Below are 72,089 nucleotides of genomic sequence, written 5' to 3'. Positions count from 1 at the left end.
TTACATTAATTTGAATAAATAGATTTAATTGTAAAATTAATTGAATTAAATTGGAATGCTGATTTTAATTTAGTGGATTAAAAATAATTATGAATATGTGAAAATTATTGATATGGAAATGTGATTACATGGAATCTTATGTAGATAGGCTAGAATAAGAACATGTGAAGAAAATCATCTTGCTTTAATATATTAGTAAGATTTTTACAACATGACATTAAAGCTTACATATTTTATCTTTCAAATTCATATTAAATTACTTTGTGCAGATGAATATATATCACTAATAAATTATCACTTTGTAACGCTTGATGAAACAATATGGTTGATAATTACTATAAACTTTTTCTTATTAACATGGATTGATAAAACGTTGATTTGATCACAAAATGCAATAATATTTTTTTAAGAAGTCAAATTTGAATTATTGAAAGCTAAGAATTCATTATGATGAGCACATGCGTTGTTTCTTGTCAAAAGTTCGTTCAAGGCTCAAATATAGGCATTTTAGAGATATATTGTTTCACTATAATTCTATTAATCTTTATATACACACACTAGCTTTTACTCCGGATTTGTTTTTGTTTTTTATTTTTATTATTTTTAGCATTTATAATACTGTGAATACATTTTTTTGGATTCTAATTTAATTTATTGTAAAGAAATTTGTAATATACTTAGATCTATTTTAATCCATTTATATTTGGCTATGTTCATTTATATCCATTTTGGATGACAATTGAATGAATCATGATCTACTTAATGTTTTATATTTGTTTGTTTTGCGTTTATTTAAGTGTGCTTATTTATATTCGTTTATGTTTGGACTAAAAAAATGCAGGTGCAAAACATACAAGAGACTAGTTAATATGATGTTTATATTCGTTTATTTTTGGATGACACATTGAATGAATCATTTACTTAATGTTTATATTTGTTTGTTGTGTTTATTTAAGTGTATTTATTTATATTTGTTTATGTTTGGACTAAAAAATGCAGGTGCAACATACAAGAGACTAATTAATATGACGTTCAAGGAAACGTTGGGGGACGCCATGGAGGTCTACATCGATGAATGGTAGTGAAGCCAAAGAAAACTGGGGATCATCTTCGGGATCTCTAAGAAGCATTCGATATCCGGGATAGATGCAACATGAAACCGAATCCTTCCAAATGTCAATTTGGAACAGGAGCAGGGAAGTTAAGGATGTTTAAATCTCAAGGCCAAAATAGATAAAGGCTGTCATAAATCTCAAGGCCCCAGCCAATGTTAAGGATATTCAACCGATTAACCGGTAGGATAACAACTCTGAATAGGTTCATCTCAAGATCCTTAGAAAGATGCAAAGAATTCTAAGATATCCTAAAGAAGAAGAATAAGTTCGAATGGGGATAGAAGCATGCGAAGGCGATTGAAGACTTTCATCAGCACCCTTACTCGTGAAGCCCGAAGATGGTGAGCCATCATTCCTATATCTTGAAGTATCCCGTGATACAGTAAGTGTAGTACTGGTCAAGGATAATGAAAGTCAATAATATACTATATACTATGTAAGTAAGAGCTCGCTTTATGCTGAAACCATACACTCTCATTTAGAAAAGTTAATTTTAGCTTTAATAATGACCTCTACCAAATTAAGACATTATTTTGAGACTCGCACTAATCATGTTAAAACTAATTATGCCATTAGAAATGTTTTGAGGAAACCTGAAATGTCTGGTAAAATGGCTAAGTGGTCTGTTAAGTTGAGTGCTTATGGACTTGTCTATGAGCCTAGAACAACAATTAAATCCCCGACTCTAACGGACTTTGTGGCTGATTTCAGTAGGGATATCCAATCAGAGGTTGACCAAGAGGTACAACAACTAGAAGAGGATAAAGAAAAGTGGATATTGTGTACCGATAGAGCCTCAATGTTAGGGGGGACATGCATGGGAACATCGTGAAATCGCCATAGGGGACATAATACCCCATGAAATCAGATGTGATTTCCAAGCCACCAATAACGAAGCTGAGTATGAAGCTCTAGTTGCTGGTCTTCAATTATTTAAGGATATGAAAATTAGAAATTTCCATATCTTTGAAAACTCCTTATTGCTAGCTAATCACTTAAATGGCTCCTATGCAATAAAAAGAGAAAGACTAACTATGTCTTCAGATAGTTAAAAATTTGCCAGAAACTTTCGATTATTTTGCCATTGAACATGTACCTAGGGAAGAAAACACTGAAGCTGATGCCTTAGCAAATCTTGGTTCGGCATTCATTTAGGATCACGACGGATATTAAAATTCCGATCATACATATCCTGAATCCAACCATAGATATACTTGAATAACGAAAAAAAGTGTTAAACACAGAAGATGTTAGAGATCAGGATCCTGAAGTTAGCCAGGCTAAATGAAGGGGTATTTTAGTAATATTTTTGTAATGCACCTGATTTATGGGCCATACGCATGATACTTCATGCGCATGGTAGCCCATGTGTTAAGTCAGAGGCGCATGGTGGCCATATGCATGGCTTCTCAAGCATACAAAACATCAAGTATTCAAAGATCATCTTGGGCGTATGAGAGCCCATTCACTCAAACTGTTACTCATGAAAACACTTTGATACGAAATCCTTTTTGCCAAATTTTCTTGTGATTGATCAATTTTATTGTGTTTCAGAATCACCGCACCATCGACAATGCAAAGCAAGAAATTTTCATCCTCAACAACATCGTTTGACCATTCTTTGATTCGAGTTCCTAAACCAAACTCTATTCGTACCTTAAATCAATTAATTAACCATCATAAACAAGATTAAAATAGGATTAGATGATTAGGGTGCGTTTACGATGTGCTGATTTCATAAATCCCATGGTTTTGATGATTAATGGTTTCTAATTTTGATATTAGGATTTAGGTTTGAAATTTCAGCTCATATACTATGTTTTCAAAGGTCATACGCCTAACACATGTTGGCTATATGCCTGTAATACGCCTTATGCACATGTGTGTGTATAAACATGTCTATCATGATTATCAAGTGTATGAAGTCCATTTCGGCGTATGAGATGGCTTCATGTCCGTATGAGACTCTTTCAAGCGCATCGAACACATTGTATACGCATGGTTATTAGATTTATGAGGGCATTTTAGTTAATGTGTCACGCGTATGAGAACTTAGTTAGAGTTTTTGATGCTTAACAAGTCTAACATTGTTTGTTTTTTAGAAATTGCTGAACAACAACAAGAACACGCATAAAGGAAACAAAAAGCACCACTAGCTCAAGAACCAGGGTTTCGAACCAAGTGTAAGCCAATAATTCCTTTTGGATCATATGTCAACAATATTGTTATATTGTTGTGTCTTGGACATATGATTCCAACCCAAAAAATAAGATTTATGAAAAAAAAAGACGTTCTTGCAAATCAAGAAAGCTTTAATACTACTTCATATACACAAGAATGACAACTTCATGAAAAACAGGGAAAAGAAACAAAGAGTTATTGAGATGAATGATCAAAACACTATGAAATTATACTAGAGATTAGGATAAGAAATTCAGTTGTGTTAAGAATGCATCTCAAGGGGCATACACCCATTGCATATATCAATACAAGATAACAAAAATGAAGATGAAGGCAAATGGAAATGACAACCCAATTTTTAAAATATACCGAGACAACAGGTCTTAATAATGCGAAAATATGGCATTAGGCATTAAGATGAATCTTTAAAGGACCTTGTGAAGTTTTGGTTAGGTTTCAAACTTACAATGAGCATTTATTTGGTAGCTAGAATGCATAAATAATATATAGCTAAATTCAGTATTTCATGAAAGAATAACAAAGCGCAATATTCGACTCGGTGTAAATGAACCCTTGTCATTTCTTATTGTGACGCTCACTTGTATCCCTTTGACCAAGTATTGTAACTCCCATGTACCTGCATCGAATCAATGTCAGATCATTGACATCCAACGATTGGCTAATATTGAGTATTATTCAAAAGTTTAAGATAACAATTTTTTTGAAACTCTCAAACTTTAACTACCTTCCTAGCATCAAAACGCTAGCTTGAGGATTTGTTCCAGGAGAGTTTAGTAGGGTTGATCCATCAATTACTCGTAGGCCGTCCACCAAATACTTTATATTCATCATCAACTACTTCTCCTATGCGACAACCACCATGATAGTGCCACATACTCCTCACAGTGTCCTTGCAATATCGTTCCAATGATGAACTTGTGTTAGCATGTACACGCTGGTTCACCGTAATTTCAAGTGTAGATCAAGAATATCTTTGGATGTCATATTAGCATACTTGTAGATCAAGAATGCTTTAGATTGAATTGCTTTTAGAATGGTTTTGATCCCATAAACACATTTGTGCAAATCTTTAGGATCCTTGAAGTAGTTGAATGTTACAGATGGGTTGTCAGATGGATTAAGGTTTTCAATCTTTAGTTCACCCATAGATGAAGGGCCGCTAATTTTCTCAATGAAAAAACCTCCCATCTGCAAACAACAAACAACAAAGGTCATTTACAAAGTCATTTGTTATTAAAAGTTATAAGTTTAAAGTTTGATCAATAGATGTAACTTACCAATGGGGAAAATCCTTAATAAGCAAATGTATTTGCAAAGATAAAATTAAAGCCGCCGGCTTCCTCAATGTAGCTCCCAAAGCGAGTAATACCTACGACATGGATTATGGAAGGCTCAACTGCAATGGGAGAAGCAACAAAGATCGAGTTCATTGGGTTATCTGCCATGTCTTTTTCAACCAAAGGTTGCTGAAGCACGACTTTAATCCTATGGCCGTCAAGTTGTTCCTTCGGACCTATGCCACTTAACATTAAAAGTTGTGGGCTTGCAAGAGCACCAGCAGATAATATGATTTCGTCATTGTCTCCACCTTTTAGATATGCCATGTGCTTATTCCCCAAGGAATCTTCAAACACCACACCATAAGCCAACGGTCTTGTTCTTCCTGTAACAAAATCACAAGTTTAGACATGATTAAATCGAAAGAATCTAGTCATAACTGGTGATATTGGATCATCTACCTACCTTTGGTCTTAAATAAGATTTTTTGAACCGTTGCATGTAGAAGAACAGACAACCCTTTAGGATTTGCATATTGTAGCAAATCTGCAGCAGTATGTCTCTTCCCATTTTCGTCGAAAAGTGTACCACTCACTTTCGTCCCAGTGACATGATCATTAGTGAATCCATTATAAGGTGTGACCCCTGATTCCACTAATGCAGCTTGAACTGCTGACTGCCACTTCTGCACCCCGGTTTAAAAACCATAACCTTTTCAGTCCATTCATAAGACTCATTAACTAAATTTTCGTCCTTCAGTCCAGCTTCGTTATTAAATTTTTTTTCGCCACGAGAATAGAAACCTGCATTAATAGAAGTACCACCACCCAAGACTCTTGCACGGGAATTCACAACACCCTCCGAGATGAACTGCTGAGAGGGAGAATTTGGGGATGCATCTGAGAAGTAGGAACCCAAATTAAGTGCATTCGTGATGTTAGGATTTCCATAAGGTGAGCCACGGCGCTCAAGCAGTAAAACTGAGTACTTATCGGATAACGTGGTGGCTAATGGGATTCCAGAGGCACCACCTCCAATCACGATGTAATCATAGAAAGAAATCTTGGGTGCTTTTGTTGCTTCATGCCTGAAGGTATAGTTTGGAGCTGTAGTTAATAAACTATCGGTTTAGATCATTAGCTTCATTAGATACGTAGACATAAAAACATAATAAAAATAACTATATCAGCAAGATAGAGTGCATACGTATTTCCGCTAGACGTAACTCACAGAAGAAAAGTAAAGCTAAAAGAGCAGATATGACCATCCTTCCCGACTCATATGCCATCCGAACCGATGTCAAGAACTCATGAAGAAACATAAATTACAAGTTCAATTTCAACAGATGGATATTTGGTGTGTTGTATGGAATATGGGAAGCTATTTATAAACCGTTGGTAGTTTGAAATGGTCATGGTTTGGTGAGAGCTTAAAATAAACATATGCATAGTTACAGCAATGCAACTTCCAACAGAACTAATGTAAGCTACTTCAATTCCTTCGTTGACATATCTGGAACATGCCAACTTAACAATAGCTAGCGTATATATATATATTTATTCCCACAAGTATTTTCTGATTTTACTAAGAATAACAAAAACTGTTTATTTGCCCATAACCTTTTGTCTTTTCTTGTTTTTTTTTTTTTTTGTTTTCTCTTTGTTTTTTTCCCCAACTTCAAGGTTGTTATGAATTGAATCGGTCTCAAGACTACTGAAGAATGTAATCTTTCTCCAGAAATACAATTGTTCTGAATTTACTAATAATAACACAAGCTGATTATTTTTTTTATTGAAATGATACGTTGCTCATTTGAATCGGCCCAGTCATTTGAGAAGACTCAAGACTCTTGAAGAATACAATATTTCGTTATTCTTTTAATAACTAATTTTCTTTTGCCACCTTATAATCTTATATATCCTATCATTTGATTGAAGGTCATACATCTTTGTCATTAGATCAAGCTAGTGGTTAATATTTATTCATTTAAGGCCTAGTAAATGTGGTGAGGGTTTTTATTATTATTATTATTATTATTATTATAAATAAAGTGTGGGATGTTAAAACATCATAAACACTAACGGCTACTCTGCTAGTAACTTTTGTAATAATTTAAATACTTTTCAACATTTAAAAAAAAAATTAAACAAATTCTGCACTTGCTTTTGTAAGAATTTGAGGCCACAACCTCACATTCGTAAATGGTAACACCAAAACCAATTGCTCGCGAGTATACATGAAATAATTACTTGTTATTTCACAACATGGTTAAACTTCACGCAAGAAATTACATATAAATTTTGTAACAGATTCTGTGAAACTATATGTGAAATAATTACTAGAGTTAATTATATAATTAGTCATGTGTTTGGTCATAATCACCTTTGTTTTAGTATTAAATGTTGTATGTTTGGATGGTGTGTTTTTCATTTTGTAACAAGTTCTGCACTTGCTATGTAGAAGACATTACTTGCAATTTTTTTTGTTGATTTAATTAATTGTTGGGGGTGAGGTATGTGATTGGTTAAAAAAATTGTCTTTTTTATTTTATTTTATTTTATTTACTAATAAAAAAAATGTTAAGCCTAATGTGGTAAGCAGTGACGAATCCAGAAACTTTTTTCTGTGGGTTCACTATTTAGGTATGTTTGACAGTTAGGGTCTGTTTGACAGTTGGGTCACTAAGGTTTACCACCTAAGAAAAATTTCAACATAATGCATACAAATCAAATTTAAACATTACTAATTGTCTAATACTATTAAGAAATTTCAAGAAAATCATTCATTCATTCTATTCTAATTTCAACAAATAAACAAAAATGATCGAATAAAAACATGAAAGGATGATATATAAGCAGTAATTTGAAAAAGGAGAAGGCTAGATGAATATTATTGTCGGCAAAATCATATAATTTGATGGGTGAAAGTGAACGAATGTGTCATAACCAAAATAATTTCACTTATTTATCTGTGTGGTTGCATAAATATCAATCGGTAATGCAATATTATAAGTTATCATACAGTCACAAACCATTATTCGTAGTCACATACTCACATACGTATTACAATGATGTTGAAATTATGGTTTTATCATACCAAATCAGGATCTCTACATCATACAAGATAAAACCAGAGTTAAGAAAAACAAAACAAGCTGCTGTGAGTGAATCAGGATCTCTACAAGTACAACATACAAGATAAAATAAGAGTTAAAAAAAAACCATGTGTAGAGTTAAAAAAAAAAGAAAACCATGTGCTAGAAGTGAGATTTGAACCTGGGTTCTCACTTTAAGAATGCAAGGTTTTTTCCACCAATCCAAAGTTCCAAAATGATTATGAGTTCACTCACAATTTATATGTGAGCTCACTCTCATATTTTATATAGGCGTTTTACATAAAATCAAAAACTCAGTAGGTTTACATGAACCCGCACTTGTATACATAGATCCGCCCATGGTGGTAAGTCTACATTCATTCATGGTCTATTTTTTTCCTACTAATTCCTAATCTTTCATCTCATTCATTCAGGTTATTCATGGGTCATGGGTCAAAATCATTTTGTCAATTGGGTTATAACATAGTTGGGTGGATTTTATTCAAATTCAAATGTGTGTAAATTTCATCTTTATAATCATCATTCAAGAGAAGTTGCTAAATGGAACCATTATTGGGTTGGTGGTGATTTTACAACATTGCAAAGTATATATATTTAGGTCTACCGTTTGATGACATTATGCTTTAAATTATTGTTTATTTGCACATTGATCATCATCTTTTAAATATTATTGCATGAGAAATTGCATTAAGTTCATGTTTTTCATCATGTGTTGTGCGTGAGGAGAAACATGAAAAAGATACATTTCATAAGTCATGAAACATGAAAAAAAATAATTCGTAAGTCGTTCACTTTGTATACTTTGTTAATTCTTAAGTATTTTGAGAATAACAATAATTGAAATAATAGATCTTATTTATTTTATTTACTTTTTTACTTATAATTTTGTTTATTTCTTTCAAATAAAGGGCCTTAATTATTTTTATCATTTAACAAATCTCATGTAATACACAGTTCAAAAGTTAGTTTGTTATATACCCACAAGCTCAACACAAGCTTTAATTGCATGTCATATATTATAGTTTTCTTCCCTTATAGTATTGTTAAAAAATAAAATAACCCTTATAGTTTCTTTCTAATTTTAACAAATCATATATTTTATAAATTTATTTAACTATTCTTTTGTATAATACTTCAATAATTGACAAAAACATATATCTGGAAGAAGTCAAACTTCATACCAGATAAACCATTGACACTACTAGAAAACATAGAGTTTTGCTACAAAATATTCGCTACGCAATTTTTTTTAGCAAATTGTTACGCATGTACAACAAAAGTGCGACACCAAACAAGTTTGGACATTACATAATACAGAACAACAAAAACAACAAAACAAACATCTTTTGGATGCTCTGTTGCTTATACAACGACTATATTTTTGGGTTTTCTAATTCGCGTGCTTGAACAAGTACATTGAAACCGACCTGTGAATATGATACATGAATTTCTATAAAAAAAAATAATCAATTCAGAAGACAGGTTATATGTGTTGTTATTAGCAATATCTGATAATGATTGTGGGAATATATTACACGAGAGCCATTGTTTGTATAATGTTGTTTCGGTATACTGTTTGACATCTTCCAAACATATGTTTTATTGATTGAACTAGCCAAAATGCTTTCGGTTGGAACGTTATTTGCATTGTGCTAGTACCAAAAACACATGAAATTAAATACACATGTTTATTTTAAGCTCTAAGCCACCAAGTATGACCTTTTTAAACTAACAATGCTTTATAAATAGCTTTACATATTCCATACAACACACGAAATATCCATTATTGAAATTTAACTTACAATTTTTGTTTCTTCACGAGTTCTGGGCGTATAAAAGTACAGATTGCAATTGGGCATCGGTTCAGATGGCGTATAAGTCGGGAAGGGTGGTCATATCTGCTCTTTTAGCTTTTCTTTTCTTCCCTGAGTTATGTCTGGCTGAAATACGTATGTACTACATGTTGTTGATGTAGTTATTTTATTATGTTTTTATCTAATGAAGCTAATGTTCTAAACTAGTACTTTATTAATTACAGCTCCAAACTATAACTTTATGCATGAAGCAACAAAAGCACCCAAGATTTCTTTCTTTGATTACATCGTGATTGGAGGCGGTGCCGCTGGAATCCCATTAGCCACCACGTTATCCGATAAGTACTCAGTCTTATTGCTTGAACGCGGTGGCTCACCTTATGGAAATCCCAACATCACAAATGTACTTAATTTCGGTTCCTACTTCTCAGATGCATCTCCAAATTCTCCCTCTCAGCAGTTTATCTCAGAGGGTGTTGTAAATGCCCGTGCAAGAGTCTTGGGTGGTGGTACTTCTATTAATGCGGGTTTTTATTCCCGTGGGGAACAAAAATTTAATAAGGAAGCTGGATTGAAGGATGAAAATTTAGTCAATGAGTCTTATGAATGGACTGAAAAGGTTATGGTTTTTAAACCAGTGGTGCAAAAGTGGCAGTCAGCACTTCGAGCTGCATTAGTGGAATCAGGGGTCACACCTTATAATGGATTCACTAATGATCATGTCATTGGGACAAAAGTGAGTGGTACACTTTTCGACGAAAATGGAAAGAGACATACTTCTGCAGATTTGCTACAATATGCAAATCCTAAAGGGTTGTCTGTTCTTCTACATGCAACGGTTCAAAAAATCTTATTTAAGACCAAAGGTAGGTAGATGATCCAACATCACTAGTTATGCCTAGATTCTTTCGATGTAATCATATCTAAACTTGTGATTTTGTTACAGGAAGAACAAGACCGTTGGCATATGGTGTGGTGTTTGAAGATTCCTTGGGGAATAAGCACATGGCATATCTAAAAGGCGGAGACGATGACGAAATCATATTATCTGCTGGTGCTCTTGCAAGCCCACAACTTTTAATGTTAAGTGGCATTGGTCCAAAAGAAGAGCTTGATGCCTATAAGATTAAAGTTGTGCTTCCGCAACCTTTCGTTGGTAAAGGCATGGCAGATAACCCAATGAACTCAATCTTCATTCCTTCTCCCATTACAGTGGAGCCTTCCATTGTCCAAGTCGTCGGTGTTACTAAGTTTGGTAGCTATATCGAGGATGCCGGTGGTTTTGACTTTATCTTTACAAAACCCTCAGCTTATCAACGATTTTCCCCACAGGTAACTTTTAGATATTTATCAAATTCCTAACTTAAAAACATTTAACAACAAATGACCTTGTAAACTTAATGGCCTTTGTTGTTTGCAGATGGGAGGTTTTTTCATTGAGAAAATTAACGGCCCTTTATCTATGGGTGAACTAAAGATTAAAAACCTTAATCCAACTGACAACCCATCTGTAACATTCAACTACTTTAAGGATCCCAAAGATTTGCAAAAATGTGTTTATGGGATCAAAACTATTCTAAAAGCCATTCAATCTAAACCATTCGCGATCTACAAGTATGGCAATATGACTTCCAAAGATATTCTTGATGTAAACTTGATATTACCGGTGAACCAGCGTGCACATGCTAATACAAGTTCATCATTGGAACAATATTGCAAGGACACTGTCAGGAGTATTTGGCATTATCATGGTGGTTGTCGTATTGGAAAAGTAGTTGATGACGAATATAAGGTATTTGGTGTGGACGCCCTACGAGTAATTGATGGATCCACATTACTTAACTCTCCAGGAACAAATCCTCAAGCTAGTGTTTTGATGCTAGGAAGGTAATTAAGTTTGAAAGATATATCGTCTAAAATATAACTTTTAATGATTATTAGCTAGTTAGTAGATGGCAATGATCTGATTTTATTGGATGCAGGTATATGGGAGTTACAATACTTGGCCAAAGGCTTACACGTGAGCGTCACAATAAGAAATGATAGTTAGAATTTATTTAACAAGATAGTATACATATACTTTGCTCCAAGTCAAACATTGTACCTTGCTATTATTTTATGAATATTAAATTTCGTCATTAATAATTAGTGCATTCTTATTGTCAAAATTGTTTAGAAATGTTAAGCGGAAAGTGTCATTTTCGTTCATGTGATTTGGCAAATAATGAGAATTTAGTCAAAAAAGTTTATTTTTTACATATGGATCCTCCATGTTTTCTAATTCTTGCCAATTATATTCAAATCACTAACTCCGTTAAATTGAATAGTTAACTCAGGGGTAGACATGTTTTTTCACTCTTTCTTTATTACATGAGTGCAGTGCCAAAATCATCCCTGAAGTTTGGTTACATTTGCTAATTTCGTCCAAAAATATTTTTTTCACAATTAGACCCTCGATGTTTCCCAACTGTTGCCAATTTCGTCCAAGTTGTTAACTCTGTCTAAATTAACGTTAACTCAGGAGCGTTACTGTCCTTTTACATGTTTTTTCTACATTGTTATTATTATTACGCTGAGCTAAACCCCTTATATGATTAAAAATAAAGAAGAATAAACAAACGGATAATATATTGGATTCAAATATAAGAATCATGAAATGTTATATATGTTAAGGATGAGCAAAATCGGTACCGGTACCGAAATCGGTACCGATTTGGTACTGTCGGTACCGAATCGGTACCAAGGTTTTGAATTTTCGGGACCGATACGGTATGGTACCGGTATTTCCCGAATTTTACCTCAAATACCGGTACCCAATTTTCGGGATCGCGATTTTCGGTACCGGTACCGGTACGGTACCGAGCTCATCCCTAATATATGTCATCAAACAAACACATAATAACAATAATGTAAACAAACATGTAAGAGGACAGTAACACCCATAAGTTAACGTTGAATTTAAACCGAGTTAATAATTTGGACGAAATTGGCAACGGTTGGGAAAAATCGAGGGTCTACTTGCGAAAAAAAATATTTTTGGATGAAATTCGTAAATATGACCAAACCTCAGGAACGATTTTGGCACTTTACTCATATAAAAAAGAAATAGTTAAAAGACATGTCTACACATGACTTAACGATTAAATTTAACGAGGTTAGTGATTTGGATGTAATTGGCAAGAATTGAGAAACGTGGAGGGTCCATCTACAAAAAATAAACTTTTTGAACTAAATTCGCATTATTTGCCAAATCACAAGGACGAAAATGAAACTTTACTCAAATGTTTATAAACAACTATAAAACTTAACTTCTATTGAAGATTTTTCTTATAAAGAATGTTACTATTTCCACATTCTGTGTAGTTAAGATCTTTTGTCATTATTATTTTAGAAATCCCAACCTCTTTTTGATCGGCTCAATATATCTGCCTTGTGGATATAGTTTGTTTTCATTTTCGTCTGTCTGCATTGAAAACTTTTCTATTGTAGCTCAACTTTTAACTTCAACAACTCAAAAGAATGTTAATTTCAATTGGGGAGACAGGCATTCAAAAATTTTGAAACAGAAGTTATGTATGCACCAATTTTCCTTTAACCGAAGGAATGGAGGATTTCATAGTTTATTCTGATGACTAGCTTGTATCCAAGACTCGGTTGTGTTTTGATGCAAAGGAATAAGGTGATTGTGTTTGCATTTAAACAACTTAAGGTTCATCAAAAGAATTACACGGCACAAGATTTGGAAATTGGAGTTGTCATGTTTACACTCAAGATATGGAGATATTATCTGTATGGAACAAAGTGTATCATTTACATGGATCACAAGAGCCTACACCACATCTTTGACCAAAGGATGTTAAAATTTGTGTCAAGGGATATGAGTGGAATTGTTAAACGATTATGACTATCAGATTCAGTATCATCAAGTGAAGGAAAATGTTATCGATGCTTTAAGTAGGAAGGAAAGAACAAAAACTAGCAGTGTGTGCTTTAAGGATGAGTGGGAAAATAAGCTAGATAACCCAAATTAAGGATGCACTAAAAAAACCCCATAAGGAAGAAAACCTTAAAAATGAAGAGTTGAAGGGCATGGAGAAATTATTGGTAACCAATTGGTGATGCAACATTAAGATATGGAAACAAGTATAAGATGCCTAGTTTTGGTAACTTTAGGAGAAGTGATCATGAATGAGGCGCACGCATCAAGATATACATCTCATCCAGGTAGCATTAAAATGTACAGGGACTTAATTAAAGGAAAATTATTGGTGCCCGGAATGAAAAAGACAATCGCTATATATGTAGGAAAGTGTATGACGTGTTCCAAGGTAGTAGTAGAGTTTCAATAACCCTCGTGTCAGTTGCAACGGTGGAAATTCTTTAATAGAAATGAGAACAAAAAATTGTAACCAAGTTCCCAACAACCACTAGAGGTTATAATACCATACAGGTTATAGTCGACATACTTGCGATATTAACCCATTTCTTACCAATAGGGGAAGATTACCAAAGGGAAAAGCTAGCCAAGTTGTATGTAAATGAGATAGTCTCTTGTCATGGTGTACCAATTTCTATATTTCGGACTCTTGATAGTCGTTTTACTTCTAGATTTTAGAAATCATTTCAACAAGCTTTAGGAACTCACTTGGAATTGACAATCATGTACGATCCTTAAACTGGTGGTCAAAGCAAGGGAAAAATCCAAAATCTAGAAAATACATCGATCCATAAAAGAAAACCAATTTTATTATTTTCTCCTAAATTTTGGATGCTGCATATTTTACTAAGAAAACACAAGTTTACAATCCTTCATTATTAACATATTAACATGTGGGATGTGTAGTTATTTATCAAATAAATTATAAATAAATAGATTTTTATTTGTACGAAAAACAAAAAAATGGTTAAAGTAACCAGTGGGTAGACACGGATCCATGCTCACGAATTTTTCAACAGTCAAAGTAAAAACGAGGATAAGCATAAACCATTAATTTACACAAAACTGAAAGTAAAAGTTATATAACGTATATTTATTAGCCTGACCTAAAAATAATTTCATAATGGGTGAAGCAAATGCGCGCGCGAATTAAAACCTAGTTGAATTTCAACCTAGAAATTATATGTTACAATTAAAAAATATCACACCAACACAATAAATACAAATGCATACACATAACTCTTAGCGTCCACCCAAGGTTGTCATTGTAACTTCATTAACTGTACTTGAATCACTTGCGGATGTATCAAACTTCTTGGGGTAACTTTCCTTGCAGAAACCAGGTTCCTTAGGTTCAGGTAGCTCCATGTTATCATAACTTAACATGGCGTATACCGTAGACATTTTTGGCCTGTCTTCGGGATATTGTTGTACACACAAAAGAGCAACATGGATACATCTTATAACTTGATTCCCGTAAGATGGCTCTAGGACAGTTGGGTCTAATATTTCCAATGGCCGTCTTCTGTTCCAAAGCGTCCATGCCTGAGAGAAGAGTTCCAGTAAAACACAATTGATAAGCCAGTGCATATGCATGAGTGACTGAGTCAGAGGTAATAACAATAGTACGGGCAAGGTTCACCACTATTCTATGAACTTCCCCTTACTTTAATAATTGCAACTAGCAAATGAACATCGGAAATGAGTACATAAATATGGTAGTTTTGTAACTTACGTGTCCTAGAAGGTTAAGATCATGATCGGGATGATGAAAAGCCCAATTCTTATGGCCGCTTATGATTTCCAACACTATAACACCAAAGCTGTAAACATCTGATTTCACAGAGTAATGACCATTCATTGCATATTCTGGAGACATATAACCACTGCACCAAAAGAAAGTGTTACTGAACATAAAATTTGTAGCAATTGGTGTTGATAAATAATTGAAGAGGTCGGCTCTAAAAAATAAAATAAAAATGTTATCCTAGAGGCCAACTTGTAATTTCAGCTTAATAGTAATTTGACAATTTAGTCAAATGTCTAACATTCCTTCCAATTTGCATATGGTTATGCATGTGGACATGTGGTTAACTTAAGTAGAGTCAAATGAAACTGATGATGGATAAACTAGGTAATTAACTTACTAGGTCCCAATGATTCTTTTTGTCATGTCTTGTATTTGATCCGTCCCAAATATACGAGCGATGCCAAAGTCTGAAATTTTCGGGTTCAACTCGCCATCTAGTAAGATGTTACTAGTTTTGAGATCTCTGTGAATGATTCTTAACCTGGAGTCTTGATGAAGATATAGTAAACCTCGTGCAATACCCTTAATAATGTGGTAACGCTTTCTCCATGTCAATAGTTTACGTGTAGGTTTATCTATGCATAGAAAAAACTAAATTAATAAGAAAAGCTTTTGTCATTTTGATGTTAATTGTGTGAATAACTATCAGCAGGTTTATATTTTAGGCACACAAGCATATGTTGCACTACGGCACAACATACGAGTAGAACCCATTTAATGTGAACTAATTAAAGTGTAATCTAGAAACATTGTCACTCTAAAATATTCTGCAACGGACAATTTACAAATGGTTGAATACAGTCAACAAATGACTGAACTTAATCTCAAAAAGTGTAATATAGAAACATCATGCCATTTAAGTAGTAAGTTTATTATATGTTCTTTTTTCTTAAAATGAAGTTTGGTTTGGCACTAAAGTCTTACTTAATGTTTGTTGGAAGTCAATAATTGTTTATACAAATCCTCCCATTGAAATTGCTATGATATTTCCATGATGTTCATGTGTTCATTGCAACCCATGACGTACTTATTTAGTGACACAGTGTCCTCTCGTTATAACGTGAGGTTGTGGGTTTAAATGTTTGCAATTGTAAGGTAATGGTGGAAATTTGTTAAACAAAAAATGCGCTGTGCATAAACTGACACAATTACATATAACGATTTGCATTATTTTTTTATTTGTTTTTATTGAAGAATAATTAAGTTTAACAGATAGCAATTGTATGTAATAACGAACTTTTGAGGACGAGGGGATGTTAAGCATACCATAAATAAAGTTGTTTAAGCTTTTATTAGGCAAATACTCGTAAACAAGCATTGTTTCTTCCCCTTCAATGCAACATCCCAAAAGCCTTACAAGGTTTCGATGTTGTAACTTTGCAATCAAAATAATCTCATTCTTCAATTCTTCAACGCCTTGCGTCGACTTTTCTACAAGCCTTTTAACTGCTATTTCTTGTCCATTTGATAATATACCCTGTTTCATGACAACATGATCAGAAAATGGTAGCATGAATCTTAGAAAAACAAGACATAAAAAGTAATTGATAAACTGTGTGGTAAGTAGTAGCGACAAGTAGTTTAAACAAAAAAAAAAAAAAACTTATATCGATGGATACATGTACGCATTCAGCTTATTTGTTATTCGTATCGGTATTGATACCAAGATCACTAGATATTTAACAAAAAACGCAAAACGGTACCAAAGCGGAAACAGTACTGAAATATGGTGCCGGTACGGCCCTTACCCATTCCCATACCGCATCAATAAATTAGGTAAGGTACTCGATACTTATTTTTGTTAAAATTCGGTACGGGCATGATTGCAAGTACAGATATGGTACTGATCTCATTCCTACACTAACTCTGTTGTCATGATTTCATTCCTATACTAACTCTGTTGTCATGATTTTTCCTTAGCAATGCCGCTTATACACTTTTGTCGTTGTACTTATTTTCCCGAGTGCCTTATTCAAGAATCAGAGTGGTGGAAAGATGACAAGGGTTTGATCACTCAACATGCTCTATGTATATACTTCTATTTTTTTCTCAACTCATGACCTTATTACCTAATGAAATACTAGAATGAATGGCTTTCTCTTTCGTTTTTCTTTCCTTCTTTGATATATCACATGCAAGTAATCTGTCCGTAAACCGGCTTGGGTGATGAGTCTATTAGCTCCACACTTCAAGAACGAAATGACACCAAATAGTAAACACACTCAAAATTAATATTGAATAACTCTCAGCATATTACAGAGGAAATATAACTCAAAAGCTCCTACTACACATAACTCGTGTTTCTGTTTAATGACCCTAACTCGGTTGCATGTTGAGTTCTATAATGTTCTTATCTCGGTTTATATATACCAATTCTAACTTCTAACCAAGACATTACCAAAAATATAATAACAAAACAATTAAGAAATATAACCAATTATGACCAACTTGTCAATATTGGTCCCTCAAGCTTACAAACTGGTGACTTGAAGTCTAAAATTTCCAGCATCACTTCCGACGCTGACATACTTCTCGGTGATCTCTTCATACATTTCGTCAGTAAACTTTTTACCAGCACGATTTTTTTCCAAAAAAAACGTAGACAAATTACGAACATGATCCACTTAACATAAATATATGTATCGCTTTAAACCCTCTGTTTTGTATTGCTTTAACTACAAATGCATGAGCTCCCACCTAAGAGGTTCACATCACTACCATGAGCTAGTCCCAAGATGATCGATGGCTACTAAATGTTTATGTCAACCAGTATTATTTTTAAAAAAGAATGGTTGATTTTATATTCATATTCATATTTAAATAATTTGTTATTACGAAAATAAACAAAAAATAAAAATATGAAAATTTAGTTAAAACATGAAAGTGGTACTTGGTAGTTGCCAAATGTACACATTTGGATCTATTCAAAAAGTTTAGCCTATACTACTATACTTTATAGCAAGGTATTTTCCAACCTTTATTTTCAACCGGTAAACTTTTACTTTCATTTACCCAATTCACTTAATTAACACCCACACTAAAACGATAACTACTAACTAAACTCGTGCATTGTAAGTGCTTAATGAAGAGATACCTTATAAACAGAACCGAATCCACCTTGTCCAATCTTGTTCCTGTTTGAAAAATTGTTGCATGCGAGAAAAAGGGTTTCTAGATCGTAAAGAGGTAACTGGCATCCTGTGTCTTGATTATCATCGACATACTGAAAACTTCCACTTTGTTGAGCTGTTACAAGTCGAGATAAATAAAGGTTTAGGGCAATGAATAGTCAAATAATGGTAAATATGCCTAAGATGGTGGTGGTTAGAATGGAAGTGAAAAACCACTAGATAACTTTTATAAAAACGCTTAGACAAAACTCCTGTTAGAGAAGGTTCTTATCATATCATCTATTCATATGTTATTGTACCAACCATCCAATAGTTAGCTATTTATGGGATGTAGAACGCTTTGAGGCGATGAATAGTTAAATGATGGAAAATATGCTCAAGATGGTAGTAGTTAGCGATTTAGAATAGTGAAAATTAATCGCTAGATAACTTTTGTAAAAGCGCTTAAAATAACTGTTAGAGAGTTATTATCATATCAAAGTTTTTTCAGAATCTACATATAATCATCTGCTTTTGTAATTGTACTAACCAACCAATAGTTAACTATTTAAGGAATTACTAAGTATTGTTATTCGAGGCCGGCTATGAGGTAGGGCCGGGTGGTCCACCAACCCCGGCCCGACACCCCGACATGCCTGAATTTTTAATTTTTTTTAAAAAAAATGTATATATTATTTTAAACAATATATATGTATTCCTAATGTTTAAACCCAATTGCTCAACTAATATAAGACCCAAGCTTTTTTCCGTCTTCAGCCAAAATTTTTCACAATTTCTCGAAGATGGCCCTGTTGTTGTTGCTATTAACCAACCATGTAACTGACACAATGAATCAGGGCTAAAGTACTATAACTTGAAAAATATATTAGCATAAAGATATAAACTCAAAAGTATAAAATAAAAAACGTCTTAATTTGCTTCAAATATAGAATTTGTATCATTTTCTGGTTTTCAATATAAATTAAATATATATATATATATATATATATATATATATATATATATATATATATATTGTAGTGAATTCTTTAAAGCAATTGTTATCAGTGCATATATTAGTTGAATTCCTGGATCCGGCTCATAGAGATTGGGCCGTATGTGTCTCAATTGGACCCAGGCAATAGGAAACTTGGGGCAAAAATTCGTTCCTTATTGATTAATGATTGTACATAGACGCAGCCACCCAGGGATGCACATTAGGGGTGGTGTAAATGAGCCGAGCTGCTTGTAAGTTATTTGAGATCGGATCGTTAAAGCTTGATCGATCCGAGCTTAATTGAGCTCGAGCCTAAAGTAAGCTCGTTTAATAAACGAGCCCGAGCCCAAGCTTCACTTATCGAGCTCGAGCTGTCTCGTGAGCCTAAGCGAGCCTGTCATTTATAAAAATTTATAAAATATATATTTAATAACTATTAATTAATATATATAATGCTACAAAAAAATTAATAAAGTTAACTAAATAATATATATTATTTTAAAGATAAATTTATAATAGAAAAAAATATAAAAATAATTATAATTATATAAAAAAAATTGCTATATAGTAAACAATACGAGCCCGAGCCAAGCTCGAGCTTGAAAATATACTCACGAGCCAAGCTAGAACTTTGAAATAGAGCTCGAAACGAGCCAAGCTCGAGCTTGAGCTCTATGTAAGTTAAACGAGCCAAGCTCGAGCTCGGCTCGCTTGCACCCTTAATGCACATACCAGTTAACCGGCATTTCCAAACCGGTTATTGTCAACTAGTTCAAAACCGGTTAGGCCAATAATAGGTTCAGTTATTAACCGGTTTCCAGGTATGAAAACCCTACCCGCTAAAACCAGTTCTGAGAATAGCCGGGACCTATTAACCGGTAAATAACATGTGAAAACCGGTTTTAAAAAAATAAAAAACAACCTTAAAATCCAGTTTCAGTCAACCGTTTTTGGTGCTCCAAACCGGTTTGTGACCGCCAGGTTGAATTGGGTAGTAACCGGTTTCTTCGGCACTGGTTAGAAACCGATTTTGGTTTCGGTTAAAAACCGATTCCAGTTCGTATAATAGACTATTTTTTTCTTTCATTCATTTTAGTAAATGTTACTAGTTTACCCTTCTATCGAAAAATAAATAAAACTAACCATCAATGTGTTAGAGCATTCAAAAAGGAATCCCCATCCCCATTCAACACCCACATAATTTATAACAAAATACATATTTATCCATAAAATTCGTTCACTTTTTAAAAGACTTTGAAATCCGATTCCCCGTATTTATTCATAATCGATTAAATAATGCGTCTTTTCACTCACAGCCACCTTAAAATATAAGATAAGATTGAAAACTGAATAAAGGGGTGGGATTTATTGTAACTTTTCATATAAGTTAGAGTACGGGTACAAGGATGTCAAGGATGGGGACTCTAATGTAGAAGTAAAAATAATCAAAATCACATATTTTCCATATAGCTCAGGTATACGGAACAGTACCTTTAAACCTCCGACCTATTTGGTCTTTTCTTCTCTGACGAATAACCCAATTAAGGTACCATATGGCACCACCAGCTAGAAGTACTACACTAGTAACTGTTACTGCACTCACTATCTTTACCGTTAAACGTTTCCTCTTAGCATCAGCTATGGATTCTGAGACATACAATTTCAGACAATAACATTTTAACATGATAAGACCTCATGAATAATATGAAAACATTATGATCACATACTTATTTCCGCGTGTGCCATTCGTATGTAAATCTCATCTCCGCCACTAGGAAAGTTCTTCAAATCAACCAAATCGCCGATCCAACCCACACACCGACTTCCATTTCCATATACATCGACGTTAGCATACGCCATACAGCTACAATTTTTCAGGCATTTCTCTTCACACTGATGGCTCGTGTAGTTTTCCCAAACTACCGGATTATCAGGATATTTCAGCGCACTGTATTTCACAAACCCGTCTCCATGGCCACAGTTGAGTTCATGTTTCCTCCTACAACCACCCGAATAACTGAATAATCCCCAATCCTTAGGTGAATCGGGAGCAAACCCGCTTAAACATTTGCAACTACTTAGTGAATAGCAACTCCCATAATATCCACATTTTGCATAATTATCACAAGGGTCACTATTAAATGTCAACAATAGGTTCCATTCTTTACTACTATTAACCCTCCAAGTAAAATACTGAAGTAAACCAGTAGGTGAAATCACCATTCTGGACAAAATGGACTCATCCAACAACTGATATTTGAAGTAGTACTCTTCAGAATTTGAAATATACAATGTTTTGAACAATGGGCTCGACGTTAACGTCATGCCACCGCTAAACAAGCTCCCATCAAACGGACCCCAGCGGAATAATTTTCGTGAACCACTTCTCAGAACCAACTGGGGTGCTTCCGGTGGTTCGAGGCTAAATGAGTACTCACCATCTGAAGGATCGACACTAGTCTTCCATGATCTAAGGACCCTATGTAATCCGACATCATATTTCATTCCTAGCTTCAAATCCGACAAAAGTGTATCGGTTGGACAATCAAAGCTTTGCCAGTAGATGATATTGTTTCTTCCATCATCTTTAATTACAAGATTGCCAGAATCTAATAACTGTAGAACTGGAGTGAAGTTACCCGAGATGGTTATATTATCGGTCGACCATACAGCGCCCATAGAGCGATTATACAGGATTAAAACTCCGTTTTCTTTTAAAGAGATCTCACCAAACGAATCACGAATCGGGTTGTTTCTGTTGGCCACCCATACCACAGTGAGAGGTAGATTGTAGTACCAGATTCCTAGGTATATATTGCTAGATGAACCGTTACCAGGACTGAAGAAGCCGAATTCAAATCTTTGATTGGAAGATATTAATGTGAAGCCATCAACAAACCTTTGGTTAGGTGTCAAGGTGTCTGTTGAAAGGGAAGTTTGTAAGTTAAGAAAAAGTTGTGAGCATAGTATGAGAGGCAATATAGTACTGATCATCTTTTACATGCTTCAATAAAAATCAAAAATGTTGATTCAAATAATCAATCTCCTGTTTGGAAGAGAGAATCATGGATTTCTTACAGACAAGAGTGCATTCAAACAAGCTTTTAGGAACTGGGCAAAAGCAAAGAGCTAATATGTTTTTTTAACAATATTGTAATTAAACCAAGTATGACTTTTGTCTACAAGCCTGCCCCCAATTGCCGTGGGATGAAGACTTTATCGATCCTATGGATACCACGTGATGTATAATAGAAAATGATTAGTTGCATGTGGAGTCTAATGTTTGAATATTGCTCAAGTACTTAAGCCAAGCCCCAAGATATGTTGTATTGTATTGGTCGTGTATGAATTAGTAATGTTTCAAGTCACATTTAGTTAGTTGAAGAAACGAAAGTTCAAATGAGGTCAAACGGGTGCTTTCACACTGCGTGTGGTCAGCTAAGAATCTTGAATCCAAAGGCGTGGTGCTAAGATCTGTAGACACAAAGGTATAGTGAAAGCAATCGTGTGGTAATGGTTAGAAGAGAGAGACGTGTCCAGCTAACGGATGTTTGGGATTGCTTATTTTTACCAACTTATTAACTTTTTAAAAAGTAATAAGGTGTTTGGAATTGTTTATATTGTGAGAGAAAAAGTTCTATAAGTTATACTTTTGTAACTTATTAACTTAATGAAAAGTTATAAGGAGGTAAAATAAGGAATCCCAAACACCCCCCTAAGGAAAGCGGCATCATCGCCTTCGTGGTGATCTCTCGGTGCATAAAGTGGTGTTAAGCACAAAGAGATAGTATTTGGTAAGAGAGAGCGAGTGTAGAATCCTTTACCGTTTTGAAGAAGTCTTGTATTTATAGCCGGAAATATGGAGTGTTGTGGAAAGCTTGTTGGGCCATGTGTCAAAAGAATATATGGTATGTGCCTTCTGCGACCTTCAGAGTGGAGATTGTGGATACAGTTTTGCATGGGGCCCACTGCTGGGTATACTATTGTCTCCTTCGCATAGCCGTTGTGGGGATCCCGAGCGTGCCTGCTGTATAAGTGGCCTTTCCATGTTGATACATTTTCATGCACAACCTTGGTACTAGCAGTAGTCCAGGTTGTACCTCCCTTTGCACGGCGCTTTTGGATGTATCCCCCAAGGTGCGTTTGTAGGTGTGTTCCTCCTTAGTGTTTTTTCATTTATTATACTTGGCTGCTTATGGATTCGAATTCAGATCCGATCCAGATCCTGGACTATATCTGTTAAGCCATTATCAAACCAAAGGATGCATTTAAAGTTTAACATTGTGTTTCCAATAGGGAGATTTAGAGAGACGTAGCAATTAAATTTAGTTGTAAGTATCAAACGGAAACACATGCCGCATTTTTTTACCAATGACAAACGTTCAAAAATCCTAAATGAGATGCATGTCATATCATATGCATCCTATTACCGACACGCCACCAGAAGACGACGAAATCTAAATGGGATGTATGTCATATCATATGCATGGGTGATTCGTCGATGATAATCTCAACTTGGTGGTTTATGGTATCAGTCGTTGATTATTGAAGTATATATTTGTTTTCTTGATTTTTATTGATACTTTATTTTATTGGTGATGTTAGCCTACCGTGTGAACACAAAGTGATTTTCTAGAAGTTCTTCCTGATAAGATGCAGCATAAACATAAAGGCTTTCTAGTTAAGTGTGAATAAACAACAACTAAAAGTTGAACAAAAGCCATCCATGGAAAATATTTATTTTTAATTTTTTATATGATATGGGGACCAAATATTGAGAACTACAGCAAATAAACTGACATTTAATTATTGTCCTATTGCTTTTACAGTAATTAATAATTATGGATTAGATATAATACCACATGAAAAGCAAAAACGAACATAAATATGTAGCAAGGAAAAAGCAAACTTAACACTTGCAATAGTATAATTCTAATAACGGGTGATAGCCATGTGGTCTGATACTTTAGAAAATCAATCAACACCATTGTAGTTCACATGACATGGAGCCAAATATGCAACCCGATTTTAGTTGCTGAAAAGCCATGGGCTATGCAGATTGGTTCAAGATTCAAAACTGTCTATTATGCGGGTCATTGGAGGATAGAACAGTCAGTGAACGTGAAAGAAAGTAAACATGTTTGTCCTGGACTGTATTTAACTTTTCCAGTTGTCTTTATTTTGTCCATGTATTCTGCATAGAATGCAATCATGCATATTCTAACTCCAAAGGTTCACTAGAAACTATCATTGTAAATTTATAATTTGAAATTAAAGATGAGTTTTTTTACGGAATAAGAGTGTCTGTTATATTATGAAATAACATAAATGTGTTTTAAGATTGAGGATAGAAAGTGGTTTTGCATTTGATTATCAAATACAGCATTACATAAAACAAGAAGTATGGATTGCACACACTAGCCTATTGTTTGGAGAGGTCAACATCAGTGAGGTGATCTTCCACACCCATCCATAATGTTTGAAGTGAATTTTGTGGATCAATCACCTATGTTCAGTAACATTGTTGATGGAGTTGCACACCGACAATGTTGCAATGATGCATTATTACTATTTATTCGTCAAGTTTTCTTTAATATGTAAATGTAAAATATTATATAACAAGAGACGGGGTGTTCATCTATGATCTTTGTACACCCCAATCCCAAAAACACTCACAAATCATGAATATGAATATCTTTTCGTATTTACTTTTATAACGTTTTCTCATATAATATAAAAACATATATGCTATTATTATTAACATGTTACGTTTGTAACTTCAGCGTATTCTTTTTTCTCGTTTTTTTTAGTTCTTTGTATATTAATTAAAATATACTAAAAGGGAGCATGCATGGGTGATTTAAAATTTAATTTCATACGAGAAAATGTGACACGACCTCCACGTGATCAATAAAGAATGCGTGTAAAGAAAAGAATGCAAAGCTTATATCATTTAGACGTGATTCAATTATTCGAAGAATCTTGAGGAAATTCTAAAATTTAACGTATATTTCATAAACCTTAAGTCAATATTTCAATAAACCACATATGCTAGTGTTTGATATGGATCATTACGAATGAATAAGAAACATAGTGTTTGTGTGATTGGTTAATAGAATGAAATATCTATTACCTAGTCTATTGCAGAGCCGATTATATATGAGGCAGGGTCGGGTGGTTGACAACATGATAGGGCCAATTTTTTTTTTAATAAATCATATATTTTTTTTTGAAAAAAAATATATATATTTTTAATGTTTAAGCTCAACTACTCAACTCATATAAGGCCCAAAAAAATTTTCGTATTCGACCCAAAAAATTTTAGCAATTCTCGAAGAGGCCCTGGTCTATTGGATACCCTCTAGAATTCCCGAAATTCATTTCATCCACCATCTTTGTTTTATTTTTCTTTTTCTTTTTCTTTTTAATTTAATTCCATCTTCCACCCTACATCACCTCCACCACTATCCTAACAATACCACTGTCGCCACCACCTACCACCACCGCTGCCACCCATCAACCACCATCGCCTCCACCAACCACGACCACTGGCCGCTTCCACCTCCAACCATCAGAGCCACCTGCCGCCACCCACCGCCAACGCTACCCATCACCACTGACCATGTCGCCGCCAACAATCATCACCGCAAACTACCACTACCGCCAACCACCACTACCTCCACCACCATCACCTTGAGTCGTCACCAAATTTATTTTATTCATTCATCTTTTCATACCTACCAAACAACACACAGTAATTATTCATTTAATTTCTTCTCATATTCATTTCATTCTCCCATTTACTCCATTACACTATAACAAGCATACCCTAAGAAAACAAAAACACTACTTTAATAGTATAAACAGTGCTTTTGTTTTCTTTTTTGTAATGCTTGCTGCTTTGCACTTGTCACATATTCTCTATGCACCTATTTATAACTAATGAAGCTTTCGATGTTATTTACATAATGTCTACACTACATTAAGGGTTGTGCGGGGACACCCCAAACACCCTTTAATACGCCGCGTATAGCCCTATACATGGCGTATTATGGTCAGTCAAACCTAGGACTGCAAAAAGCAGTCCTAGATTGTCAAATCATACTATATACGTCACGTATAGCACTATACGGGACGTATTATGCCCATTTGAATTATTGGAGCTCGGCTGCCCCTCCCTCTCCCTCCTTTCTCTTTATTATTATATATATATACACGAGTGACTAATTCTCATCATGCACACAACGCATATTTTATAACATATACATACAATGTCGTGGTTCAACCATTTATTTCCAGACTCAAACGAGGAGGACCCGGTTACGACCTTAACGATCAGCCTAGCACGTCGTGGTTACCAGATTTAAACCAGGTTTTGTTTTATATTTATTTAGTATGAAGTCTTTAGTTATTTTTTTACTAAGACATGTTACATTACGTTTTATTAGGAGTACGTCGGTTATGATATTCAGCCTGAATAATCTTACGGTCAGCCTAGCTCGGCGGGCTTACCAAATTTGAACAAGGTTTCGTTATATATATTTATTTGATATAAAGTCGTTAGTTTGATTTTTATTATTGTTGTTATTGTTGTTGTTAGTAGTAGTTTTAGTATTAAAGTATTATTATTGTTATTATTATTATTATTATTATATTATTATTATTGAGATGTCTGCTGAACGGCAAGGCCTACAACCTCATTAGGGGGTTTACAAACTATTTTGTCGGGTATTATCACAGGCAAGAGCGAGGGTCTTTGCTGGGTGGCCCGTGCGTCACCCAGCTTGCAATCTCATTTGGGCACGGAGAACTGTGGACGCCTTACATATCCCATTGATCCTTCTGCGCCCGCTGAACCGCGGCCGTTGCACCAGCATGCACATTGTGCATTTGTACGACCAGGCCAAAGGCCCGTACGACAGACTCGTGGCCGAGGTTGGGGCACGTGCCCCTTACGTCCCGGTGCCTTTATTCCAGCCTCCCCCACTCGCGGCAGCGAAGGTGCAGATTGTCGATCAGTCTGTCGACGAGGGGCTGAGAAGGGGGCCAGCACGGATACGGATGCTGGTGGGGACGCGCCTCCTGATTGGGACGCACATGAGGTATATTTTATTATCGTTTTACGGTTACTTTTAATTCGTCTATTTATAAACTTTTTTTTATTGTTTTGTTATTAGCCGTCGCCGCAACACGTTCCACGTACATTGATATAACGTTTATTATGCATTAATCCCGTGTACATTTTATTTATTATTTTATTAGTTTTGTGCGTTTTCTCGTAAGATTTGTATACTACTAACTTAGTTTTATGTTTTAGGTTTCGGGTTTTAATTCCGGTGAAAAGAGGGCGAAAAACGAGCAAAAACAAGTCGAATCGGAGAACCGACGCGTCAGGAAACAAACCGGACCAGAAGGAATGAACCAGACCCCCCCTCTAGGCCAGAGCGCCGCGCGACGGGGAGGGGGAGCCCGCCGCGCAGCGCGGCGTGGTGATGGCGGTGCCCAACTTCCAGAATCTTCCATGTGTTAACCATCTTAACCGATTTTTGGACCCCTGCTGCCTATATAAAGACCCCTAAACTCACCCTTAATCATACCTTGAAGTCCAGACGAATTTGGTGAGTTCCAAGGCAACCGAGAGCAGTTTCCGGCAGCTTTGGAGTCGAAGAATCAGCTGGTGTTGCGCATATTGGTTGAAGACGAAGAACACGGGTTCTATCTTTTATTTCTTCCGTTTTCATTTATTTTACACCATGAATTCTTATATGTTTATTTTGTTTAAACCTAAGATGCTAGGCTAAATTGCATGAACTGTCTAGGTTATGATGAACTTACTTTGATGTTTTAATTTGACTTTAGGATTTATTTAAGTTATGGTTTTTATGGTTTAGTAAAAGATTTATCTATAATTCATTGATGCATATGGATACTTAGGATTGTTTGATGAGTTTTATTCCATGGTTTTCCTTGATTAATGTTTATCATATGATAGGATTGTTATTAGGTCAATTACTTCGTGTTTTTGATTATTTTATGATTGATGTCATGATAAGATCATAGGAATAATATTGTCAAATAAACCTAAGTGTGCTGCTAACCTAAAATCTGTAAAGTGCTAGGTTATTGATAAGTCTTTACTATCTAATCTTGCTAGATTTAGTTATTCGTAAGGAGTACGTCTAGGGTTGATTATTTATTATTGTTTATCAAATCAATTAAGTATAGTAAATTGCCTTTGATTTCCGCGCTGTAAGGTATGATTTCGTATAAAGGAACTAAATTATAAACAATTGGGTGACCGTAAGCGAACTTGATTTTTAATACTGGTGTGCGTTAAAACTTGTTAGAAATCTATAGGTTTTCTCTTGAGAAAGGTCAGGGGTCCTGTTTTGGTTTTCTTTTAAATGTCTATTTTACGATCACAATCCATAACTAAATATTTTTCGAAGTCAAGTCATTACTGAAATTTAAGAGAGTCTAGCCTAGGTAGTTTTCTCATCATCATCTTATTTTCATAACAAACTTTTCTTTCATTTAAATTACTCGTTTTCTTAATTAGTTTTTAATTATAGTATTAAATTAGTATTTTAAATAAAAAAATCCCCCAAACGAATATAATTAATAAGTCGTGTTTTGTAAGTCGAGTCTAATTAGCTAATAAACGTAATTTAAAGAGTCTCGTGGGTTCGATATCCGGACTTACTTAACTTTACTAGAGTCGATCAGTTCACTTGCCGGTTAGTAGTTTAGTCAAGTTTTAGAGAGCCTAGAGTATTACTTAGTGTTTATTTTTAGTTAATTCAGTTAATAATTATTAAACTATTTCAAGCACATCATACATATCACGCGGTACGTTTGGATCTCGCCACCGACGCCCGGTTACAGCGCTTGGAGCTCGGGATGCTACAGTCCTACAGATGCAGCGTCAGATGAGCTGGGTCGTTAGTTACCTGGGCACCCTTAGCGTGGCACCCAGTTTTGACCACAAGGAGAGCATGTTGGACGTCAGACGCTGACGGGGCTACGACGTGGATAACGCCGGTCAGGGATCGGGGGCCAGACGCAGGGGCGAGGACGACGTCCATGATGCGGCGTTTACGGGTCCCAGCGACCAAGACTTCATGGGGTTTATATAGATTTTTATATTTTGTTTTAGTTGTTATATTTAGTTTTAGTTGTACGAACTCGTAGTTTTGTATATTGTAACATCCTGACTTAAGCGGAAACGCCCGAGTGTGACGTACAGATTGTTCAAACACACGTGACACTATTTTGTGACCATAATAACATTAATTCATTTCAAGCAACATGTAACACAAGTTTGAATACATAAACAAACCAAATCAAACAATTACAATAATAATCCGTTTATTTGAATATCCTAAATAAACTAAATGTCTTCCAATACTTCACCCTAATCACGGTACCTATGACATATGTATAAAATACGGTCAGCTATAAATATAGCTAGTGAGATTTTCACAGTTTAATATACTACGTAAAAACCATACAATTCCATGAACTCGTAAAATGCGCAAGTAATGGTTCTTTACACTCGATGCAATGGACCTGAGTGTAAAAAACAAACGAAGGTCCTTTCCAGTTGGGCTACCAACATACTCAGATATGAGGTCCCTTTTTCACTCGATACAAATGGACCTGGGTGCAAAGGGGGGCGTATGATCATACTTATTGAGGTAACCACTTGAAATCCACGTATATAACAAATAAGCAAGTAAGCATACAAGACCATGATACAAATTGTAGTTTGTAAGCAAAGTTGTAAATCTTGAAGTTTGATAATAAATACATATGCCACCCCAAAATATGAAAGCGTTTAAAAAAGGGGTTGTGAAAACTCACCTTATAAATTGAGGTAAATCCGAAAGCGTCGAAAAGATTGAAGATAGCAAAAGAACCGAAAGCGTTACGAAAGCCGAAATGAGATATCCGCACCAACTATGATAAAGGAATGCGAGATTTAATCGATAATCTTACAGGGTCATTTATTGTATAACTTATATTGAAAGTTTGTTAATATTTTATAAATTTTATATCTTTTGATTATAATATCATTATTTATGTTTGGACGGAATTCGGTTATTAATACGATATAAGTATTTTAACGGCAAGGATATGAAGTTCATATGTTCGAAAGACTTGAACTAATGTTTACAAATCGAAATTATACTTATTGTTTTAGCGAAATGATTTTTAGTGAAATAAAGTTTACGTTTAAGATTAATAAACGATTTTTCATTACGGTTTACGAAAATGAAAAATTCGGTTTTTAAGTGTGGAAAGGTGAGATATATTTTATATTTAATTTACATAATTTTTATTTAAGTTAAAAAGGTTTTTATAAATTTATTATGATTTTTAAATTACTACATAATTAAATAATGAATATATAGCTAATTAAAACGAATTAAAAAATAACATATCTTGACGCGGGTTTCAAACTCGGGTCTCTCAGATCCAAGTCACGAGAGTTAACCAGTTGAGCCAGCGGTCATATTCGTTAACATTACGGGTTTAAATTGTTAAATATATTAACAGTTATAATGGTTTATTGATTAATGATAATAAAGTAAGCAGTTAACAAAAAAAGATAAAGACGGTTGACCCGGGTTTCGGGTCTTGGGTTTATCAAGGCAGTTGCACAACCACTGGACCATTTGTGTTAATCGTTTAAGACATGGAAACAATTTTATATATATATACAAACTCAGATTCATCTTCTCCAATTGAAACCCTAGGTTTTCAATTGGATAAATCGGTCCCATGCGCGACGAATTAAGCTTAGGGGTTTTGATTAGTGGTTGATATTGGTCGTTTGCATATTATAATTACCTGTTAAAGGCCTTGGTTCGTCAGAATTGAGAGTTCGCCGGAAACCCAAAGCTTTAAGCTTGATTACGGCCAAGTTAAAGAAAATAAGAGTGAGTGAGATGTGTGAGCGAGTTTAGATTGATGAGGGCGTCCTATTTATACTACCAGTTGGAGCATTTACGCGTTAAATGCTTTGATTTGATTGACCCAAATTCCAGCTAAAATCGCGGGATTGATTTGGTGGTTATTGGATGTTATGGTATAATTGATATGTTAGTTATCTTTGCTAACTACCGACATAACGCGTTGAATCAAATCTTACGGGTCAATAACGATGATTTAGGGGTTTATTTGAGTTGGCCGGAAGTCGTACGCCGTCGCCGGCGACGGTGGCCGGAAAACTGGGCTTCAGGAGGGTTGGGGTTTGTTTTATTATTTTATTATATTTTTGAATTGAATTTTACAACTTAAGTCCCTCTAGAACCAGAATCTATTTAAATTTGAATTAAAATATAAATTACATAAATGGTCCTCGAGTTATTAAGTGCTATCAAATGGATTTAATAATTTTGTTTACCGTTCAACCCTTGAACTTTAAGGATAATAAGATTTAAAATTATAATTATGATTTATGGATAATTATGCATTTAACTTGATTATCGATAAGACTCGGGATTTCATAAACAATTCGAATGTAGTAATAAATGAACGAACGTTGAACATAACGTCGGGAATACTTTATTAATGATAAATAATAATGACAGTACATCGATACGACCCAACAGGTCGGGTTAACAAATGCAAATACGAATCGAAAAATTGACGAATGTCACATATATAATACATGTGTTGGTGTATCTATGTGTTTATTGTTTTGAACGAACTCTTACAAAACAAGCTGACTGTTAATAACAACTATTTATTAATATTAAATAATAAAACAACTTATTTATTTTAAAATTTTATTAAACAAAAAGACTAAAAAGAAAAGAAAACAAAGAAAAAAACATAATAAGACAAAAACTGGTGGGTTTTCTAGCGCCGCGTATAGCATATACATGACGTATTAGAATCCCTATATTAATCAATGTTGCTTGCTTCTAGTTGTTGATATCATATTGATTCTGTTTTTCAAATATCAAAGCAGATCTACCTAGTAAAGGCTAATTGTCTTACAAGTCGTATCAGATTTTGGTGCTTTTAAGTATTATTTTTCTAATAACGTTCGGAACTATTCTCAACACCCATAAGTGTCGTAGTGATTTCGGTTTAGTGGCTATGGACTTACGGAGGACACTAATTTGTTCTTATTATACTATAGATTAGAGCATTCCCATCCAACCCCTCTTATTTATGTGAGGTGTGTTTTTATAATTTAGAAAGTAATTTAGGGTGTTGTGAGTGAAGTTTTTTTATATTTTAGAAAAAGTAGTGATTTTTCTGTATATTTGAAAAATTATTGTTCATCCCCTATAATTTTTTAATTTATTTTGAAAGTGGTTGTGAGTGAAGGAAAGAGAAAATGTAATGACAAAAGGTATAAAAAGTATTATTTTATTGAAATGGAGAGAGAAAATATAGTGAGTTTTAGTGTAATTTTTGGTTTAGAAATAAGGTGTGGATGAGAATGCTCTTAAAATCATTAAATAATGCAGTAGATCTAATTTACTCATATGGGCTGGGCTGTAAACTAAAGTTCGGCTAAGAAAATTGGCCCATTGATTTTGGTTTTCCTTTTTATCTTTGATTGAAAAAACTAGATAAAAAGGATCGACCAACCACTCAACCAGTAATAAGAATTAAGAACAAATAGTTTGGACTTTGGAGTAATGAATAGATAAATTTACTTCTAAAAGTAAATACTTGAAAGAAAAAGGTAAACCAAGTATCACACTTTAAATGTTAGTACTTTTGACATAATTCATCCAAAAATTAAAAAATTTTAATAAGCTGCTAAACAAGTGAATCCCATTTATCAAATATGTTAACCAGCTTATTAAATGTATTGTGTTCAGATTGAGCGTTAGTTAATGAAAAATGTCATCACGTCACTACCACATATATGGGATTAACTAATCTATCCAAAAAACAAATGTCATAAACTGACGCTAGTTAACCAAGATATTGTTAAAAAAATCGAAAAAAAAATGATCGTTGAAATGACGGTGAGACCCACAAAAGGAGCCTTCTTTGGGTGACGCAAGAAGTTGTGGTGAAGAGGTTGATTGACCTCCATCACACTTGATCTAAAAACAAATAATACTAAGCAACCCAAAATTATATAGGCATGCTTCAAATGCTTTTATTTTAGGGCAAAGCTAAAATGATTAATCTAAACTAATCCTTCTAATTTCCAAATTTACAATCAATCAATCAATCAATCATGCCCAGTAAAATCCCACCGACAGCAAAGCTATAAGTAGGGTCTGGGGAGGGTGGGATGTAGGCACACCGTACCTCTATCCAAAGGAATAAAGAGGTGGCTTCCAGAGAGACCCTCGGCTCTAAGTACATGTGTATGAAGCAAAATAAAGGAAAATAAAGCAAAATAAAGGAAATCAAAGTTTAACAGTTATATAAAAACTACTACTAATTATAATAATATTAATAATAAGATCACAGTTTAACAGCTATATAAAAGCTAATAATAATTATAATAATAATAATAATAATAATAATAATAATAATAATAATAATATATGTAAGGGAAATATCATTATGGTATGAGGCCTAAATAAGTTAAGTCTAAGCCCTAGGGTATTCAATTCTCTCTAAAAATCCTTAACTTTAATTCTACTTCTCCACGAATTCCTATCCTCAACCATGTCCTCGGAGAGGTTTAGGTCTATCAAATCATGCCTAATCCTCTCATCCCAAGTCAATTTCGGTCGTCCTCTACCCCTCCTCCCCTCTATAGTAATGTTTTCTACGGATCTAACAGGATTCGTCGTCTGTCTTCTCTTTACATGTCCAAACCATCTCAATCTCCACTCTCTTATCTTGTCTGCTATGTTCGCCACCCCTAATCTCTCGCGAAACACAACGTTTCTTATTCGGTCTAGCCTTGTGTGCCCACACATCCAACGTAGCATTCTCATTTCTGCTACCTCCATCTTCCGCACTTGTGCCTTCTTGATGGCCCAACAATCTGTTCCATATAGCATTGCAGGTCTAACTGCCACCCTATAGAATTTTCCCTTTAGTTTAGTCGGGAAACTCTTGTCGCACAATATACCTGTGGCTGCTTTCCATCTACACCATCCTACCTGAACTCGGTGGGTCACATCACTGTCTAATTCCCCATCGCTCTGTACAAAAGATCCTAAATACTTGAACTTCATTACCTGCGGGACCACCTGCCCTTCAATTGTGATCTGTGTGTCTTCATTGTCGTTTATCCCACCAAAATCACAGTGGAGGTACTCCGTCTTAGATCGGCTAATTTTTAAACCTTTTGTCTCTAAGGTTGTTCGCCACTCCTCAAGCCTCATGTTTAGATCTTGTTTTTTCTCAGCAAGTAACACAATATCGTCTGCGAACATCATGCACCACGGGAGAGTCCCCTGAATCGACTTTGACAACTCATCCAAGACTACTGCAAAAAGAAACGGGCTCAACGCTGACCCCTGGTGAAGACCTACCTCTACAGGAAAGAAATCAGTATCCCCCACTGGCGCACGGACACTTGTTTCACTCCTGGTATACATATCCATAATTATCTCTATGTATTTCCTGGGCACTCTTCTACCCTCCAAACACTCCCAGAGCACCTGTCGTGGCACACTGTCGTAGGCCTTTTCTAGGTCAATAAACACCATATGTAGATCACGCTTCTTCTCCCTATACTTTTCCATTAATCTTCTTATAAGGTGTATTGCCTCTGTGGTAGAATGCCCCGGCATGAAGCCAAATTGGTTGACCGTAACCTGAGTTTCTCGTCTAAGTCTACCCTCAATCACTCTTTCCCATAGCTTCATAGTATGACTTAGTAATTTGATTCCTCGGTAGTTACCACAACATTGGGCGTCTCCTTTGTTCTTATAGATAGGAACTACAACGTTGCTCCTCCACTGGTCTGGCATCTTACCTGATTTGAGAATACTATTAAACAGAGTAGTTAACCACATGACTCCTTCCTCCCCCAGACACTTCCACACCTCGATGGGTATGTTGTCTGGGCCAACCGCCTTAGACCTTCCCATCCTCCTAAGTGCATCCTTCACCTCTTCTCGTGTGATCCGACGGCAGTAGCAGTTATTCGATTGTTGTCGTTGAAAGTTTGTGTTGTCATGTTCTTCTTGGAAAGCTGTCCCATTGTTAAAAAGATTGTGGAAGTAGGTTTGCCATCTTAGCTTGATGTCCTGCTTCTTGACCAGTACATGCTCATCTGTATCCTTTATGAACTTCATCGGTCCTAGATCTTGCCTTCTACGCTCCCTGGCTTTGGCAATCTTAAACATAGCATGTTCCCCCTCTTTTGTTTCTAGACTTTCATACATCCGTTTAAAGGCCGCCTTCTTTGCTTCCGCCACTGCCTTCTTCGCCTCTATCTTGGCCGTTTTGTAGTTGTCCCTCAATTCCACTCGCTCCTCCTCATTCGTGCACCTCATTAGCTCCCTAAAACATTCTTGTTTGTCCCTTATCTTGTCTTGCACTGCGTCATTCCACCACCAAGACTCCTTATGCCCACTTGTCTTTCATGTTGTAACCCCGAGAGTCTCCTTTGCTACTTGGATGATCTTTGTCTCCATAGCTTCCCATATATGAGTTGAGTCCCCATTTAGTCGAGCCTGCGTATGCAGCATGAGTTTATCCTTAAACAGTAGGAGATTTTCATCCTTCAAATTTCCTCATCGAATTCTCGGTGTACCTTTCTTCTCTCGAACAGTCACCTTATTTCTGAAGGCTATATATGTCACTAGTAGTCGATGTTGAGTCACAACTGCCTCCCCAGGTATGACTTTGCAGTCCTTCCACCAACGTCGGTCTCCTTGCCTCATCAAAAGGTAGTCAATTTGCGTGTCGCGTCCGCCACTGCTAAAAGTGATTAAATGAGAATCTTGTTTCCTAAAAAAAGAATTTATAATACCTAGGTCATGTGCCACCGCAAACTCTAGAAGATCTGTTCCGGTCTCATTCCTATCACCAAAACCGAAACCCCCATGAACGGCTTGAAAACCATCGTTAGCCTTACCAATGTGTCCATTAAAATCACCTCCTATGCAAATCCTCTCCCCCCTAGGTATGCCCCCTACCACTGCGTCTAGGCAATCCCAAAATTCTCTCTTTTCCTGATCCCCTAGGCCTACATGAGGCGCGTAGGCGGAGACTACTGCCACTACTTCCTCTCCTAGTACTAATTTCAACACCATAATCCTGTCATTATGTCTTATCACCTCCACCACACTAGTGTGTATTTCCTTAGCCACCAGAAACCCCACTCCATTCCTAGCTCCATCAGACCCCGAGTACCACAACTTATATCCATTACACTCAGCCCCTCTATGTCCTTTCCACTTAGTCTCCTGGAGGCATGCTATCTGAACCCTACGTCTTTTAAGCACATCTACCAATTCTAGCAACTTACCATTTAATGTTCCTACATTCCAAGAAGCCAAACGCAATATACGCTCCCTATCTTTACTCTTTCCTACACCCCTCGTTTCAGGACATGGTCTCAAGTAATAGTCATGGTTCCTACGCTCTATGGTTGCAACTAATCACACAAACACAAGCAATAGAACACCAAATCAATAATAATAATAATAATAATAATAATAATAATAATAATAATAATAATAGTAACAAAAACTAATAATAATAATAATAATAATAATAATAGTGTGTAGCAATAACAATAATAGTCAAGAGATCTTAAAATGAAAATAAACTCCAAAGATCCGGATCACGTATGTTCTAATGATAATAATAATAATAATACTAATAATAATAATAATAGTGAGAAAGGAACGAGTATACCGTGAAGATGATGAAGGCAGATACAGCTCAACCGGGAGAACACCGAGATATAACGAATCGAGCTAGACAACCCAACAAGGTGAACCAACAATTCCGGCGACTTTTACGGCGGCCGTGGGTGGTGACGCAGCGGCAGGAGGCGGCGCGACAGCAGATCCGGCAAGCTGTGAGATCGGCGGACAGGAGTGGCAGCACACACCAGTGGTAGCAGCAAACAGATGAATTCCGGTGGCTGCAGCTCGTCGAAAATGGCGGCGGCGCGTCGGAAAAACAAACAGCAGTCGGGTGGCAGTAGCAAATGACAGCACGGCAGCTCAAGAGGGTTGCGGTGGTGGTGCTTGCGGTGGTTAGGGAGTAGCGACGGCAGCAGGGAGGTGGTTAGGGAGTAGCGACGGCAGCTGTGTTAGGGAGTAGGTGGTTAGGTTAATTTCCAAATTTACAAGTCATTTATAATTGCATCTACGGTCTACCCAAAAACACCAAGAATCTACAGCATATGTACAACAAGCGATCATTCAAAAGCATGAGGCCGGGCACATGTTCGGTTCGTCCTCGTGCACATCATTCACGGCCTTTAAGAAACAAAAAACCGGAAAAAAAAAAACAACGTTCATCAAAAGCGGACACAAATTTAATCCACACTCGGGTTTTCTTTTATTAACATTCGATCATTACCTCCCAGAAACCTCAGTAATCGTGACATCGTTTGACGACACGTTTATCTCACGACCTTCCATTATTAAATCCATTTCTGCTGAACTTAACGATGTGATATCGATCTCATTTGGTTGAGGAAGACTCGTGTTTTCACCCTCCAACATGAAAACCACTGATGACATTGTTGGCCTTTGAATCGCTGATGATTGTACACATAACATTGCCACGTGAATGCATTGCATTACTTCGGTTTTGTCACACAAATCTAGAATCAACGGGTCGATTAATTCCTCGGGTTTTCCTTCCTTCCATAGCTTCCATGCCTGAAAAGGTAACAACCATATTTATTTTTAAATACATTGTAATTTGTAACCTTCTGAATCCGTTTACTTCAACAGCAAGTTATATCCAATTACATGAATAGATACATGTGTTGCGGGTCAACCTGAATTGTTGTAGTTGTTTGAAGAGTGAACTTACATGTCGGATTAGATTTGTAGAATCTTCAGAGCGGAAACTATTATTCCTGTGGCCACTAATGATTTCTAGAAGCAAAACACCGAAGCTATAAACATCTGATTTTACTGAAAAGAGACCTTCCATTGCATACTCTGGTGACATATAACCGCTGAAAAAATTGAAACATTGGTACCTTTTTATCGACAAACCAATCAAAGCTTCTAACGGAGAAAATTATAGGTATGAAATGGGTCACGTTCGTGGGTTGCAGTATCAATCTTGGCATGAACTGGAACAAGACACGACTAGTTTAAACCGAAATTTTTTTATTCGATTTTTTTGAATATTAATACTCGACCAAAAAAATACATATATATAACAAAAATACAAACATATATGAAACAAATAAAATCCTTACGTCTTTTTTTCTTTTATCTTTTAAAACGTAGCATAAAATAGTCTATCGCTTTAAAACACCTTTTTTTTAATTCAATAATAATCCGGTTAACAGGGCAACCCATGCACACGCTAGTTTGACCTCGAACTGACCTGAACCCGTTTAGACTAACCTCAAACTCACAAAATTTATGTCATTTCAGAAATTCACACCCCTATTCAAACGAGTAAACCTCTGGTCAAACAGGTAATGCATAATTTTTTCAAAACTGTTTATTTAAAAATATATATTAGTATCATATAATAAAGCCTACTTCACAGTTCACACACTAATCAAACAAAACTAAATTCACTTGTTTTGAGCCATTGCCCAACCTGTTCATTTTGCCACCTATATTAAAAAAAAAAACTGAAAAACTTACTAAGTTCCCACAACTCTATTTGTATTAGCTTCATTTTGGTTCCCTCCGAAAATTCTAGCCATTCCAAAATCTGAAATCTTGGGGTTCATCTCTTCATCAAGCAAAATGTTGCTAACTTTTAAATCACGATGAATGATTCGAAGCCTAGAATCCCGATGAAGATATAGTAAACCTCGCGCAATCCCTTCGATGATCTTGAATCGTGTTTTCCAATCTAATTCGGCTTTCTTCATCGGGTCTTCCATTACATCACCAAAACACATCAAGATAAATATAAAAAGTGGTGATAACATGGAGATTAACGGTATAAATGAGCCAAGCCAAGGGACCTCAGGCTCGAGCTCTTTTTGTAAAACTTGAGCTTGGCTCGGGCTTTGCATGTTTATTAATTATTAGTTAATTAATATATATTTTAATTATTATTTTTATATAAAATATAATATTTGCTATTTTGTTATTTTAATCATAATTTTATATATAATATATAAATATTATTATATATATGTATATTTAATGAACTAAATATAAATATAAAGTTTGCTTAGACTTGCAAGCTAGTTTGAGCTCGTTAAGCGAAGCTTTCGCTCGGGCTCGTCTACTAAACAAGCTTATTTTAAGGCTTGAGCTCATTTAAGCTTGTCTCGATTCGGGCTTTCAACAAGCTGATCTTGAACGGCTCATGAGCTGGCTTGGCTAGCTTACACCCCTAGTGGATATGCAAGGATTGGTAAAATGTTTGCTCAAATAAAGAGAAAATGAGTGTTTTTGAATGATTAGTGGAAATCTGATGTGACAACTAACTAGATACACTTCAAGGTAGATAGTTTATATGGTTGATAAAACTTACCAAAAAGAAACGAATCGAGGCTTTTATTAGGCATGTATTCATAAACAAGCATTCGTTCTTCCCCTTCAATGCAATATCCCATTAATCTAACCAGATTTCTATGCTGTAGTTTTGCAATCAGAATCATTTCGTTCTTGAATTCCTCTAATCCTTGTCCGGATGATTTTGACAGCCGTTTTACAGCAATTTCTTGACCGTTTGGTAGGATTCCCTGAAATGAATGTGAAATAGATAATCAATTCACCGAATTATTAGGTTGTGTGTTGTGGGCTAACTAAAAAGTTCATAATGCCCGCCATGTCATTGCCACTAGACAATGAACTTCAACTAACATACCATTTAACTATCACGTTGGGTTAACTACAATTAAATAAAATAAAGAACCAAAAAAGAAAAAAAAAAGATAAAAAGATGATTGGTTGATGGGTGGTCGTCTCTCTTTCTCTCTCATTATGGTGTTATCGCCCCTCCCGCATAACGCGGACTTTGAAGCCCGAGCATGGTGTTTTGTGCTGACGTGGCTGCTTGGTAAATGGTAACGCCCCCAAGCAGCTCGCAGCGCTTACTCTTCAAGTCAAAGGCTTAGTAGACCAATACAGGAATGTTTGGATATGGGTTTTAAAGTGACTGATATAAAAGAATGTGAAACAGATGAGCATTTTACCAAATTATCAAAGTCAAAAACTTAGTTGACCAATGCAGGAGTGTTTGGATATGGGTTTTAAAGTGACTGTGACATTAAAGAATGTGAAACAGATAATTAATTTACCAAGCCATCAAACTGAAAAGTTTAGTTGACAACTTCAGGAGTGTTTGGATATGGGATTAAAAGTAACTGTGATATAAAAGAATGTGAAACAGATAATCAATTTACCAAATAGACGATATCAGAGCTTAGTTGACCAATAGAGGAGTGTTTGAATGGGGGGTTTAAAGTGACTGTGATATAAAAGAATTTGAAACAGATAATCATATAAATAATCAGGTTTTAGGTTGTCGTATCTCTGTTTAATAATCAGGTTGTGTCCGGCTTGACCTGTTTAATCAAAGGGTTGTATTCTGGCTAAACGTTAACCTGTTTAGTAAAATAGGTCCACCCATCACCCCGTGTAATTAAAAATATTGACCCGACATGCCAACCTGTTTAACCAAACTATTGTAACCTTCCGGCCCGCTTAGCTCGTTTAAACTTCATAACATTTAAAACTAAAGGTGTAAACCAGCCGAGTGGCACATGAGCTAGTCAAGATTGGCTCGTTAAAAACTCGATTCGAGCAGACCCTAAATGAGCCTGAGCTCGAGCTTTTATTGAGGCTTATTTACTAAACGAGCTCGGGCCCAAGCTTCACATATAATAACTTGTGGTTAGCCCAGTTATGGTTATGGTTATGGTTATGGTTATGGTTAAAGGTAAAAACCAAACTTAACCGCAATTTGCACACCCCTAGATAAAATTATGATAAAAATAACAAAATAATATATATTATGTTATATATAAAAATTAGAATTATACACAATTATAAAAAATGTATAAGTAAAAAAATTAAATAATTAATAAATAAAAAGCAAGTCCAGCTCAAGCTTGAAAATAACTTATGAGCCGAGCTAGAACGTGAGGTCTATTTAGTTAAAGGAGCAGAGCTTGAGCCTGAGTTCAACTCGGCTCGACTCATTTGCATCTCTATATACAACCCACCCTCATGTGAACCCATTTGACTTTGCTTATCTAAACAAGTCAAACAAATTACGTTCAGGTTACATGATTTTATGTGTATCCTGGTTAGGGGTTTATAGACCAAAATATATATGGGTCACGTTTAATGATTCAACCCAACACGATTAACACAAATACCAAAACGCATATCCAAACACCCCATATAATACCACTAAATTTCAAGAAAATTGTTTGTATAACAATATTAACAACAACACGAAGAACGAACCTTGTGAACAGGGCCAAAACCACCTTGTCCGAGCTTGTTTTTGTTTGCATAACTGTCTGTGGCAGCTTCTAACACACTTGAACTGAACACAGGCAACGGGGCACCATCACAATCTTTCCTTTCACGTTCGAGTTGTTCTGAAACTCCCGTAGAAACATCTTGACCGTTGACAACCTCTGAAACCGGAGGCCCGTTCTTTGTTTCCCAACAAGGTACTCGACATGCTAGATATCATAGTGAACAACTTGAAATTCAGAATCCATAAAAAGATTGCATGTGTACATATCATAATGCAAGTTATGCAGAAAGGGTATAAATGTCATAAATTTGAAACAGGGTACATTTAATATTCTATATGTAATATGATACAGAGTTTCGAGAGTGATCAGTAAATTAGCCTAACTTTAATTCAATTTTTGTGAAATGGTTACATGGGAATTTTCATTAATTATTATTTATTGACAATCTCACATAGTTAAATGTACTGTTTTAGACATACAGTTTGGATTATGAAAATTTGTTGACTTACCAAATGTAGCAAACAATATGTATGAAAAGAAAAAATCATCATAATTGTCATTTTGACCACTAAGTTTGAGTGTTTGACAAAATAATCTTGACCTTTTCTAGAAAGATATCATTTGACTTTTCTTGTATTTATTATAAAATTATTTCACCAAACTAAAAATTATTTCACTGAGTTACATATCACTCCTTTTTGCCACGTGTCAAAAATCATTCAATTTTATAGCCCCTTCACTACACATAGTCTAAGAAACACTTGTCAAACTCTAATTGATTGTAATTTTTTTAATGTTAAGGCTCTTTTGTCAAGGCTATAAATAAAGTACCCTTTTATTGCATGAAAAGCATCCCAACTAAAACAAGTTCCTCCATAAATTGTGTTTATCCATCATTTGCTAAAATGTAACTAGTTATGCTTCAGTTCATCCACTAATTAAACAATTATATAGTTACCAAAAATAACTTACCTCTGACTTTTTTCGTGTACCTCCATAGCAACAATGCAAGCACACTAAGAACAACTGCACATGTTACAGATACTGCAATAACTGTAGTTTTAGACACACCATCATCACTTCCTGAAACTAAAAACACTCAAATTAACACAACTCAAAACAAATGTACAAAACCATAATCACCAAACACAAAACTAACCCAAATCTGAACGCGCAACACGAATAAAAAGCGTTTCGCCCCCTTGTTCAAACTGCTCAACATCAACCAACACATCGCCCCAAACCAAACACCCGATCCCCTCAACATAAGCATACGCGATACACGAACAATTCCCCAAACACCTGCTTTCACATTCATTACCATTTCCCACTGCTACAAGGTTAGCAAAATCAGGCAGTTTAACTCCCATTCGCTGTAGAAACCCGTCACTCGTACTACCATTCAAACTACATTCTAATCCGGTCCTTCTAACACACCCACCCGACCTAGGATTCCGTTCAAATCCTTTCATACAACCACAAATAGAAGGGGAATCACGCGTCCTACATATCCCAAAATTCCCACATCTATTATACTCTTCACACCCAACCGTAGGCTGCGACAACAACACGTTCCATACACCCGTTTGATTCTCATACATTATCTGTTGTACCACACCATTCCACTGGATCTTGAACCTCATTAACGGCGAGTTGGGCGGATTATCAAAAACAAAATACATTCCATTATTATCTGAAACTAGCCTAAACCCGAAAAACAACAAAGATCTCATTTGTGGGATGCCTATAAATATCTGATAATTCCAGTGACCAGTTCGCCATAGCCTCCGGTTCGACACATCATCCGTCACCACGACTTGCGGTGATCCTCGCGGATCAATGCCCATTGAATAATTCCCTTGTGACGGGTCATTTGGCGTTCGCCACGACACAAATTTGTGATCAATCCCTTGTGTAATGTTTACATACACTCGTAAATTCGGTAAGTAAGTATCCGTAGGGTGATCGCAGCTTCGCCAAATGGCGTTTTGCTCCTCACCCGCGTTTTCAACACCAGAAATAATAAAATTTCCAGTGTCGATAAGCATCGCGGTTAAATTCAAACCAGTTCCAGTAAATGAAGTATTGCTTGACCAGTAAACTCTACCGGTTTGATTAGAGACAAGTATCAAGCTTCCGTTTTCGAAGCGGATAACACCCGAATTGTCCGGGATCGGAGTGTCTCTGTTTGCTACCCAAAAAGGTGTTCGGTCCCGGATACCGTAATACCAAATTCCTACATATCTTAAGCTTGAACTTGAGCTTCCGGGTGTGAAGAAACCGAGCTCGAATATCTGTCGAGGCGAAATAACGGTTCGGTTGTCGTCTCGAAGGGGCTGATCTTGGTTGATTCTGCTGGAGTTTGGTTGTGGGAAGACATGGGTTGAGTTGAGAAGGAGGAGGAAGGTGATTATGTGAAGATTGGTTAAGGTTTTGGTGGTGGAAGTGAAACCCATGTTTGGTTTTTAAGGAAACAAGATTGATTGGATGAAGAGAATCATGAGTGGGTGTTTGATGGATTGGGTGAATGGAAGGAAGAGTTGAAAGTGAGTTGGAGTTTGTTTGTTTGTTTGATGGTTTTTGAATGGTGGAAGGAGGTTGAAATAATTGACTAGAGCATAATAATCCACTACTCCACCAAATGCCACACAGATGAAGAAGAATCTTTTCTTAATAGAATAGTTGTTCATTTTGTAACTTTAGTTTTAATAATAAATAAACTATGGGACTTATATTTTTTTTTATATCAATACACAATAAATAAATTTAATTAAAGATTAAATGTTTTAATTAATAATTATCAGTCAACAATAAATTTACTTAAAATTTGTGACTCAGGTGTTAAGCCGTCAATGAAATGATAATGATCCATTTAGTTTATTCCTTCGTTTTTTTCCTGTCTACCAATAAAACAAACTAATGTTTTGTTCCGTTTTATATGATAACCAAACAAGACAATAAAATGGTAATTATCAATTTAATTTTTTCCTTGTCAATTCTGTTTATTCATCTATTCCATTATCCTATATCAAATAAACCTAATTAACTTTTAAACTATATATGCGATAGCCACCATCTTTAGTTAATCCAGTAACACGCAGACTTGACAACTAATTTATTTTGACTTTTAGTAAGGCCTGAGTGAAAAGTAATTTAATTAAGATTGCTTCAAGTCCTTATATTTTATTGTTCTCAAATCACCTCCTGTATATACAAAGACAATCTTATTATAGTATAAGTATAAATGATAAAGACAATTTAAGAAAGTCTAAAATAAGAATAATTGAGGTTTTAAATGTAGAACAAATATTTTATTCTCATATGTAAGACATTTACATCAAGTTGACAAAGCCGGCAGACAACGCAGATTCTAGTTGACACATGTTGACCATTTCTTTTTTCTATTCTCCAATGCCCCAAAGACCTGTCAAGCTCATATCTTTGGTCAATATATACAAAGTTTGAAAATTTGTATATAGATATATAAAAAACAACACTTACGATTACAAGCTCTAAAGTTGTCTACGTTATATTTCGTATTGGTTTGTCTCTCTGGCTCTCTCATCAAAATCAATTTCAAAATGCCACCAGTCGTCTCGTCTTTTCCATTCGTTCTATGTAACCCGTTTGAGACCACTCTTCCTTATTGAAGAAACACTAGATCGAATTGGATAGTCTGATCGAGTATTTCCCCATATGTGAGTACACTAAAGTGCTATGAGAACAGATCCAAGCTAATGCCTGCAAAACAAAGCACCGTTGAGTCTCGCTACGGGAAGGACATAGTGGGGGGTCTTCCCGTAACTACCCTTCGGCGTGAGAATCAGTATTGTATCTTAATCGGAAATAGTACGAGTACCAGTATATTGCGTAAGGCGTGAGAGTGTGAATGAATACCTCGAAGAGATGATCTTCGTATTTATAGCCGAAGGTGGAAGGAAGGTGATTGGTGGAGTTGTCACTATCGAGTTATTCCTTCTCTGCCTGAATGGACACGTGTTAGGCCTTTATTGGATGCGACAGCCTGGACCCGTTTATGGTGTAGCCATTACCTGTGCACGTCGTGGGATGGCCATTACGTGTCCAGGTGGTTTCTTTCCATTGGCCGATGTCGCTATCAGGAGCTTTTGAGGGAATCTTCTAGAAGTAGTTTGTTACAACTGCTCTTCCATATCACGTGGGGATCATCCGTATGATGAGTCCCTTGAGTTATTTGTGGATTCCTTCCGCGACGCTCGCGCGACCGTCCGCGGGTTCTGGCGGAGTTCCACGAAGTGTCATGGATTGTGGGTGGCTTTACCAATCCACTTGTTCTTTGCGCGGATGTCTTTTGGCGATCCGAGGGTTGGTTGATGGATCCATGGGTAGCGGATGTCTTTGACGATCCACGGGTCAGATAAGGGATCCGTGGGTAACTTTGCTACCCTCCCTCTATACTTACCTATGCCTCTCCTTTCTTAGTTCCTTTTTCCTCCACATCAATCTCCGTCTCCCCCTGTGTCACATAAGCTCAAAAACCTTTAAAATCAGATAGTGTAAATACTCCAATATCTAACTATAATTTTCCATTCTTCTAAAAATACCAAATTAAAGAAAATGTTAGCGTAGTCATGTTACACCGAGCTTATTATTTGTTGGGAATTACTGAACCGGTTTCGGTGAGTCGGGCCAAACCAAGAGTTCGAGTCATAGTCAAACTCGTTCTAATACTAAGGAATAAATAAACATGTTGGTTTATCTATTTAAGTATATTAGATAAAGATAGTTTGAGTTTGAGTGGAATTAGGAGTCATCTAGTTCTTATAAATACTCACCTCTATAATCAGTTTTTTGATGTAGATTTTCTTATTAATAATATTGCAAGTTGGCATACGTTCTGTGTTTTCTACTGCGTTTCTGATTACCGATTCACCACTTGAATTGTCATTAGAGCTTAGTTCTGATCAAGACCTGCTGCTGTGGAGATTCAACAAAGGAGACGTCCGGAGTTGGGTTAAGAAGATAGCTACAGTGTGACTAGGGTTTATAGTCACGTTCTGGATTCAGAGCCACCAACACCAAAGTCTTTTAATCAGAAGTACAGTCGTACAAGAAGAAGGCCAGACATGGTTCAATCGAGTTCTGGTTCGACATCGGGAGCGGTTAAGGACGGTGGGACGCCGACCCTTCATTGCCCGATGTTAAAGTCGATTAATTACACCGTGTGGGCTATGAAGATGAGGGCGATTTTTAATGTACATGGGGTTTGGGATGCGATTGATCCCGGATCGCAAGATGCCAAACAGAATAGTTTGGTTGTTGCTCTCTTATTTCAAGCTATTCTCGAATATCAGGTTATGCAAGTCGGGAACATGGCTACCGCCAAGGAGATGTGGGCGGCACTTAAAACTCGTCACATAGGTGCTGATCGAGTGAGAGAGGCTAGGTTACAAGCCCTAACTCAAGAACTTGACAACATGAGAATGAAGGAGACAGAAACTATTGACGAATATTCCAACAGGTTGTCCGGTGTTGCTTCAAGATCTGCATCACTTGGTGAGGTTGTGGATGAGACGAAGCTCGTCAAGAAGTTTCTTACTAGCCTTCCCCGAAGGTATATTCACATTGTTGCTTCAATTGAACAAACTGTTAATTTGAAGGAAGTTGGGTATAAAGATGTGGTTGGTCGATTGAAAGCTTACGAGGAACGAATCGGTAACGAAGAACTACATGCGGACGGGAGGCTAATGTTTGGCAGGTCCGACTGGTATAATAACCGAAAAGGTGATAATGTTCAGGGTCGAGGACGAGGTAGTTATGGGAACCGGGGTCGTGGACGTGGTAGGTCGGGTAGTCAAGATCGAGAGCGGGTTAATAACGAGGCAGGTTCAAGCTCAGGAGCAGCCAAGCCTAAGAAAGATCGGTCCAAGGTGCAATGTTATAGATGCGACCAGCTCGGACACTTCTCGTCAGCGTGTCTGGACCGAAAACCACCAAAACAACAGGAGGCGAACGTAGCTGAAACTGAAAAAGCCAACGGGGTCGTTTATATGCATGAAACGGTCCACTTGAACGAGGAGCGTCTAAGACCGGATCGATATGAAAATGACACCAAGATGGAAGACGTTTGGTATTTGGATAATGGGGCTAGTAATCATATGACGGGAAATCATGGGTTTTTCTCGGAGTTGAACGAACGGATAACCGGTAAAGTTAGGTTCGGTGACGGGTCGTGCGTTGAGATTAAGGGGAAAGGGTCGATACTTTTCTAAGAAAAATCAGGTGAACAAAGGTTAATGACTGAAATATATTACATACCGGAACTGAAAAGTAATATAATCAGTCTTGGACAAGCAACCGAGTCGGGGTGCGACGTTCAGATGAAGAATGAGTTCCTAACGATTCACGATACCGAGGGTCGGTTATTGATGAAAGTAGCAAGAACGAGTAACCGACTTTACAAGATAAAGTTGAAGGTTGGAAGCCCGGTGTGCTTAATGACGGTGATTGAGAAAGATACGTGGAGGTGGCATGCACGTCTCGGTCATATCAGTTTTAACAAACTAAATTCCATGGTGAAAAAGCAGATGGTGCACAGGTTGCCAAATATCCAACATGGAGAGAACTTATGTGAGTCGTGTTTGGTGGGAAAGCAAACGAGAAACGCCTTTCCAGAACGCAACCTCGTATCGAGCTACTCAGGTTCTAGAACTAATACACGGTGATTTATGCAGACCGATTACACCGACAACACTCGGAGGTAACAAGTATATTTTCGTCTTAGTTGATGATTTTTCACAGTATATGTGGATAATCTTGTTGAAGGAAAAGAGTGATGCGTTTGACAAGTTAAGAAATTCAAGGCACTTTTTGAAAAAGAAACCGATAAGACGATCAAAACACTCCGAACCGATAGGGGAGGAGAATTCACTTCACACGAGTTTCAAGGTTTTTGTGAAGATAATGGGGTCGTTCGGCATCTCACCGCGCCATATACGCCTCAACAGAATGGCGTGGTGGAGCGTCGAAATCAAACTCTTATGGAGATGACCCGGAGCATAATGAAAGCATTACAGGTTCCTAATTATTTGTGAGGGGAAGCTGCCCGTCACGCAACGTACCTTAAAAATCGGGTACCAACCCGAGCTTTAATCAATCAAACGCCGTATTAGAAGTTAAACGGAAGAAAACCGAGTGTGAAGCATATAAAAGTATTTGGGTGTATGGCATATGCTAAAGTTGAAGCTACGCATCTAAAGAAGTTAGATGATCGCTCAATATCGCTAGTTCATCTTGGAACCGAACCGGGCTCAAAGACGTATCGTTTGTACAACCCGAGAACCAGAAAAATTCATGTCAGTCGGGATGTGATTTTTAACGAATGAGCTGGCTGGAACTGGAATGAACCGGTTGAAAGAAACGAGAGTGAACCGGATATGTTCACGTATGTGTGGGGAGATTTTGTGCATTCTGGACTTGGATTGATAAATCCTACTATGAATGAGCCTAGTATTGACAGCAGCCTGTGAAGTTCATCGAGGGGCTCAGAATTTGCTGAGAATGGCAACGCAAGTCAGACAATAAATTCTGATTCGAGCCCACAAAGTGCAGCACCTGAAACAGCCCACTTTGGGCAGCCTACGGACCAAATTGAGCAGTCAACTGGGCAGTCAACGGACCCAGTAACAGCCTCAAATCAGGTCCAAGCTCAAACCGGAATTCGCATATCTGAGCGAGTTCACATTTTACCCTGAAAACTAGATGATTATGTACTACACGTTGATCTCGACTATGATGAACTTTGGCTTACGACCGATGATGAGCCAAATTGTTATGACGAAGCGAGAAAGAAGAGCGAGTGGATGAAGGCTATGCGAGCTGAAATTGGCTCCATCATGAAGAACGAAACTTGGAGGCTTGTTGAGCCACCGAATGGTGTTAAAGTTATAGGGGTAAAACAGGTATTCAAGGTTAAAAGAAATTCAGATGGTACAATAAATAAGCACAAGGCCCGTTTGGTGGCGAAAGGGTATGTTCAGCAGCACGGGATTGATTTCGATGAGGTATTTGCACCGTGGCCCGTACCGAGACTATTCGCTTATTGATTGCTTTATCGGCTGCCAACGAATGGGAAATTCATCATCTAGACGTGAAAACTGCGTTTTTACACGGTGAGTTAAAAGAAGATGCGTACGTGTCTCAACCAGAAGGCTTTGAAAAACGGGGCGAGGAATATAAGGTTTATAAGTTGTTTAAAGCCTTGTACGGGTTGAGACAAGCACCGAGAGCTTGGAATACCAAGTTGGATCAGATTTTAAAGGATATGAAGTTCGCTCGTTGCTCAAAAGAACAGTCGGTGTACCGTAAGACAGGCGGAAAACATTTACTAATCGTTGCTATTTATGTTGATGATTTATTTGTAACAGGCACGAGCTTGAGCATTATTAACGAGTTCAAGAAAGGAATGGCGTCTAAGTTCGAGATGTCAGACCTCATAAAATTAACATATTACCTCGGAATCGAGGTTTCACAAGAGCAAGGTGGAATTAAAATTAAGCAGGAGGCTTATGCGAGGAAGATTTTGGCTCAAACCGGGATGGAACCGAGTAACTCGACTCTCGTTCTTATGGAGTCCGGGTTGCAGTATTCGAAAGCTGAAGATGAAGCCGATATCGACCCAACCGAATACCGAAAAGTTGTCGGCTGCCTCAGGTATTTACTTCACACCGACCCGATCTCGCATACTCGGTCGGGTGGTAAGTCGGTACATGCAAAGTCCACGAGAGCCTCACGGGTCATCTATAAAATAGATTCTAAGGTATGTAAAAAGAACTGTTGGGTTTGGGATTAATTATGAACGAGGAGGAACGAAGAGGTTTGTTGGTTTTTGTGATAGTAGTCATAATATTGACCCGGATGACGGTCGAAGCACGTCGGGACATATATTTTATTTTGGAAACAAGCCGGTTTCATGGTGTTCGCAGAAGTAAGGAACCGTGGCACTCTCGTCTTATGAGGTTGAGTATATGGCTGCTACAGAAGCAGCATGTCAGGCAGTATGGTTTCGCGAGTTACTAAGTGAGCTGTTGGGTGAACCGCCTCAAATAGTAAATCTTTACATTGACAATACCTCGGCTATTGCACTTGTTAAGAATCCCGTGTTCCACAAAAGGACTAAGCATATAAAGTCTCGTTATCATTTTATTCGAGAATGTTATGAAGCCGAAGAAGTAGATGCTGTTCACGTCAGCGAAAGCAAACAACTAGCTGATATACTAACAAAGGCACTAGCAAAGATCAAGTTCAAGGAAATGAGAGATTTACTTGGAATTGAAGAACTCCCGAATACGGTTCAGAAATTCAGGGGGTGAATGTTGGGAATTACCGAACCAGTTTCGGTGAGTCGGGCCAAACCGGGAGTTCGAGTAATAGTCAAACTTGTTCTAATATTAAGGAATAAATAAACATGTTGGTTTATCTATTTAAGTATATTAGATAAAGATAGTTTGTGTTTGAGTTTGAGAAGAATTAGGAGTCATCTAATTCTTATAAATACTCACCTCTGTAATCAGTTTTTTGATATAGATTTTCTGATTAATAATATTGCAAGTTTTCATACATTCTATGTTTTCTGCTGCGTTTCTGATTACCGATTCACCACTTGATTATTAAGTATATAACAAATGTTTCCATCTAAAATTCTTCAAAGCTTGCATTTGCAAGGATTTCTCCCACCCACAGCCTCATTTATGAAAGGGCAAGCATCGTATCACTAGAGTATATAACTATTAGCTAACCTATAAAGTTTTTATTTTTTATTTATTTATTTTAAACGGCCAATAAACAGAGAATTGTATAGGTACTCTGTACAAGGTGACCAAATGGCAAAAGGTCACTGCCAGCTGGCCCAACCCAGCCGTATGGAGCCTTTATGCGCCTCCAAGTTATCTCCAGTTCCGGGAAAAACCCACCACCCGAAGGCCCACTGGGGGTAAAACTAGGACACCCTCAGGATCAAACTGGAGATCACAAAGATCTCAGTCTTTCTTTATTGAGTCACTCATACCTCTCCAAAGTATTGTTTGTAGGGATTAAATATGAATCTCCATTGAAAAACCCAGACTTTCTACCACTACACCACATTATAAAAGTTAATTTAAATTTATACCTTTAGCTTTTTATAACCTTGTGTAAAAAACTTACCAATATTTTATTATAATGACTATGATTCATTAAACATCAAAACAAAACATAATAAATAAATAAATTTATTTATATCCTTTTATCCAACACTACATCTCTTTTTGACAAAAGCCTCAATATTGACATGACGTCACATGGTGCAAAATGCCTCATAAAGATTCTATCACTGCATATGGTCTAAACTCTTAACACCGTATGTATACAAGCTGACAACAAATTAATAAGGCTAAGTAATAAAACTAAATGGTTTATTAACAGCTAAAACACTCTCAAATCATGGTTCTAAATTTACACAATTATTTACTATGGGACTATGCAATCATAGACGAAGCAACACTACTTAAGCCAAAGACATTTTACTAAATAACCAAAAGCTGTTTCCAAAAAATATCATATTGATAAACGGTAAGATTTCTCTCTTCTATGTTAGATATATAGGATTCGAACCTGCAAGTTACATGCATATTGCACAGAAGATGCGGGGCGGGCACTCCCCAACTCCATCACATGATCACTCACCATCATCCAATCACACTATGGCACCTTATCCCATCACTTGAACCCCTAAGTGATCAAATAAGTTGCAACAATGTTTAAGCTCATTACTTGATGACGGTTCCCACTTCCTAAGAAATTCCACATACTTCTTCTACCAATAACGCACCAACCACATCGCGTCACATCTCTTATTCCCCGCATTTTTCGTTAATCAAGATTCAAGACGTGATCATCATCATAAAAAACAGTCATCCTGTCGAGATGGGTGTGGTTGCGACGACGTGCCATGATCACGGACCTCCATCAAGGTAGTGCCAAGGGTGCCCCAAGTGACTAATATAAGTAGATTAAAAGCCAGTAACATAATAATAATAATAATAATAATAATAATAATAACTTTCCGAGAAACACAATAAATAAGTTTTATGGGACCACTTTGTTCATCCAAGACTAAAGCATCTAAATCTATGAAAATGCACAACGCGAACATCTTTCTCAAGAATAAAAATACAATACCCTATATGACTTAACAAAATTAAACCGGTCATGTGTGTTTATATCATATTCTGAAACTTTCAAATACCACTAACCGTTACCGTTGGTCAATAAAAGAGACTTGAAATTTCTCTCACTTTTACTCTAACCCAATTGTCCAACCTTAATGTTCTCGTACACGCTTTCAAATATGGGAGACTTTAATTATCGTACAATAATGCACAATGACAGATATAAATTTGAGTTAATCAAATAGATGGTCAATGTGTATTGATTTCGGTTTCAATTTTGAGTTTTGAAAAATTACACCTTTAGTCCAATAATTTGTGTCGTCAATCGCTTGATGGGTAAGATGTGGTGGTTTTTAGGAGGTGGCAATGTTAGTTGCATTTTCAGACATCTTTATAACACTTTCAACATTCAGTTTCACCCATATAATGCACTTATCATATTTATATTGTATTTATTTTTGTACACTTTATTTTGGTTAAACGGAATTTACTTTGGTTTGGTTTTTATTATTTATTTTATAGGGTCGTTTACGTTTGTGTATGAAGAACATAAGAAGGTAGAAGGGGATAAGTTTATTTTACGTTTAAAGATCATTGAGCTAAGATGAGGATTTTAATCAAGACAGAATAACAAATTTTATCCTTTAAACATTATTGATTTATGGACCGGGGGTCCTTTAAAAAGTTCACCTTCACTTTTTGACCTTTAAATGATAAATTGATTTTAGTCCTTTTGATTAGCAGCCATCTATCTTATTAGTTAAGTCTAAACATGTGAAGGGTAAGATGGTAATTTCATGCCCCTTAACTAAAATATCCTTTTTTTAAAACAAAATAATTTAAAATTTATATAGTCTATGGGACCCACAGACCATCGAGACATTTCCATCTCTCTGTCTCTGTAACCTCTTTGTGAAACCCGATCTCCGGTGGAAGGGCTAGCGGGCATTTTAATCGGGAGTTACAGGCGGTTACCGGTGGCAGCAGTGTTGACTCCGGTGGAAGGAAATTATAGGTGGTGATGGTGGAGCTGTGATTTATGGCTAACGGTAACGGGGGATGGTCACCGACTCACCGGCTTTCTAAAAATCGAAAAGAACTGATCTGAGAGGTCGGCGACGTTGTTTTATCGTAGTGGTGGTTTTCAGCGGCGTTGGTGTCGGTTGTTATTTCAGAGTGGTTGTCGGCGGCAGCTCCACCAGATCTGAATGATTTTGGGTATTTCAAAAAAGCTCTATAAGGGCCTAAGGCAGCGACGGTGGTGTTTCGGAGTGGTGTGTAAGCTGTGGTTGTATGTGGTAGCATTTTCCGGCAATTATGGTTTGATGAGTAAATTAAATGTAAACACTTATATATATAATAAATCAATAATTATTCACTTTCCCTTTACACTATATTTACACTATATTTATATAATATTTATGTATTTTTATAAATATAAATATTAACATATTATTTTACTATATATTTTAAAATACTTGGTGAATTCCAAAAATCAACAACAAATTATATTTCTCAAATGAAAATTGTTTCGGTTTTTTTTTGTGGAACTTAACATTAATTTTTCCTTCAATGGTGATCAGAACGTTGTATGGGAAGCATGTCATGCAAAACTATGCTCAAATGAAACAAAATATTCACAAAATTGAATGAGTTAACATGTTATTTTTTATGTTGTCATTATGACAAAGTCGAAAAGACCTCTGAAACTTATCAAAATCTTTTTCATGATGTAGCTCAGAAAAACATAGTTTTTGAAGAACATTAATTGTTACAATTTAATATTCTACTTTCCTTTAATGTGTGGTAAATTGATAAATATATCAATAAAGGTAACACTACTTTTGTATTTAGGTTGAGTGGTTAGAACTACTATCGTATGAGAAGTCTTATTTTCGAAATTGGTTCATAACCAAAATTCTTTCAATTATACATATATGATACCGAGAATGAATTTTTCAATAGAAAGAAGCATCATCGGGTACGTTTTTGCACGAGCATTTTTTTATTAAGTTCATTTAAAAAAATCATTTTGTGATATAAACAAAATCAATTTATGTATACACTATATAGATACAAGCATAGATGTAATACATTTTTTTCATATACGTAATGTAATTATTTTGATCCGAAGAGTGGAGGAGAAGAGTTTTAGGGTGGGCCCACTTGTTTATGTTCTATATTTATATAAATCTGATATATTAAAAATATTATTTATTAATGATAAGGTGTTGAAATTACTCTTAAGTAAATTTTTTAAAAGATCTAGTCCATAAATCAACTATGTTTAAATGACAAAATTTGTAATTCTGTATTTTAATTAAAAGTGAACAAATACGAACAAAAGTTTAATATGTGAAATGATGATGGCTCAAATGAAAGAACGGGTCGAGCTACTGGGCCACTGGCAACATAAGATAATTTTTTAATTACTTATTGGACTATGTCTAGCCCGCATGTTAAAGCCCATTATTAAGTTTTATTATGACATATTGATAAAAGACGTCCTTTATGTTTGGTCCGATTTTCATTAGACGTCCTTTGATGAAAGACATAGCAAAAGGCATATATCATGTTTCAAATTCCTTTCACGTTACGTCCTTTGGAACTAACCCAGTTAAATTTTTTTGTTAAATCTGGTCATGTGCCTTGCACATGAGGGCAGTATGATCATTTTACCCCTCTAAGGACTATTTATGTAATTAGACTAAAGAGTTAGCCTTTTAAAAAACACTCACTCTCTCTCTCTCTCTCTCTCTCTCTCTCTCTCTCCTACCATGCTTTCAACCTGCAAATCCCTATCAAACCCTAAGACACAAATCCAAATTCCTCCACCGCCTGAAACGAGCATAGTGGTGGCCGTCGTGGGTTGGTGGTCAGAGATAAATAGTCGTTTATGGTAAAACAGATCTGACACTCAACCAGCTGAAGCAATACGACGGCACTGATTCCTCCAAACCCATATACGTTGCCGTCAAGGGCCGCATCTTCGATGTCACCACCGGTAGATCCTTCTACAGTCCAGGCGGCTCCTACGCCATCTTCACAGGCAAAGACGCCAGCAGAGCCCTAGCCAAGATGAGCAAGGACGAAGAGGATGTTATTGGATTGCTCGATGGACTCACGGAGAAGGAGATTGGTGTTCTCGATGACTGGGAGAAGAAGTTCGAAGCTAAGTATCCAGTTGTTGGATCGATTGCTGCTTCTGGTTAATTAATCAGGTTTACTATTATTATTATTATTGTTATTATTATTATATGTGGTTGTTAATGTTATTAATAATTGATTGTATAAATCGAATGGTTAATTGTTTGGAAGTCGTGTGTTTGATTTGGGGACTAGTTGGATCTTTAATTGTAATAAATTAGGGGGAATTTGGATTTGTGTCTTAGGGTTTGATTAGGTTGAAAACAAGGTAGAAGAAAGGAGAGAGAGAGAGAGTATGTTTTGTATATTTTTTATCATGGCTCAAACTTTAAATAATCTACACAAATAGTCCCTTAACGACTAGAAAGACGAATTTACCCTCGTGTGCAAGGCACATGACCAGATTTAACAAAAAAAAATTTAACTGGGTTAGTGCCAAAGGACGTGACATGAAAGGAATTTGAAACATGATATATGTCTTTTGCTATTTCTTTCATTAAAAGACGTCTAATGAAAATCGGGCCAAACGTAAATGACGTCTTTTGCCATTTTGTCTTTTATTATGGATTTAATTCTGTTTTGTAAATTTGTATTTTATGTTTTGTGTATCATTCGGGACGAATGATTTAGCCATCATGTCTAGCTAAATCAGTCTTGATTTCAAGTCTCGACACTTATATGAAACAATTATCTGATCCAATGTTTGTATGTTTTGTTAGTGTGTTTTCTTGATTTTAAATCCAATTATTAGTTTATTTGATTTTACAACTAAAAGATCATATCATAGTTATTAATAATTGTAAACCAAATCAACAAGAAATTTTCGTCTTTGGTAAAACAAAATTGAATTAACTGGACCCACCACTACAACAAATCGATTAGGTTTTTGACGGTTGGACCGGTTCTTTTTGTTTTTATTATTATTTATTTTTTTTATAACAAGGAATTGTGCCGACCATTAGATCTTCGATAATTTAGTAAATGGTAAGTTTAATAAAAAAAAAATCACATTTCACCTCTAGCATATTAAAGGATTTTTGAAAAAAAGAAGTGATTAAAATTTAATCACAAGAAATTGGTTAAACGAATAACATATATTTTAATTAAAAATACTTATACTCTTTATGGGTTAAGTTATTTTACAAAGGGGTACAAAATTGAGAAGGATAAGAATGATTTATAGCTACACAATAAAAACCCTTCAAATTTTTTTTTAAATAAAATAAAAACTCATAACTCAAAATATAATAAAAAACAAAAAAAGTAAAAACATAAAAAATTTTCCACCGTCTTCCTTTTTCTTAAAAAATAAATAAATAAATAAGAAAAAACCACACACAATGTTGAGGGAAAAAGATCATTGTGTATTTTTGTTTATCATTGTGTTTTGCGTTTATTTTCGTCGTTGGTTGTGTCTTTTTTCTTGATATTGTGTTCTATTATTCAATATTGTGTTATATTTTGTTCGGCATTATGTTATATTTTACGATTTATTGTGTCTTTTTTAGTTAGAATTGTGTCTTTTGTTCATTTTTGTCATTGTGTCTTTTGTCTCTGCAGTGTGCCTTTTCGGCGTTTTTTTTTCGGAACGAGAATGACGAGGGAAACATTTTTGTTTTTTTTAATTTTTTCGTTTTTTATTTATATTTTGAGTTATGATTTTTTTAATTAATTTTTGAGAATTTTTTTAAAGGATTTTTTGTATGATCATAAATCCTTCTCACACTTCTCATTTTTGTCCCTTTATATTTTAACCTTTCCATACGCTTTATATGTGTTTCTCATTTTTGTCCCTTTATATTTTAACCTTTCCGTACGCTTTATATGTGTTTGATTAACGTGAATATTTATTTTTTCACTAAATTATATAGATTAAATTTCTTCTTTTAATATTTTGGTTTTTTGGTTTTGGCGGATGGTTTCTACCTGTAAAACGTAAAACCTGATTTTCCAAATCGTAAACAATAAACATAATCATTCACTACTAACCGAGCTGATTTAACTCGGTTTATACGGCCCGGGCGGTTTAAACGGTATTTAACGAGTCCAAACCCTCACACTCATTGTATGTAATACAACCCTTTATGCATTTGTTACAACTAAAAACCGTTTTCTAGTATTGTTCAAAACTTACAAATACAAGTTATTCCTTACTTCCTACAATCATTCATTCGTTTTACAAAGTACAAGTGAACCCCACACAAGGTACATCAACTACTCCACAACATACAACTTCCAAGCAAATACGAAATATATGCAGCATTGTTAATTTACTGGCATCCCAAGTTATCCCTAAGCTTTTCCACAAAGGGAAAAAGCTACAACATATGATTCACGATTTTTTTTTATCAACGAACAACGTACCAAGTCCAGTTATCAAGGGTAATCTAATCGCAAAAGCCGACCTCATATGCCCGTAATCGCAGCCAGCGTTGGGCACCATCCACTGTTCCAATAAAACCTGTCACCGAAAGGCCTGCTACGGTAAAACCCGGTTGGGGTCGGATTTAAACTTATAATTCACGTTGTAAACTAATTATTCATTTGGTTCTGTTACTTTTTCTTTGCAAGCAAAGAAGTTATTTCCCCACACTTGTATACTCTTCACAAAAGCTTGTCTCCTGGTCACTTTGGCATCATAACATTGCCCTATAAATACTCCCCAAACTGCATTTTCTTTGTACACTCACAGCTTAAACCATCTAAAGCCAAACTGTGAAATCAAAGGTATTTTCTAATAAGCTCTTATAATGTTACTAAAGTTTCATCTAGAATATAATTTCTTAGTTTTCAATAGTTTGATTTTATTTTTTGGTCACATTTATGGGCGGAACTAGAGAGTGATCTGGGGACGGTTGTTTTCTTAGTTTGATTTTATTTTTTGATTTTAGTTTAACTCACAAGCTAATGAACGTAAAAACAAATTAATCATATTCTTTCCTCACTTAAAAATCTACAGTTTCGTTAACAATTACATTTTAAGTGTAAATACAAAGATTTTGTTTTCTTTATTTTAAATATTGCAAAGGTACCTTCTTAGCGGGGTCAAGGGCAAAGTGCATGACCGTCCATTGGCCCATACTTTCGAGGGGGCCAAAGCTTTTTGAATTTATGTATATGCACACACATTTTTTTGATAAAAGACTATAATTAGTTTTAAAGCCAAATTTGTTTGTCAAATCCATTAAATATTGATTTAGGGACCCATTTGTTTTTTACTTGTAGCCTATGAATTCTATGAAATATGTATACAAGCTTTTGACTCGATATTCTGCAATTTGTAGCTTTGTATTTTGGAGACTCAAGAATGGCCGAATCAAAAACCACGAAACCTCAGGTTATTTCACTTTTAAATTCTTACAAATGTCACCGATGTCTCATATAGTCGTGTCAAGGTGACTATACATTAGTTGTAGTCTTAGCTGTCAGGACTTAGGAGCACATGTGATATATTATCCAAACAATTATCGATAACAAGATCATGTTACACAAAGTGAGCTTTTAGATAGAAACTACATTTTATTGGCAAACCCATTTAATACATTTCTTAATACATTAAGTTTCACTATTTATATTAATAATTAGTAAATTTCACCCGTGCATTGTCGTGAAGAAGTAGTCTAAGCTTTCATCAACAAAATAATAATTAACAGAACTATTGCAATTTCAAAAGGATTACCAAAAAGAAAATATTCAGTAAACATAAGCATTAAATTTAAAAAAATTGTTTTCATCGGTGTAGATAGTCAAAGTGCATAACTATATTCAGCTGATACAAGAATATCATTATTGTGAATACAATTCTGAGATTGGTATCGTATCAAAAAACCAAAACCGAAAATAAGTAAAAACATAAATCAAAATGGTACTGATGGCAGTACAACACCGGTACGTGCTACCATAGCGCAGAAATATCGAAAAGTACTGAAACCGAGTCTTAACGAACGCAAAAATCATATAAATCAATAAAGTTAGCAGAATGTTTTTTCGGTAAGTATTGATGCAATACCAATACTACGTAAAAAATGTCGATCCTTAGTTTTTTGTACCAAAAAGTACTTTTACTTAGTACAAATTCGTTTTCAATAAATTTTATATTGTAATGCGGAGAAACTATACATAGTTGAGCATTTAAAATTTTTTAAAAACTTATCGAAGAAAATTATTTTAGAAAAATAAAATTAAATGATAACTAAATACGTCAAAATATACAATGTTTATAGTTAAATGGTAAAATTGAAAGTTTTGAGAACACAAAAATAATTTAGGAAGGATCGTATTATATATATATATAACTATACTACCATATTCTTTCGTAAATTTATGCAAATCCTTAATTTTTAATTGGGTTGCTACCTGCTACTCGTGTCGTGTCGTGTGTTGGAGGGTCAATTCTGACATAGACAAAAAAATATTACATTTATTTGAAAATTATATCACACGTATGAACCAAATATGATGCGCTTATTCATGAGTTTACAAGAACATAACCAAGTTTACCAAAAAACTTAACATATTTTTACATATTAATATTTCTAATTCTAAAGTAACGTGTTATTTTTATTTTTTTTGAAACAATCCCCAATCACTTAAGTTGTTATAAAATACACATTTTAGAACTCTAACATGATAAATTAATGAGTTAAACGGCTTACCTACGTGCCTAGTCGACGAACAAAACTCGTTAAACTAAATGTGCTCACAGTTTGGTAGAAAACTAACCCTCTCTTGTATGAATGAAGTATTGAACTTAAATAAGAAATTTTGTATTAAGATCCTGTCGGAATTTGTTATCCTAAGGGCGCGTTCGTTTCACAGAATTCGTGAGAATTCAAAGGAATTGGAATTAAAATCCCATGACATGACGTGTTCGTTTCGTTTGAATCTTAATTTCCTTTTGATGCGTTCGGTTGTCAAGGAATTGGAATTGGAATTCAATTCCTTTAAATGATGGGATTCTAAATCCTTCTAAAATGTGGAGGATTTCAAGTGAATTCGTTGGAATCTTTTCTCGAGTTTTTCTTTTTTTTTTCTTTTTTTTTAACGAGAACAACAAATAAAATACTTTGGTTTTTTTTACTTTTTTTGTTTCGATTTATATTTTGAGTTATAATTTTATTATTATTATTTTTGAATATTTTTTTGAGGGGTTTTTTTATCTTAATAGAAAACCCTTAAAAAAATCATAAAAAAATCATAACATAAAATATAAATAAAAAATAAAAAAACTAAAATGTTTCTGCCGTTATTCTCGTAAAAAAAAAATCTCAATTCCAATTCCTTTGTCAAACGAACACACCAAGAATGGAATTGGATTTCGATTTCTTCAAATTCCAATTCCTATTGGAATGGTCAGATTCCAAATCCTATTCCCTCCGATTCCAAATCCTATGCAAATTCCAATTCCAATTCTATTCCGTGAAACGAACACGCCCTAAGGAAATTCCGTGGGATATGGATTTGAAGGAAAGAGTTATACTTTTCTTTTCTAGGACTTGTTTTTTTTTTAATCTAAAAATACTTGAATTTTAAACAAAGATTTTTTTAAATAAAATAATCTAAAAGCATTTATTTCATTTTTATCCGCTAGGTTTTAAATCATTTTAAAAAAATATGGGTCGTAAAAATTATCAAAAGTCATTGGGCATAAAACCAGTTTGTCTATTTAAATCGGTATTTGATCTAGATTGTCGTGGTCTAAGCAAAAATAAGAATAACTCGGTGTCCTAATCACCTTAAACTAGTTAGGGTAAGTAAAATCGAACCACGAAGAGTATGCGTGTCAGTGTAAAGTGCAACTGATTCCTAACATTATGAAATGACAATTTGAAGTGTTGATCACACTAGCAATTTTGTAAGTTTTAAATAAATGATCACTTAACAAGTTATAAACAGTTCAATTAAAAGGCTAATCACACTCGAGGTTCAAGCATGCAACTAACAACAATCTCATGTCATTGAACAACAATTTATCAACAAATGAATCCGGTTAACCGAATAATCAAATATTAGGCATCAACAAATGTAAGCACACAACAGTCACCGGCGAAACTTACTTAGGGCCGGGGGGCCAAGCCCCCCCCCCCCCCGGTTTTTTCGCCTAGTGGTGTAAATTTACCCGTTTTCATCTGAATTTTTTATGCACAGTATAAATTTAGGCGTTTTCGGCCGAAAATTTGAGTCCCCCCCATCGTTTGTGAATTTTTGTATACATTTTGAGTCCTTCCCCCTCGTGTCTTAGTCCAAGCTTTGCCACTGACGACAGTGGTAACCAAAGGTTACTTGCCAGCGTGACTCAATTAAGGAAAAATGTGTGCTTTATCACACTCACACTAATCAGTAAAACCCTATGAGACACGTATCATAACAATTGACATACTAATTGTTCTGATTGAAATAAACTCAAACGGACCGATGCTCAACAATACCAAACATCAATGCTCATAGATCATTAAATCAATAATTATAAATAGTTAAGTTCTAAAACATGAGAAATATTGAAAGGTTACTCTACATCTCGGGAATGATTCGAGGAGACTAGTCACTCATCTTCATCAATATATCTTCAATTCTGGTGATAAATGCCATTAGGAATGATTTCTCGGTGATTGGAAGGGTTAGAAATCACCTTTAGGCTCCCAAAACTATTGGAGAGCGTGATAGATGAATAGAGGTCATCAAATGAAAGTTAAAAACAAAACCCTAATTTCCCGTTTTTACAAATGGTCGAGTATCGCACTGGCAAAAGTCAACAATAAACAAATTGCCTAACACCACTGTTTCAACGTGTCCTCATTATTTGCTCCCTCAAAAGAATCCCATAAACTGGTCTATCTCGTATCGCGACGGACTCTTTTCAACTCGTTCACGTAGCACAACGGGACTCTTAAGCATCAATTTTTCCGTCTTCATCGTTTGGCGCACCGATCATCCGGACCTTCATCCCGTGCTTGTACAAGTCCAATTTATCCACATTAGCAACCTGTGACCTGTAACATAATAAACACATATGAAGTACCATTGTTCGTACAGTCAACTAAAACTGTACAATTAACATACTAATATATGAACAAAATACCCGACCATCAATATTTAAAAAAAAAAACAGCTGTTCGAATCTCTAGCAAACCGCCCTAAAATGTCGGGCTAGATGTAATGGGTGTCTGTCCGGAATCCAGTGTAACTGGTTTAATCGGACGGTTCGTATTGGTTTTAAAGCATTGGTCTATACTAATTAAATTCGTGTCGGTTCACCACCACAATACTCGTGGTTTGTTTTCTTTATGTTCACCATGAGTTTTTTTTTTTGTATTAAATATGTTAGTTTTATGGTTATTTTTAAATATGTTAATTTATTGTATTTGGGCGTGTACTAATTTATTTTATGGGTTACTTTCGACGCTGATGGGTTATCAGTTGGTAGAACCCCTGCGATATGGCTGTACGTTTACTATTTTGGGTTTATTGTTGTTACCATTATGAACCTAACTAATGCCGACCAAATTCGCATCGTCACACCACCGCAACACGTCAGGGTTTTGCTATCTCGTTGATTTTAATATAGGGGATTAAAATAAACTTGGGTTCTCAAAGTTACTTATCGGAGTTAAAGAACCAAATCAAAATTCACTAACTATTCAATTGATTTGTGGCTAGCCTTTTAAGTATTCGCATCCAATCCTTCATTTATAATCCTATAATTTAACTTTTAAAAGTTTCATACATCTCATTTTTTATAGTTATCTCAGTTCGATTAATTAATATTTCTTTATTTTATATTTATTATATATATATATATATATATATTATTTCTTTCACTAACAACCACTTATAAAGAAAATAAAAAAAATAGGCATGTGAATGCTATTGAGGATGGGGACAGGGTAGAATGTAAAGATATTTTTTGGTATTTTCTCTAATTTAAAAATATGATTTGAGAGATTAAATGTGAATGCTCTTGTATCTTTATCGTTGCTATTTTTCCTATTTTTCTTTTCTACTTTTCAAACTCCTAAGATTTTCATCTTCTTACTCTTGGCATTAAAGAAAACGCCTAAACTATTGAGCTAAGTTTTGAATTGGCCACTGTCGTTTGACCATAGTGACACAAATGGTTAAAGATTTTAGTTTTAGACTGAACTAATTAAAATTACCAAAACACATGAAGTGAAACCGAGGTTAACTCTTTTATGTGTGTTAGCTAAATTTAAGTGAGGTCTTTTTCCCCCTTTTAGCACCCACTTAATCCACCCGTGCATCTTTCAAACGAGAAAATTTTAAAGGCGTTTCAGAATTTAAATGTGTACATGCATCTTCAATACGAGAAAGTCATACATAGGATTCGTAAGATACAAAAATTTTGAGGCATTTCAGGTTTGTGTATTATAGTTTGTTATTTGTTTTTTCGAACCAACACAAAGTGGAATTTGATATGAACCAAATATGACACAAAGTGCAAAATTAAATACGAACTCAAACACAAAACAAACTAGAATTTGATATGAATCCAATCACGAAATGAACCTGAAAATCATCTCATTATGATAAATTAATCTCTAGCTGACACAAATTTTGGTGGTTCACCAAGAAACAAATTTGTTAAAATACACAACACATACTTTTCTTTTAATTTTTAAAATTTGGTAAAATACCAAACACTTTTAAGCAATGACATCAAATCACAAATTTTATGAACATAAAAAGTTAAACAAAGCCATGCCATTTTTCTTAAGTTAAACCGAACTCAAACTGTAACTTATTTACACTTTTTATATGAAGAGTTCAAGTTACCTGCGTCAAAAGCACATTTATTATTGAATGCCAAAAATGATATGTATTCCAATTTCCATACCATTTTGCACATGGTTTAGAAATCTGGACCGGGAACTGTCTGTCCATTATGCCGATTCGGTTGCGGTTGAACCCGTAACCGGGGTCAATGGTTTGACCAGATACTCAGTTAGCGATAATTGTCTCTTCTACTTGATCCTTTCTTTATTCGCTTCTTACCTATTCTACTTTTTTTTTCCGACTTTGCTTTCATTTTAGTTTTTATGCAGCATTCACAGCTTCCTCATAACTTCTCTATTTCCACATACCTTTTCTTAATTAACTGTATTTTATTTTCTTTATTACATCTTAAAACTATTTCAACTTTTTATGTTTTCTATCTATGATATAAATTTGTAATTTCCCAATTGTTATACAATTTTTTTGGTATACTATATTATCAAAGGTTTTGTTATTTTATTAAATTTGTATATACTTATATTTATTTTTATAGTTTTAATATTTTTAAAACATTAAATTAGTTATTGTGTCCTCCGTTTTCAAATCGAATTGACCTATCTAACTTATTCAACCAACAAACCATTTATAACTAATTATAAGCAACCGGTTCAATAACTGGCCTTTTTAAAAAACATTGATTTTGCTAGTTACAACATCCCCTCTAAGCCATTTTTCGGGTTTGGCTTTTCACCCTTTTTAGCCTCGTCCATTTTTTTCACATGTTCCTTTTTTACTTATTGGTTAGCTCTTGGTTTTGGTTATCTTTTGGGTGCCGGTTTAAGTCAAGAGCGCATAGGATAGTGCATAGTGGTGAACCCATATATTTTTTGGTATAAAATGTAAATACATAGAGAAATTATTGGTTGAAAATGAAAAATGTGGTGAAGATATGGGTAATGTATTTTCGTGTTTTTGAATTTACTTACCGGGTGGATTTTGAAGTTAATGAACGTATGTATTTTCCGCGACACTGAGTAGACACGATTTTAGGTATTTTGGTCTTTTTAATGTAGATGGTTTCATGGAACATCATGATTTTAATCAAATTCATGTGTTAATTTAAATTCTCAGATGGCGGAAATATATGAAAGCCTAAAGAAACATGAGAAACTGAATCTTTATGGGTTTCCTGGAGTCGGGAAAACACAAATGGCAAAGAAAATAAGTAAGCGTGCCATTAAAGATGGAGTGTTTGATTTCACACTCTGGGTGTTTATGTGCAGGGAGTATACACAAGACTCCCTCTGCATGAGTATTGGTCGACAATTATTCTTAATTCGAGCGAACGAGGAGTGGGAGGTTGAGGAGGAAAACATTTATGTACAAGATGACTATGATGAGGGGGTCAACATGAAAAAGTTGACTGAAGACATACAGAAGAAAATTAATGGACACGAAACTCTTGTTATTATTGATGGTCTTCCGATCGCAAAACCAAAAACCGAAACCGAAACCGAAACAAAGTTTTGGTCATTGTGGAAGCAAATGTTTCTTTCTCATTTAATGTTGAAAACTCTTTTAATCTCTGATAACAAGAGAGAAGATGACGGTTATTCTGGTGAAAATACGTTGAGATTAAAGCTTTGTCTAGAGAGGCTTCCTGCAAGATATTGAAAGAAAATCTTGAACCTCAACCAAGCAAAAAGGTCGAAAGTTTAGGCATGGAGTTCATTGATAAGTTTAAGGTTGATTTGCCAGCTAAAACTGTTATCTTGATAGCAAAAGTTTTTGAATTACTTTTGCTCAGATGCATCTGGGGTGTCATTCATAGAGAAAGAGTTGTTAGAAGCAAGTCAAGCAACTGAACCTTACAATTTAAGCAAGTTATTATGCAAAATGCATGATGTGTTACCGATCGGTGTTTTGAAAGATTTAAGGTGGTGTGGGCCCCATTTCTATCGTGATTCTGATATGTTCATTACAGTGAGTTGATAACTTACTGGATTTTGGAAGGATACCTCGGTGTTGGTCGCATGACAACGTTGTACCAAAAGGGTCATAATGTTGTGATGCAGCTTATTGATTGTGGGGTGCTTAAACTGCAAGAGGGTGGTTATGTTTTCATGGATCATTCACTTATTGATGTCCGTGATTTGTACCAGTCCGAGTCCGTTGACCAAAACCCCAATCTTGGTTTCGCGACAGTGATTACTTCCGAGGAAGAGGGATTTGGGAGCATCACACATAATAATGGAAAGTTGAAAACAAAACGACGGAAGAAAGTGGATGCATCAGATGATAAATCATCAGGAAAGATGATAAATCATCCGATAAGGATCGTGCAACTTTATTGCTGGATGGAACAAGTTTTCGTGAGTCGGAAATCACCCATTTCATTAAATCTGAGGAGAATTTGAAAGTTTTTGGTTTGTTTTATCCAACGATCACTAAATTACCACACGAGTTGGAAGAAAGGGAAAGGCTTCGTGTTTTAGTGCTTAGAGGATGTGAGTATTTGCAGGAGGCAAAGGTCAGCTTAAAAGCTTTGGAGTTCTTGAAATATCCGGAGGCCTAACGCTTAGACGGTTGAACTCCGGCTTCTTTAAAAACATGTTTCAACTCAAAAGTCTCCATCTCTCGGGTCTGCAAATCGCATCGTTACCTCAGGCCATTTACAATCTTCAAAACATACAATGGCTGATAGTTAAAGATTGTCCTCGGTTAAAGAAGCTCGAGAGCATTTCAAAGCTTGGAAAACTCATTGTTGTTGATCTCTCAGGTAACATCTCCACTGGAAACTCTTGATAAAAACTTCCTGAAGTTTGAAAAACTTCAAACCCTTAATCTTTCCAGAACCCGCGTTCCAACAACCCCTTTGTTAAAAAACAGAAAGAACTCGCTCACTTATTCTGCGGGGATGTCCGGATTTAGTTCGACTACGAGGCTTGAGATCATTGTCAAGTCTCCAAACCATTGATCTGTCGGGTTCTAAGCATTTTGAAGAGTTTCATGATTCGTCTTTAGAAAGCCTGACTTCCCTGATAACCTTGACCTGTCCAAAACCGAATTGATCGATTGCCATCCAATATTTCAAAACCTCGGTATGTTTACCTCAAAAGTTGCCTTGAGTTACAACGACTTCCATTTATTACATCCTTTGAAAAACTTGAGGTTCTTGATCTTTCCGGTTCAACGAAACTTGTTGACATCGACCCGAGATTCTTTGATGATATGATTTGTGTTCAAGTTCTTAATCTTTCAAAAACTGCCATTTCACAAATCCCATCTCTCTCAAAACTTTCGAACTTCGTGAATTGGTCCTATCACAATGTCGTGCACTAAAAGCTTTGCCATCTCTAGAATCCGCTTCCAAGTTAGAGATTCTTGATACTTCAAAGTGCATTGATTTACAGAGATACAAAGTAAATCTTTTGCAGCAATGTCACGTCTTCAAAAGATTGACTTTTCAGAAACAAAGATCCAGTCTTTCCCGTCTCTTCCTAATCCATGTAATCTCAGTCGGCTTTTACTAACGAATTGTATTGACTTGCAAGATCTTGTACTAGATGTACAGTTTTTTGTGCCTTAACGAGCTAAATCTTTCGGGTGTCAAGTCACTGAAACCAATGGAGCTGAATTCGTAAAGGATACAAGCACCCTTAGAATCCTTGATCTTTCTGACACATCTATCAAAGAGTTACCATCCATGTCAAAACTCGACAACCTAACTCATCTTCTCTCGCGGGTTGTAAGTTATCATCAGATCCTAACTTGATAATCCATCGATTAAGATTCAAGTCTTGGATCTTTCACGGTCATCTATGATCAATAGCTTACCAAACTTCAACTACAAAGTATTCAAAAGCTCATGGCCAAAGATTGTTCAATAAAGGAAATACCAGACGAAATTATCCGTGCATCCACTCATCTTGAATACATCGAGTTTCCAAATATCAATAACGAAAGTTCAACGAAAGAGGTCAATCCAGATCAGTGGAACATTTGCAAGCTGTCTGACAACGACAAATCTCCGGTATTCCTTAATGCCACTCAGTTTTTGGAGAAAAACCCTTTGACAAATGGACCGTACCATCTATGTGCAGTTCCCAAAACGGTGGAAGGTGATCAAGCGTACAACACATATCCTCAAAAATATGATCTCGTCTTCCGAGATGTCTACTTTCAATCTCGCTCGTTCGCTAAATATAAGAAAAGCATGTCATTGCAGATTCGTGGATTCGAGCATTTCCCAAAGGATATCGAGAATATCATCAAAGATATTGACTTGGTATTTCTGGTTGATTGTAAACTCAATGCATTGCCATATGGTTTCGATAACTCAACGCCCCTTAAGTTAAAGGGTTGTTGGATCGAAAGGTGTAATGAAATGGTCACCATTTTTCACCAGAAAGAAAACGATGATATCGGGTTCAATATTCCTTTGGAGGATTTGGGAATTTGTAATAACAAGAGTTTAGAGAGTATATATGGCGGAAACAAGGCCTCTGGAACCTTTGATTATCTTAAGAGTTTTGTATATTGACAATTGTACAAAACTAACAACGGTGTTTTCTATCATCATGGCTGCCAAAGAATCTTGAAGTTCTTGAAATCAAATATTGTGACAAGATGGTTGAATTAGGAGGTTTGCTGCCCGCATCTTTACGAATTCTCAAGATCTGGGAGTGTCCGAAACTGAAGCTACCTGAGGACAAATTTGAGATTCCTAAAGATTTGAAGACGTTATGGATATCTGGTGCGACTAGTTTGAAGAATTTTGTTACCGGAAATAACGAGGTCGATTAATCTTGAGAACCTAAAAGTGGAAAGCTGCCCAGTGCTTGAATATGTTGTGACTTCAAGTTCATTGTTCGCAAACATCCAGGTCATCGAGATTAGGTCCTGTGAGAAGATTAAGACTTTGTGTACGGATACAACCAACAAAAAGCATTGGCTAAACTTGAAGAAACTGCATCTTGAAGACCTACCAAAGCTCAAACAATATGGTGCAGATTTTCCATCATCAGCACCTCACAAGTTTATTATGGAATGTCCGACTTGGAACATGTTTTTATCGTGTAGATGGAGATCGACACACATCATGGAGTGAGGTATTTATTCAATGGTTATGCTAAACTTATTTCTTATTTCTTATTTTTTTTTACTAATCACTCCCTCTTTCAAGTTATCAAATGAGCAAAATTAATATCCTATTCTTTATGCTAAAATAACAAGAGAAACATTAGATTTTATGTTTCTGCGTGGAGTGCTAAAAAAATTTAAGGCTTGGAGTAGTTTACCCAATCGATCCCTAATATAGCCTGTGATAAACAATTTTTAGTTATCATGCCATTCTATATATTTTGTTAAGGAAAATATGTTGGTTAGTGCTTTGAATCATAGAAAGTTTGTTCCTTGATGTTAGTCATTAGATATCTGACACCTTTGGTTTTTGATGATTTAATTACCTGTTTTTCTTTATACAGTTACCGGAGAAGATATAAATAAAATATGGGTTTTCATCTATGTACCCGAAATAAAAAGGTTTGACCCCAAGACGCTGAACATACATATGGCACTGTATATGGGATCTCATCAACTGTTGGTTCTTATTCACAAACATTTGTGTGGTTTATAATTTTGCATTTACCATGTATTGCTTGATATGCTAGTATTTTATGCGTTAATAACTGTACTTCGTATTGGATGCTATGTATGCTGGTTATGTGTAACATATGTTGTATGTGTAATGTTGTTGTTGATAGACATTAGATGTCTGATCATCGTTAATTCAATGTTGCTATCAAGGTACGATCTAAAGAGTTACACTTTGGACAACATGTAATTAGGGCGGCTCAACGAATGTAAAGGCCTAATCAAAACAAGATTTTGGGGCCTTTTCTTGACAATTGCTAAGAAAAAAAAATTGCTTATTAAAAGTTTTGAACTCGTAACCTATACTTGAGTAACAACCAATCCTACCACAACACCAGTATTACTTTGAGTTTACCCATTACAATATATCTATATACAATGTTTTTAGACTTGGGGGTCTTAATTAATTTTGGGTCTAAAACCCTAACTTATTTTCACTATCCTACGAGCCACCATGCATATAACATTCCAATTTTTTTCTCATAAAATGTTTATCTTAGGCTAATATAAAATTGAAAACCCACTTGAGTTTGTGAAAACTCTAGAAACTCATTCTCAACCACATATTTTTAATTAATGTTTAAATCTTGTGGTCCACAATTAAAGTAAATAAAAAATGTAAATATAAATATAAACTTTTTCTCTCTCCTGAAAACATATATAAAAATTAGTAAAAAAAATGTTAAAAAATAGCAAAAACATTTTTTTTTATGTTTTGTATTAAATGTTACAACATATATTACATGTAACAAAAAAAACGGATGTTACATAGGGTTTTCGCGGGTTTTCACAACTCAAGTGGGTTTTCATTTTAACATTATCTGTTTATCTTATATATATATATATATATATAGGATCAGGATCATGTGAGAACTTTTGGAAATTGAGAACTATGAGAATCATTTTGAACCACAAAAAAAATCCAAAAAATAAAAAAAATCATAAAGCAAAAAAAACACAAAAATAAAAAAAGTAAAAAAAACCAAAGTTCTTATTTATTATCCCGGTTTCTAAAAAAACGTAAAAAAAAATTCTCGGTTTAGCTAAATTATACATGTACATATATGTATAAATGTACATATATGTACGCACATGTTTTTTCCCTATACACATATGTATAATTTAAGGTAAATAATAATGTACATATGTGTACATTACGTAACTAGAAATTAATGAAAGTATGCATATGTGTATAGGTATAATACGAATTAAAAAGAAAAAAAATTGGTTTTTTTTATTTTACATATATGTATAATATGTACACACATGTTTTTTCCTATACAGATATGTATAATTTAAGGTAAATGATAATGTACATATGTGTACATTACGTAACTAGAGATTAAATGAAAGTATACATATATATATGTATAGGTATAATACAAATTAAAAGAAAAAAAATTTTGATTTTTTTTTATGAAACCGGAATGAAATATAA

General features: G+C 35.4%; 4 protein-coding genes and 1 pseudogene across 5 annotated transcripts; 2 read left to right on the top strand and 3 right to left on the bottom strand.

Annotated features, from left to right (window-relative positions):
- Positions 1 to 4,256: 4,256 nt before the first annotated feature.
- On the bottom strand, positions 4,257 to 5,883 carry LOC143593144 (protein HOTHEAD-like). The gene is made up of 6 exons (XM_077072862.1): positions 5,802 to 5,883; positions 5,430 to 5,701; positions 5,061 to 5,280; positions 4,687 to 4,980; positions 4,595 to 4,608; positions 4,257 to 4,505 (listed from the first exon to the last, which is right to left on the bottom strand). The coding sequence occupies exons 1-6, from the start codon at positions 5,881 to 5,883 to the stop codon at positions 4,257 to 4,259; spliced, it is 1,131 nt and encodes a 376-aa protein (XP_076928977.1).
- A 3,873-nt stretch (positions 5,884 to 9,756) lies between these two features.
- On the top strand, positions 9,757 to 11,567 carry LOC143593143 (protein HOTHEAD-like). Its single transcript, XM_077072861.1, has 4 exons — positions 9,757 to 10,390; positions 10,471 to 10,856; positions 10,945 to 11,411; positions 11,507 to 11,567. Exons 1-4 carry the CDS (start codon positions 9,766 to 9,768, stop codon positions 11,565 to 11,567), a joined length of 1,539 nt encoding a protein of 512 aa, XP_076928976.1. The 5' UTR covers positions 9,757 to 9,765.
- A 3,136-nt stretch (positions 11,568 to 14,703) lies between these two features.
- Positions 14,704 to 22,480, bottom strand: LOC143593147 (G-type lectin S-receptor-like serine/threonine-protein kinase At4g27290). The gene is made up of 7 exons (XM_077072865.1): positions 21,106 to 22,480; positions 20,870 to 21,025; positions 18,366 to 18,517; positions 16,538 to 16,748; positions 15,609 to 15,846; positions 15,197 to 15,347; positions 14,704 to 15,006 (listed from the first exon to the last, which is right to left on the bottom strand). Exons 1-7 carry the CDS (start codon positions 22,370 to 22,372, stop codon positions 14,704 to 14,706), a joined length of 2,478 nt encoding a protein of 825 aa, XP_076928980.1. The 5' UTR covers positions 22,373 to 22,480.
- Positions 22,481 to 37,739: 15,259 nt separating this feature from the next.
- On the bottom strand, positions 37,740 to 44,422 carry LOC143593149 (G-type lectin S-receptor-like serine/threonine-protein kinase B120). 2 transcript variants are annotated; one of them, XM_077072866.1, is made up of 7 exons: positions 43,093 to 44,422; positions 42,906 to 43,022; positions 41,914 to 42,137; positions 39,971 to 40,181; positions 39,124 to 39,361; positions 38,327 to 38,474; positions 37,740 to 38,169 (listed from the first exon to the last, which is right to left on the bottom strand). In XM_077072866.1, exons 1-7 carry the CDS (start codon positions 44,387 to 44,389, stop codon positions 37,861 to 37,863), a joined length of 2,544 nt encoding a protein of 847 aa, XP_076928981.1. In that variant the 5' UTR covers positions 44,390 to 44,422; the 3' UTR covers positions 37,740 to 37,860. The 2 variants fall into 2 exon arrangements, with proteins under 2 accessions (XP_076928981.1, XP_076928982.1); XM_077072867.1 differs by having other exon boundaries at positions 37,742 to 38,169; positions 42,906 to 43,016.
- A 15,073-nt stretch (positions 44,423 to 59,495) lies between these two features.
- LOC143593148 (putative disease resistance protein At4g19050) lies at positions 59,496 to 70,106 on the top strand (annotated as a pseudogene).
- The last annotated feature ends 1,983 nt before the right edge of the window (positions 70,107 to 72,089 follow it).

The sequence above is a fragment of the Bidens hawaiensis genome, unplaced genomic scaffold (assembly GCF_021521415.1).
Source record: "Bidens hawaiensis isolate Kalapana, Puna unplaced genomic scaffold, B.hawaiensis_p1.1 tig00041723_1, whole genome shotgun sequence".
In the NCBI taxonomy this organism is placed as follows: Eukaryota; Viridiplantae; Streptophyta; class Magnoliopsida; order Asterales; family Asteraceae; genus Bidens; species Bidens hawaiensis.
Note: the sequence above shows the minus strand (reverse complement) of the source record. Positions and strands in the feature narration are given on the sequence as shown.

Bases quoted from the DNA above. Each gene is read 5' to 3' on its own strand.
- LOC143593143 (XM_077072861.1), top strand. From the start codon at position 9,766: ATGCATGAAGCAACAAAAGCACCCAAGATTTCTTTCTTTGATTACATC. The intron at 10,391-10,470 runs GTAGGTAGATGA...ATTTTGTTACAG, and splicing joins AATCTTATTTAAGACCAAAG to GAAGAACAAGACCGTTGGCA. The intron at 10,857-10,944 runs GTAACTTTTAGA...TGTTGTTTGCAG, and splicing joins ATCAACGATTTTCCCCACAG to ATGGGAGGTTTTTTCATTGA.
- LOC143593147 (XM_077072865.1), bottom strand. From the start codon at position 22,372: ATGATCAGTACTATATTGCCTCTCATACTATGCTCACAACTTTTTCTT. The intron at 21,026-21,105 runs GTATGTGATCAT...TGTATGTCTCAG, and splicing joins AATGGCACACGCGGAAATAA to AATCCATAGCTGATGCTAAG. The intron at 18,518-20,869 runs GTACTGTTCCGT...GACTTGTAACAG, and splicing joins AATAGGTCGGAGGTTTAAAG to CTCAACAAAGTGGAAGTTTT.
- LOC143593144 (XM_077072862.1), bottom strand. From the start codon at position 5,883: ATGGCATATGAGTCGGGAAGGATGGTCATATCTGCTCTTTTAGCTTTA. The intron at 5,702-5,801 runs GTATGCACTCTA...TATTAACTACAG, and splicing joins GTTACGTCTAGCGGAAATAC to CTCCAAACTATACCTTCAGG. The intron at 5,281-5,429 runs GTCTTGGGTGGT...ACCGGGGTGCAG, and splicing joins TTGTGAATTCCCGTGCAAGA to AAGTGGCAGTCAGCAGTTCA.
- LOC143593149 (XM_077072866.1), bottom strand. From the start codon at position 44,389: ATGGGTTTCACTTCCACCACCAAAACCTTAACCAATCTTCACATAATC. The intron at 43,023-43,092 runs GTTAGTTTTGTG...GAGTGTTTTTAG, and splicing joins TGTTGCGCGTTCAGATTTGG to TTTCAGGAAGTGATGATGGT. The intron at 38,170-38,326 runs GTAAGTTCACTC...TTACCTTTTCAG, and splicing joins CTACAAATCTAATCCGACAT to GCATGGAAGCTATGGAAGGA.